This window comes from Hemitrygon akajei, chromosome 6, assembly GCF_048418815.1.
Source record: "Hemitrygon akajei chromosome 6, sHemAka1.3, whole genome shotgun sequence".
Lineage (NCBI taxonomy): Eukaryota > Metazoa > Chordata > Chondrichthyes > Myliobatiformes > Dasyatidae > Hemitrygon > Hemitrygon akajei.
Window position 1 is genome coordinate 63,406,338 of NC_133129.1, and position 72,089 is coordinate 63,478,426.

Consider the following 72,089-nt stretch of genomic DNA (forward strand, 5'->3'; position numbering starts at 1 on the left):
CTGAAGGCACACATTCAGTGATTTAGGAACAGCTTCTTCCCCTCTGCCATTTGATTTCTAAATGGACATTGAATCTTTGGACACTACCTCATTTTTTTAAATATACAATATTTGTGTTTTACACTTTTTAAAAATCTATTCAATATACATAATTGATTCACTTGTTTATTGATTATTATTATATTTATTATTTTTATATCTCTGCTATATTATATATTGCATTGAACTGCTGCTGCTAAGTTAACAAATGTCACAGCACATTCTGGTGATAATAAACCTGATTCTGGTTCTGATTTCCTCAAACCCTTAATTCTACCTGTACCATTATTATCTCTTTTCCATTTCTTTTTGTGTTCAGTTTGCACAATGCCATTCAGATCTTCTGCTCTCATTCTTGTATTTATCACTGCATGTATTTACCCATGTGGGCTGTTTACTCTGTGAGCTTTGCGTGAATTTCACTGCACGCTGATATCTGAATTTTCCTACCAATTGGATTACAAAGAATGCCAAGGTATGGCATTCATTTCCCATATTGTCTACAGCAGTGCCACTGGCTTTATGCTCCATGCAAAGCTCCTTCCACTCTGTTTCATCTCACTAGGTCATTATATCCCCCTATTCCTTTCTGCCTCCGTTTCCATTTAATCCAGTATATGATTTGATTCCTTCCTACAGGAGAAAGTTCCATATTCTCACTGAACCCTGAATAAAGAGGTTCCATGTGAATTTCCTATTAGGAATTATTTTATATTTATGTTGCTGCCTAGATTTGCTCCCTCCCCCAGCATTTTTTTACAGGTTTCCTATCAAACTGCTTGAATCAATATCTTCAGATTTTTAGGAAAGTGGCCAAGACTGCTTCCCAACTCTGACCTTAAATTCTATCTCAATAAGAAGCCTTGTCTCTTCTGGTAGGATATTTCAAATCCCCTTAGGCCAATCTTCACACCAACTAATGAGTTCCTGGCTTTGTAAATAGATTTCATTCTATTTCTCCTAATCCCCTTGCTTTCACCAGGCTGAGCGTTGGTGGCATTGATCTGGTTACTATTTACTAAACTTTATGGATTTTCATTGGCTCTGCTAGGTCCCGTTTGATCTGACACTGCAGAACCATCAGCCATTAGATTTGAAAATCTAAAAAAATACTGCAGCTACTGGAAATCTGAAGTAAAAACAGAAAATGCTCGAAACATTCAGTGGGTCAAGCAACTTCTGTGGAAAGAGAAGCAGTTCGAGTTTCAGGTCAAAGATCCTTCATCAGAACTGGAAACCAGAGTCAGAGTCATAGAAAAGTACAGCACAGAAACAGCCCCTTTGGCCCATCTAGTCCAGGCCGTAACTATTTAAACTGTCTATTCCAGGACCATAGCCCTCCATACCCCCACCATCCATGTACCAATCCAAAGTTCGATTAAATGTTGAAATCAAATTCACATGCACCACTTGTGCTGGCAGCTCGTTCCACACTCTCACGACGTCCTGAGTGAAGAAGTTTCCCCTCATGTTCCCCTTAAATTTTTCACCTCGCACCCTTAACCCATGACTTCCGGTTGTAGTCCCACCAAACCTAAGTGGGAAAAGCTTGCTTGCATTTACCCTATGTATAGCCCTCATAATTTTGTGCACAAGAGGAAATGAGTCAGTGGTAGAGAAGGTGGGCAAGGGATGGGTAGAGAAACAAGTATATCTCTAATAGGGTGAGAACAAATGACTTGAAGAGGCAGGTAGAGGTCTGCTAACAGCAAAACTATGGGACATGCCTATCAGTCCAGACTAAACAAAGAGAATGGGAATAATTGAGGGAAAATGGCAAACAGCCAGTTCTGATGCAAGCAGAGAGTAAGAATGAGGTTGGAGACCTTTTGCAGGAGTTAATATATAATATGAACTCTGCAACATGTCCAGAGAGAAGATAAGGTATTTTTCCTCAGGCTTGCGTTGACCCACGTTGTAACAAATCAATTAGATTTGTTTTGCATGTAATGCCATAGTGTTTACTTACTTACTGCCCATTACGCCTGCTGGCTTTTAGGGCAGTTTTGAAGGTCCTCCATCTCCTTGGCAGTGGTCAGGGAGATTCATTGTGCTGGTAGCTCCCTCCTGGTTTTCACTTCTGTCAGCAATGCAACTCTTAGGTAGAGGCTCAGGAATACTGTCATACAAAGATGTAGGGTTCTTTATTGCTGTTTCCGTAACAGTTTTGTTTGACCAGTCAGGGTTGTTAGCCTGAGTTGAACCCCCCACCTGCTGAACCTGGAGGACCAGTGAACCACTCTTGATCTGGCCTCTACCCTTTGACCTGTTTGTCATGGGTGACCCTACCGAGAGCCAAAGCATAAAGCCCTGACTGCAGGCAGCATAGCTCTCTGGGTCATTGAAACACGTAAGCCTCCAAACCACAACAAGGTCGTGGTCCTCTTGGAGGATGCCATTGTGTTGCCACACCAATCAAGTCCTTGGTTTTATATGGCTCAATGCAGCCATAATGATTATTATTATTATTAGAAGTGAGACAAAGCAGCATCAACTTCATGGACCCTGTACTGATTACAGAGGAGGAGGTGTTTGCTGTCCTGAAGCAAATCAAAGTGGATAAATCCCCAGGGCCTGACAAGTTGTTTCTTTGGACCTTATGGGAAGGAAGTGCAGAAAATACTGAGGGCCACATAAAAATATATAAATCATCCTTTGTGACAGGAGAGGGACCAGAGGACTGGAGGATAGCCAGTGTTGTCCCATTGTTTAGGTAAGGCTCTAAACATAAACCAGGAAATTATCGACTAGGAAAGTTATTGGAAGATATTCCAAGGGACCGGATATTTAAGTATTTGGATGGACATGAACTGATTAAAGATAGTCAGCATGGCTTCATGCGTGGTAGGTCATGTCCAACCAATCTTATAGAGACTATTGAGGAAGTAACCAGGAAGTAGATGAATGCAAGGAAGTGGATATTGTCCATAAGGACCTTAGCAAGGCATTTGACAAGTCCTGTACGGAAGATTAGCCAAGAAGGTTCAGTCACTCAGCATTCAAGATGGGGTATAAATTGGATTAGACATTGGCTTTGTGGGAGAAGCCAGGTAGTAAATGGTGGCCTCTCTGATTGGAGGCCTGTGACCAGTGGAGCGCCACAGGGATTGGTGCTGGGTCCCTTGTTTGTCATCTATATTAACGATCTGCATGATAATGTGGTTAACTGGATCAGCAGATTTGCAAATGACACCAAGACTGGGGTGTGGTGGACAGTGAGGAAGGTTACCAAGGCTTGCAGAAGGATCTGGATCAGCTGGAAAAATATGCTGAAAAATGGCAGATGGAATTTAATGCAGAGAAGTGCAAGGTGTTGCACTTCAGTAGGTCCAAGAAGAGTTGGTAGGTAAGTGGTAGGGCACTGAGGAGTGTGACAGAATAAAATGATCTGGAAATACAAGTCCATTATTTATTGAAAGGTAGATAGGGTCATAAGGAAAGCCATAAATCAAAGTACTGAGTACAGGAGACAGGGTCTAATCACAACAAGAGAAAATCTGCTGATGCTAGAAATCCAAGAAACACACACAAAGTGCTGGAGGAACTCCACAGCATCTTTGGAAAAGAGAACACTCGACGTTTTGGGCCGAGACCCTTCCCTTGAGGAAAAGAATGAGGAGTCAGTGTAAGAAGGCGGGGAGGGGAGGAAAAAACACAAGGTGTTAGATGAAACTAGGAGGGGGAGGAGTGAAATAAAGAGCTGGGAAGTTGATTGGTGAAAGAGATACAAGACTGGAGAAGGGAGAATCAAATAGGAGAGGACAGAAGGCCATGAAAGACAGAAAAAGGGAAAGAAGCAGTAGAGGGAGGTGATGGGCAGGCGAGGAGATAAGGTGAGAGAAGGAAAAGGGGATGGAGAGTAGAGTGGAGGGGGCATTGCCAGGAGTTTGAGAAATTGATGTTCATGCCAGCAGGTTGGAGGCTACCCAGACGGAATATAAGATGTTGTTCAACCTAAATGTGACCTCATCGCGACAGTAGAGGAGGCCATGGATGGACATATCAGACTCGGAATGGGAAGTGGAATTAAAATGGGTGGCCATTGGGAGATCTTGCTTTTTCTGGCAGATTCGGTGAAGCAGTCTCCCAATGTACGTGGGGTCCCCCCAATATACAAGAGGCCACATCGGGAGCACCAGATACAATAGACAACCCCAACAGACTCACAAGTCAAGTGTTGCCTCACCTGGGAGGAGGTGTAGGGGCAGGTGTCGCACTTGTTCCACTTGCAAGGATAAGTGCCAGGAAGGAGACAATGGGGAGGGATGAATGGTCAAGGGAGTCATGTAGGTCGCGATCACTACAGAAAGCAGAATGTGGGAGGAGGGAAAGATGTGCTTGGTGGTGGGATCTCGTTGGAGATGGCAGAGGTTATGGAGAATTATGTACTGGACGTGGAGGCTGGTGGAGTGGTAGGTGAGGACAAAAGATGGGGTGGCGGTAGGACAGGGTGAAGGCAGATGTGCGCAAAATGGAAGAGATGCGGTTGAGGGCAGTGTTGATGGTGGAGGAACGGAAGCCCCTTTCTTTGAAGAAGGAGGATATCTCCTTTGTTCTGGAATGAAAAGCCTCCTCCTGAGAGCAGATGCAGTGGAGATGGAGGAATTGTGAGAAGGGGGCGGCATTTTTACAAGTAACAGGTGGGAAGAGGTGTAGTCCAGGAAGCTGTGAGAGTCAGTGGGTTTGTAATAGACATCAGTGGATAAGCTGTCTCCAGAGATAGAGACAGAGCAATCGAGAAACAGGAGGGAGGCGTCGGAAATGAACCTGGTAAATTTGAGGGCAGGATGGAATTTGGAGGCAAAGCTGATGAAGTTAATGAGTTTGGCATGGGTGCAGGAAACAGCACCAATGCAGTCATCGATGCAGCGTAGGAAAAGCAGGGGAGTAATACCAGTGCAGGTTTGGAACATAGACTGTTCCACGTAGCCGATAAAAAGGCAGACATAGCTGGGACCCATCCGAGTACCTATGGCTACATCTTTTGTTTGAAGGAAGTGGGAGGAGCCAAAGGAGAAATTATTGAGAGTGAGGACAAGTTCTGCCAGACGGAGGAGAATGTTGGTGTCGGGGAACTGTTTGGGTCTGGTGTCCAGAAAGAAATGGAGAGCTTTGTGGCCTTCCTGGTGGGGGATGGAGGTGGATAGGGACTAGGCATCCATAGAAAAAATAAGATGCTTGGAACCAGGGAACTTGAAATCATTGACAAGATCAAGAGCATGTGAAGTGTCATGGACGTAGGTCAGGATGGACTGAACAATGGGGGATAAAACTGTTTCAAGGTATGCAGATATGAGTTCAGTGGGGCAGGAACAAGCTGAAACAATGGGTCTACATGGAGAGGCAGATTTGTGGATCTTGGGTAGGAGGTAGGAATTGGAAGTGTGGGATGAGGGAATTATAAGGTTGGTGGCAGTGAATGGGAGATCCCCAGAGCTAATATGGTTGATGATGGTGTGGGAGACAATGGCCTGGTGCTCCTGTGTGGGACCCTGTTTGAGGGGTAAATAAGAGGAGATGTCAGACAGTTGTTGCTGGGCCTCAGCAAGATAGGGGTCAGTATGCCAGTCAACTTATCTGCAGGTTTGATGGTGAGGTTAGGACTGGTGTGGAGAGAGTGGAGAGCAGTGTGTTCAGAAGGAGTGAGGTTGGAATTGGAGAGAGGAGCACTGAAGTCAAGATGGTTGATGTCTCCTTGGCAGATAGCAATGAAAAGATCCAGAGCAGGCAGAAGACAAGAGCGGGGTGTCCAGGAAGAGTAGGAGGGTCCATGGTCTTCTGTCCTCTCCTATTAGATTCTTCTTTCTCCAGCCCTATATCTCTTTCACCAATCAACTTCTTAGCTCTTTATTTCACCCCTTCCCCTCCTAGTTTCACCTATCACCTTGTGTTTCTTGCTCCCATCCCATCCCTTCTAGCTCTGACTCCTCATCTTTTTTTCTCCAGACCTGCTGAAGTGTCTCGGCCCGAACTGTCGACTATACTCTTTTCTGTAGATGCTGCCTGGCCTGCTGAGTTCCTCCAGCATTTTGTGTGTGTTGACAGGAGATGGGATGTTATGTAGAAGTTGTATAGGATGTTGGTGAGGCCTAATTTGGAGTATTGTGTGCAGGTCACCTACCTTCAGGAAAGATGTAAATAAGGTTGAAAGAGTACAGAGAAAATTTGCAAGGTTGTTGCTGAGCCAGGAGGACCTGAGTTGTAAGTAAAGAGAGAATAGGTTAGGACTTTATCCCTTAGAACATAGAGGATCGAGAGGAGATTTGACAGAGGTATACAAAATTATGAGAGGTATAGATAGGGTAAAGGCAAACAGGCTTTTTCCACTGAGGTTGAATGGGTCTACAACCAGAGGTCATGGGTTAAGGGTGAAAGGTGAAAAGTTTAAGGGGAATATGAAGTGAAACTTCTTCACTCAGAGGGTCATGAGAGTGTGAAAAGAGCTGGCAGCACAAGTGGTGATATGAGCTTGATTTCAACACAAGTGAAGTTTGGACAGGTACATGGATGGTAGGGGTATGGAGGGCTATGGCCCTGATGCAGGTCAATGGGAGTCGGCAGCTGAAATGGTTTCGACCTGGACTGGATGGGCCAAAGGGCCTGTTTCTGTGCTGTACTTTTCTTTGACTTTATGACTCTATTATCCTAAAAAAGGCTGGTCAAAAATAAAGGTAGAGAATCTCAACTCTGTTTCTTTATTTCCACATGCATTTACAACATCCAGTATAAATGATTACAGATGATCAAAATCATTTAGCATATTACACAAAGTACATACTTGGTTGAAAGTATCACTAATCACAAGAATGCAGCATTATTGTTTTAACATTATTTAACAATAAATACATTTAATTTAGAGCTGCCAGATTTCAATGCCTGTATGTCATTCTATTTTTACCTTCATTTGAGAATTCCCAACGTGAAATTCAAGCATTTTTTTTTCATTGGTAGACACTTTGGCTAGTTCAACCAAAAATGTTCACCTTGTAATAACATTGAATGAAATCACTGGACGATTAGAGGCTGGAGGTAGCCCGTTCCAACCCCTGTTCATTTTAATACCGTACCACAATTGAATCAGTTTCCACCACACTTCAGGCAGTGAATTCAGAACAAAACTACCAGTTGTAAGTAAACATTAATTTTCATCTCTCCTTTGGTTCTTTTGACAGTGACTTTAAATCAGCTCTGGTCCATAATAATTCTCCTAATTTTAAAAAAATTCTCTTTATTCATTCCATCCAGAACATTCTAGATTTTGAACAGAATTATCCATTCTGTACACAAAACTGTAAGACCTCATTCTTGGGGCCAATATAGTAAATAACCTCTACACTCTCTCTTAAGTAGAAACATACCTTTAAATTAATTAACATTAACAATAACTTAATTTGGAAATAAGTATAAGTAAGCTTGTTGTTTATTTTGAGAACTGGGCAGCCTGTTCTGCTCTGATTGGTAACTGAGAAAGCTAACACCTTTGTACCCATTAATGGAAAGGCTTTGCTAGTTAGATACAGGATGAGGATGTTTATTTCTCTGTTGAATTGTAAAACAGGCTGTGATTGATTCAGGTCTGAAGGTCTTGTGCCTTGGCAAAGGGGTTAAACATTAACATGATGTCACCCTTATCTTGCACTGTCCCCCACCACAATTTCAGTGCAATGCTTGGCAAACACACAGGAGCGTAATAGGTAAGCAAAATAAATTAAGTAAATAATTGCACTGAGCATTCAGAACACAACATTACAAAATATTATTCAAACCACAAGAATAAATTATATTTTAATAATAATTAAAACTAAAATGTATAAAATTCAGTGTGAACTATTAGACAACATTTCAAAGCTGCCCTCTATTATTCTAAACAGTTCTCCACTTGCTCTGGGACTGCTATAAACTCATTTGGATTGACTGTTCCTCCAGTGATTGTGGGCAGGCATCAAGCACCAAACTCAACTGCTAAACAGGAAGTGCTATGCAATTGTAGAAAATGAGAGGTATATTGCACACTGACCACACAGTCCATTGCCTGTGTATGCCACAAAGCAGAGAATATAGCAAGCGAAAATATTGGTCTTTTAACTGTCCCTTATGTAAATCATCAGATTTCAATTTCCATTGAATCCAACAACATTGCTCACACACAGGGCTTCTTTACCTCCCTGACAATCTCAGTTTATGGAAGGGAGCAAGCTGAAAGTAGACAGGATCCAGTGATACAACAAATAGCTAATGTTCAATAAACAGATGTGAAAGGAAATTAATGCACTAACTAATCAACCTTCAAATGTAAATCTATGCATTGTGTTAACTACAGGAATGTCACATCAAAATTAAGATTTTCAGTTAATTTGATATTTTTAAATGTGTTTTATTTTCTGGTGAAGTATTTAATCTTGGTCAGTAAACGAGAAATCACTGAGGGGCTATGCAGACCCCAAGACACTCACATTTGGTCACACTGGTATCTAATGGGTCAAAACCTGTAGGTTTTTTAGCAGGGCAAATTGATTAAGGTACAAAATTGTAGTGCTGGGAGTCATTGTGTGATCATTTGATTGGGAATGTCCCTCTGGTGTCAGCAATGTCTCTGTCCAACTGCTGCAGCACCCCAATGCTGGTGATGGGACATTACTGTCACCCTCTGGGCTCCCTTCTCTCTGGGACCCCTGTTGCCAAGTTTCAGGGAAAGATTCAACTTTACTTGACCCTGGGCTCTCTTCATCAATTCCCTGATCCTTTAGCAGCTTGACCAGAAAATCGATATACTTCATTGCCAGGCGAAGAATTTCATTCTTGCTGAGTTTTTTATCTGGGGGGTGTGTTGGGACGAGTTTCCGCAGCTCAGCAAAGGCGCTGTTCACGTTCTGTTGCCTCCATCGCTCCCTGGTGTTGCTAAAAACCTTTCTGGTCATCTTGCCTTGGAACTCTGCAATGATAATGTCGGACCAAAACATTTTAATACGGGACCGCTTAAGTAGAGTCGCCGTCGTATTGAAGGAAATACAGCAGTCAATATGCACATTGCAAACTCCGATAATCAACAGGTGAAATAATGACTGGATCATGTGATATTGAGTGAGGAATAATAATCCACCCCTGGACAATGAGGAGAATCTGTCTGTTCTTCTCCAAGGTGGGATCTTTTATGTCAACTGAGAGAGCTGATCACCTCTGGTTTAACATCATATTGTGAAGATGATATCTCCCCTTGTGCAGGATTTCCTTACCACTGGACTGGAAGCATCAAAATGATGCTTACTGAGGAAAAGCTGAACTCACAAACTTTGTTACCAACTCACAATGCAGCCTATCATGTTTAGTTGACCTTGCAATCCTTCCTCTGTTAAATAAATCAATGCTCAATGTAGAGTATCAGTGGTAGAATGCACATCTACCACTTTGCAACTTTGAAGATGAATTCACGGACCAAGGTACAGTGAAAAACTTTCTCATGCCATCCACACAGATCATTCTGTAAGGTCAAGAGTCTATCCTATTGTAAAAGAGGTTCGTTCAATAGTCTTATTAAAGTGGGATAGAAGCGGTCCTTGAGCATTATGGTACATCCTTTTAAGCTTTTGTGTTTTCCGTTGGATGGGAAGGGAGAGAACAGAGAATGGCCAGGGTGGCAGGGGTCTTCAATTGTTTTGTCCACTTTACTGAGGCAGAAAGAAAAATAAACCAAGTCCACGGAGGGGAGGTTGGTTTTCATAATGTGATAAATGATACTAGGTTATTCATCTGCCTCTTGTTCCCTTAGGGACTTAGTCCCAGCCCACCTCATTTCTCTGCACTGTTTTGAGCTCAAGTAGGGAAAGTGAAGGTGGGAGCACTTTCACAGATTAAATATGATTATATCAGAGTTAAAGGAGTTAAATCAGAAGCACTAGATTTGAGTATACAAGATTAAATGGTGATGTTAGTTAGTTGCATAAATTCATTAAATAGTTTTGTTTAGGAGATAACCATTTCCTCTGGGGCAACAAGTCCAGAGAAAGGGGGTAAACCTCAAAATTAAGTAATATCAGGAAGCACTTTCACATCTTGATGTAACAACTAGGACAGAGATTCATTCATTAGGTCAAGCCACTTCTGTTGGACAAATTACTGAAGGATGTTAGAATCTAGATGAGTAGGAAGAGATAAGAAACAGATCAATGTGGTCTATCTGTTCAGCAGAACCAGTTAGATAAATGGCTTCCTCATATTTATTTTTGCTCCATTCATTCATAATAAGATGGACTTTGTAAATAGAGTATTGATAGATATTGAAAGATAGTATTGATAGATATAATTGATAATCTTGCAATACTTATTTACTTTAGCAGATGTTTTAAAAATTACTTTGTGCGGTATAGGCATTTCAATCACTGACAATATTTATTGCCTTGCCCCACCTTCCTTTGCGAAGGTAATGAGGAGTTTCCATCTTGAACTATTGCAGTTTGTATGGTGAGGTCAGACCCAGCATGTTTGGGGGGGAGCTGCTGGATTTTGACCTGGTGACAATGAACTGACAATGGTGCAGCACATTTCCAACTGGGAATGGTAAATGAGTAGAAAGGGCAACTTGCAGGTGATGATGCTTTTGCCAGGTCTGAGGGGAGGTACTGGTTGAGCCACATACGGAGCACAAGGAACCAAGGTATTGCATAGAGCAGAGTACATCAAATTATTATTGATGAAGTTGAGCTCAGATTTAGAGGAACCTTTTCAGCCTTAAATCAATAACACAGTCTAATCACACCCTTCATGTCCCTTCACAGACACAGATTATTTTACAACCTCAGCCATGATTATCCCATATTTTTGAAACCCATTAAAGGTGATAGTAAAAATATGGCATTGTAGCAAAGAAAGCACTCCAACAAGCCAGTCATATAATAAAGGGAACAATTTCTCACACAGGAACACTCTTCTCACATCAGAATAGCAGACAGAGTGTATGGAGTTCCTGAACATAATTACATTATTCACAAACAGATAGATTGAAAATCTTACCCGCCCCACCACAGAATTGCAATGCATTAACCTTATTAAACGAAATGCCATTTCTTGTATCCAATACAGTACTTCCCGCTGCCTTTCAACTAATGCAAAATAAGCTATCCGTGGGCAAATTTTAAATTTAAACAAAAACGTATAAATAACTCGAAGAAGAAGAAGAAACGCTCGAAACAGGACTTATAGTGAAAGCAAGTTACTTTGGGGAGAAATACTTACACCTGCGGTGCAGAAGGTTGCCCCGTTTTATTTATTTCCTAGATTAATGTTTTGAATGCACGGGATCACTTCTTACCTGATGTCGGAGGCGCTGGCAGGAGGGGTCGTGCCTGCAGTGGCTGGGAAAGTTGGGGTTGAGTGCTGCGCGACGAGGATGCTCCTGAATGTGTGAAGCCCAGCTCGGCGCAGAGCCGTCCTATGGAGCGAGTGGGGTGGGAGGGCTCCTGTCATTTATAGCGTGCCTGTCCCTTTGTTTGACATGTGTCACCACTTCGAGCTACAAGTGAATGTATTCCCGTCTCCTTCGACAAGAAGAGCCTTCGGTTTCCCCTCTCGCTCATTGACATCTTGTTTCCTCATTTTAAAAAAAATGCTTTCCATCCTCGAAAGCCGAGGCAGTGCTGCACTGACTGGAGTACTGGCGCGTGGATTCGCACTACCTCAGTTGTGCCCAAACCCTTCCGAAATTACGACTGCCAAGGGAAAGACCGCTAATATTTCAGACAGTTCCCATCTTGACATGTGATGCTGCTGGAAGGTAACACCTCAATCATCATTCAGAAACAATAGTGTGCTTTTCCTGATTTTAGAAGGCGACGTCCTGATGCACCGATATACGGCCAGTTCTTAAACTTAATTTTAACTTATATTTCATAAAATGCAAGCGGAATACATATTGCCGCGAGGACCCGCAAGTTAAAAAGTTAGGCAAAAACTACTTTCATCCGGTTAAAAAAAATAAATCAGCGATTCTTATAATTTATCGCGAGTTTAACTAGTTTCTAATTTATACTATTAATTCTGTCCCTCCCTTTAAGTGCTTTGTTTGAAATTGACAGCCAGCCTGCTATGGCGTTTTACCTTGTGGAGTAGGAATTTACATAATCCGATTAGGGCGATTATCATGGGGTTGCAAAAACTGCCCCATGGGTTTGAGTTACATAAAAAAGGATCCTTACTATTCATTGCACTCTGTACAGCAAAAGACCGCACCTGCATTTCTGGCCGACGTACTTCCAGGACTCTAGTGGGCTCTAATATTTAGGGGGCGGGGTGGAAATCCCTTTTTCGCTTTTAATTGATTCATCTGGATTAGTCTTGAAAATGAACGTTTTGGATGTTTAATGTTATCTAAAGGGTCATCTGTTGCTTTAAGAAGGGCCAACTCGCCTCGTCCCTCAGCACTTTCCGAGGTGACGGCGCAGTGTCAGACAGTGGGTGCAGTCAGTCCGAAGTCAGTCGGCGGCGCGGTTCATATAATAAATCTACTTAAACAAATCCACCTCTGTACAACTCCAGTCAGCGGGCTGTTGATCTTAGCTGAAGGTTGCCTTAGTAAAGACTCGAAAGAAATCAGTCATTCAGAGTAGAGATGTGGAAGGTTTGAGGGGAAAGTGTGTACAAGGAGTTGTGAAATTCTTTGAAAGAGAACTAAGTGGGATGTAGGTGAGATATTCACACAATCGCTTGTTGGAGATGACGATTTATTGTGAGACTGGTTCTTTGATTTTCCCATTCTGAGTGGTGAGGGATCACTCAAGGAAGCTGCCTTTTGCTGATAAGAATTCTAGAGGTCCTGGTAGGAAGTGATAAGGAAACGACGCAATTATTAATTAAGGATTAATTGTTACCGCAGTCAGTAAAAAAGATACAGGGATGGTTTATCAGTTGGGCTGCACTACCGCTTTACATTGTAAAACAGATGCACAGTTGATTCATTACTGTTGGACGTTCGGGCTGAAATCACAGATCTAAGTGGACGCATTTAACATTCCTCAGAGGGGAGAATTTCCCTTTCAATAGAAACGCGTGGATGTGGAAAACGAAAGCATGGGAAAGTTTAAAACTGCTGCAGATTTATTATATTTGTTAATTTTAGTTCGAGTCCAGTCTCTTGTCTTGTGCACAAGTACAGGTAAAGCTTGATACCAGCATCACAGGCACGTACAGACAAAACAGAATATAAATGATATATAACTCAAGCAAGATACTGAAGAGGGAAAAATATATACAAAGCAACCCCTTAATGCAAAAAAAAGACACAATTAGAGACAAGTCCACAGTACTGCAAATGTGCTCCTTGCAGTTCTGTTATTGAGGTAGAATTACTCTTCCTCCGATCCCTCTAAGGGGCAGGCACATATTTCAGATGTGGGGCGCAAAACTGTTCACAAGATTCCAAATACCTCAGCAATACGTCCTTGCTTTTATATTCAAATTTATTTATTTACTTTCATATAAATAAACAAAAAAAAGACAAACTAGAATATAAAGGCAGTAAGTAGTTCCAGCAGATTTTGTGTTACCGGTACTGCATTTATGACTCTTCATCATTAGCTTAAGTATATGTTAAATGACTATATGATAAAAACTCAAGTGCCAGTTAGATGGCTAAGATGCAGCAATAACAGTTGTGCGACAGACAGTGGGAGGAGTGAGCGGTAGATGGGGATGTATGTTTGAGGTAGCTGTGAAGAAAGGGAGCTGCTAGACATTAAAATGAGTTGAATCATGGAAAAGATGTTTCACATGGATTCCAGTAAAGGGAATGTGGATGGTTGGCACAGGCAGGAGGGCGTGAGTTTTAAATGTTCCTTGTGAAACTTGGAGGAACACAACCCTACTTCTCTAAATCACCAAAGTATGTTTTAGAACATAGAACATAGAAATCTACAGCACATTACAGACCTTTTGGCCCACAATGTTGTGCTGACCATGTAACCTACTCTAGAAATTGCCTAGAATTTCCTTAGTGCATAGCTCTCTGCTTTTCTGAGCTCCATGAACCTATCTAAGAGGCTCTTAAATGACCCTATTGTATCCGCCGGCAGCCCATTCCATGCACTCACCACTCTCTGTGTAAAAACTTTACCCCTGATATCCCCTCAGTACCTATTTCCAAGCACCTTAAAACAATGCCCCCTCATGTTAGCCATTTGAGCCCTAAGACAAAACCTCTGACTATCCACATGATCAATCCCTCTCATCATCTTATACACCTCTATCAGGTCACCTGTCATCCTCCATTGCTCCAAGGAGAAAAGACCAATTTCACTCAATCTATTCTCATAAGGTACACCCTCCAATCCAGACAACATCCTTATAAATCTCCTCTGCACTCTCTCTATAGTATCTGCATCCTTCCTGTAGTGAGGTGACCAGAACTGAACACAGTACCCCAACTGGGGTCTGACCAAGGTCTCACACAGCTGTAACATTACCTCACAGCTCTTGAACTCAGTCCCACAGTTGATGAATGCCAACACACCATACGCCTTCTTAACAACACTGTCAACCTGCATAGCAGCTTTGAGTGTCCTATGGACATGGACCACAAGATCTCTAAGATCCTCCACTCTGCCAAGAGTCTTACCATTAATATTATATTCTGTCTTCAAACTTGACAGAACCAAAATGAACCACTTTACACATATCTGGGTTGAAGTCCATCTGCCACTTCTCAGCCCAGTTCTGCATCCTATCGATGTCCCTCTGTAACCTCTGACAACCCTTCAGACTATCCACAACATCCCCAACCTTTGTGTCATCAGCAAACTTACTAACCCACCTTCTACTTTTTCATCCAGGTCATTAATATTTAAAAAATCACAAAAAGGAGGGGCCCCAGATCAGATCCCTGTGGAACACCTCTGCTTACTGACCTCCATGCAGAAAACAAACCATCTACAACAACCCTTTGCCTTCTGTGGGCAAGCCAATTCTGGATCCACAAAGCAAGAGCTCCTTGGATCCCATGTCTCCTTACTTTCTGAAGGAGCCTTGCATGGGTAACCTTATCAAATGCCTTACTGAAACCCATATACACTACATCCACTACTCTACCTTCATCAATGTTTTGTCACATCCTCAAAGAATTCAATCAGGCTCGTAAGGCATGAACTGCCCTTGACAATTTTTTATCTAGCTTTGGATCACCTTTATCTCCCATATCTCTGAAACAATTATTTACTTTCCAACCAGTATTAAATTCGCATATCTTACTTACCAGTCTAGAAAGGAATGCAGAATTCAGGTGACAGGGATAACTAAACTGTAGTTATCATTCTAGCTGATGTAAAGATCCCTTGCTATCATTTTGAAGAAAATTTAGAAATCCAACAAACATTCATTGTTTAACCAACAAAAGAATGAAAATGTTTATCTGGTCATTTATTTCATTGCTAGCTATGTGATCTTACTGAATGAAAACTGACAGTCAACCTTTTTACATAAAGTCTTTCATCAGCAAAAAATACTGTTCTATTTCAGAATATTGTAATATTTCCAACTTTTCAGACTTGCTTGTGTCTAGAATAGCAGTGACAAATAGGAAGCGACATAGTTACTGCTAACAGAAGTCAGGGCTCAACAGTTGAAGTCTCTGGGTCAGCATATCTGGAATGGAGGCCCAATGAATGAAGCACCTGGGTCAGCATAACCACAAGTCTGAGGCCCGAGGCTGTGAGTTCGAGAGTCTGGACCAGAGACTAGAGGGAGGAGGACTGGAGTCAGCCTACCTGTGTGTGTGGGTGGGAGGGAAGAAAGGGACTTGTTTTGTTGTTTCAATGCCATCTTTAATTGGGTTCTTTTGGGTTTCTTATTTTGTGGCTACCTGTCAGCAAGCATATCTCAAGGTTGTATAATCTATACATTAGTTGATAATAAATGTACTTGAATCTGTTGTTGTGTTGTTCCTCTCAACATTGTGGGCATGCTGTTGGTGCCGGAACGTGTGGTGACACTAGCAAGGAGCCCCAGCACATCCTTAGGCTGTGTTGGTTAATGCTAACAATGCACTTCATTGCATATTTTGATGTACATGTGATAAATAAATGAATCTGAATAATTTGAAGAAATTACAAATGTTCAAAATCTGTTTTGATTATTTAAAGTTTAATAAATTTATATATCATTACACCACATAAACCCTAAAGAGTTCAAATTTTGATAGGCCATGATAGATTAAGTCTTCCAGACCTTAAGAATACATACCAATTTGCCAGTAACGGAACATCTCATTGATGAAGGAATTTAAGACATCAAGATCACTAGACCATAAGACATAAGGAAAGAATTAGGCCACTCAGTCTATTGAGCCTCTGCTCTGCCATTCTATCATGACTGATTTAAGAATCTAGCTGTAAAATTACATTCACTTATTGGAAGCAAATACAGTGGATCAATTATATATTTTTATTTTATCAGTAGCTGTGCTGAATTAGCAGAACCTGATTTCCAATTGCCATCTCAAAACAGCACAAAAGCTATAATTTTGAGTTATAAAACTATGCATAACATATCCTTATTAGGTTATACTTTAGATAGATTTGAAAGGGGATCATAGCATCTAACCTGGTTATATATGGAGCACAAATGGATAAGAAAGATTAGCAGCCATACCCATTTCTCAAGGCTTTTGATTTAAATACATTTTGTCAAGCTTTCACCTACTCACCCATTTATATCTTGTTGCAGAATTCAAAAATCCTCATTGCAACATTTCTTCCCATTTATTTTCATGCAATGGGCACATTTAGACATCTTATTCCTGCCCCTCTTCTAGGTTGTCAATATACACTCCGTGGCCACTTTATTAGGCTCCTCCTGTACCTAATAATGTGCATGCTGAGTGTATATTCATGGTCTTCTGCTGCTGTGGCCCATCCATTCCAAGTTTCGATGTGTTGTGTATTCAGAGATGCTTTTCTGCAACCCATGGTTATTTGAGTTATTGTCACCTTGATCCAGTCTGGCCATTCTCCTCTGACCTTTTTCATTAACAAGGCATTCTCACCCACAGAACTGCCGCTCACTATATGTTTTTCTTTTCACACCATTTTCTGTAAACTCCAGAGACTGTTGTGTGTGAAAATCCCAGATCAGCAGTATCTGAGATACTGGAACCACCCTGTCTGTCACCAGCAACTATTCCATGGACAAAGTCACTTACAGTAGATCACATTTCTTCTCCATTCTGATGTTTAGTCTAAACAACAACTGAAACTTTTTATCATATCTGTATGTTCTTATGCATTGAGTTGCTGCTATGTGATTGGCTGATTAGATTTTGCATTGACAAGTAGGTGTACAAGTGTACCTAATGAAGTGGCCACTGAGTGTACATAATAAATAATTGAAAGCCAAAAACAGATGCTTCAAAGTTCAAGATACATTTATTATCAAAGTATGGATATATTACACAACCCTCAGGTTTGCCTGCTTACATGCAGCTACAAAGCACAGAAAGCTCAAAAGAATATATTTAAAAAACAGAATGTCAAACAACCAATGTGCTGAAAAGGAAAAAAAAACAAATGTGCATAACAGTCAGCAATTAGCATTCAGAACTGTCATTTTTATGAACATGAAGCCAGGCATCACTGCAGCTGGTGCAGGCCACAGCCTCAGTTCAGAGCTGAGTAAAGATCGTGGAGGATTCCCTACAAGAATCATTTACTTAGCCCCTGCCTTCTGCAAATCAAGAAAGACATGGTATGAAGTGGAAAAGCAGCTGTTTCATGAGAGTTGGGTTAAAATAACAGCCATCAACTTCTCTAGAAATAACACAGCAATATTGTGTTTAATCAACAACAATGCAGCTCTGATTTGCAAAATATTAAGATGGCACACAATTTGTAAAGGACTTTGAAGAATTTAAATTGAGAAGTTTCCATTGCTGAAACAGTTTGACACCAGAGGATGACCCTATCACTTCCTTTAGCTTAGCAATAATGTTCTAATGCCACTTAACTTGAATATTTGTGTTCTGGAGAAAAGCAAATGAGGTTTGTCCAGAGGTATCAATAAAGTTGATTTTAAATTATGGTATATAAGAAAGCCATCCAGGCCAGATGCCAGCTCCCTACTCCCTACCTAGCTCTTTTCTCAGATCTTTAAAAGTGATCATGGAACTTTTTGTGAGAATACATCCTTTTTAGATGATTACGAAGTCAACACGAGTGAATCTGCAGATGCTGGAAATAAATAAAAAACACGAAATGCTGGCAGAACTCAGAAGGCCAGACAGCATCTATGGGAGGAGGTAATAACGACGTTTCGGGCCGAAACCCTTCATCAGGAGTGAAGTAACATGGGATGGTCGAGGGGGGATAAGAAGTGGGGGGAGGGATAAAGTAGAGAGCTGGGAAGTGATAGGCTGGAGGGAAATGGGCTCGGGGAAAGGTGGAGAATTATGGGAAATGAAAGAGAAAGAAAGGTAGGGCTAGGGGGAGAGATTATAGTGAGGGGGAAAAAGAGAGAGAAAGAGAACCAGACTAAAATAATAGATAGGGATGGGGGTAAGGGGTATCAACGGAGGTCAGTGAGTTGGATGTTCATGCCGGCAGGAAGGAGGCTACCTAGGCGGGAGATAAGGTATTGCTCCATCGACCTGCGTGTGACCTCATCTTGACGGTAGAGGAGGCCATGGACAGACATGTCGGAGTGGGAGTGGTCTGTGGAATTGAAGTGTGTGGCCACAGGGAGATTCCGCCACTGCTGGAGGACCGAACACCGGTGTTCGGCAAAACGGTCTCCCAGTCTGCGGCGGGTCTCCCCAATGTATAAATGGCCACATTGGGAGCACCGGATACAGAATATCACCCCAGTTGACTCGCAGGTGAAGTGGTGCCTCACCTGAAAGGACTGTCTGGGGCCTGGGATGGTGGTGAGGGAAGAAGTGTGGGGGCAGGTGTAGCACTTCTTCCGTTTGCAGGGATGAGTGCCCGGAGGGAGGTACGTGGGGAGGGATGGGGTGAATGGACAAGGGAGTCGCGTAGGGAGCGATCCCAGCGGAAAGCTGAGAGTGGGGGGAGGGGAAGATGTGGTTGGTGGTGGGATCACGTAGGAGGTGGCGTAAGTTACGGAGGATTATGCGTTGGATCTGTAGGCTGGTAGGGTGATAGGTGAGGACCAGGGGGACTCTATCTCTGGTGGGCTGGCAGGGGGATGGGGTGAGGGCAGAGTGAAATATGGGAGACGCGATGGAGGGCAGAATTGATAGTGGACGAAGGGAAGCCCCTTTCTTTAAAAAAGGAAGACATCTCCTTTGTCCTAGAATGAAAGGCCTCATCCTGAGAGCAGATGCGGCGGAGGCGGAGGAATTGAGAGAAAGGGATAGCATTTTTGCAGGAGACCGGGTGGGAGGAGGAATAGTCTAGGTAGCTGTGGGAGTTAGTAGGTTTGTAGTAGACGTCGGTGGATAGGCTGTCTCCAGAGATAGAAATAGAAAGATCTAAAGGGGAGGGAGGTGTCGGAAATAGACCAGGTGAATTTGAGGGCGGGGTGGAAGTTGGAGGCAAAGTTAATGAAGTTGACGAGCTCAGCATGCGTGCAGGAAGCAGCACCGATGCAGTCGTCGATATAACGCAAGAAAAGAGGAGGACAGATACCAGTGTAGGCTTGGAACATAGATTGCTCCACATGGCCGACAAAAAAGCAGGCATAGCTAAGACCCATGCGGGTGCCCATGGCTACACCTTTAGGTTGGAGGAAGTGTGAGGAGCCAATTCCGCGAGGCGGAGAAGAGTGGTGGTAGAACACCTTCCCCCTAACCCATTTCCCTCCAGCCTATCACCTCCCAGCTCTCTACTTTATCCCTCCCCCCACTTCTTATCCCCCCTCGACCATCCCATGTTACTTCACTCCTGATGAAGGGTTTCGGCCCGAAACGTCGTTATTACCTCCTCCCATAGATGCTGTCTGGCCTGCTGAGTTCTGCCAGCATTTCGTGGTTTTTTTTCTTTTTAGATGATTATTTACTTGTTAGCTGGGTTATAGTTGCTTCTTATAAACATATTTGAAATCTACTCAAAACAAATATCCAAAAGAATGCAAATACTGACGAGCTGCCATCTTGATTATTTATTAGACATTTAATTTGTAGGTAACAATAACATAAAAAGACAGAGCCACCACGTTTTCCAAATAATTCCACACAATACAAGGTAATCACTTCATGTTAACTTAAGTTAGACAATTCCACAATCTACATGTCATGTTCAGCTACATATACATGATGATTACTTAAACTAAAAATTCAATTTTGTGCTGGTGCAGTAAAAGTCCTGAGTTTAAGAACATAACAATATATATTACTTAGAGCACTTTCTCTCATGTCCATCATAAAACATTTTGCTTCTGCTTGAAAAAAAATCCTTACATTTAGGCACATCCAACCTATCACTAATTAAAGTTAGGATTAAATCACATTTCCTGTCTTTTTCACATTTCAACAAAGCACAAAAGTGGACTTCCTTAAACTTATTTTTAATGTCTTTTTTTTAAGATGCTTCAGTCAATCTGAATCATTTGCCACACAAAATAAAAATTTAGAATGCACATCTTAAATAAATACAGAAAACACAGATTTTACTGCAAAAACTGACAAGTCAGAATGCAGTTTTTACTACAGAACATAAACATTATTAAGTGGTATCACTCATATATACTGTAGTCCATTCCTGATAGTGGATAGTACCTTGAAATCCATTACTTTAATTCTGACAGTTTTACAAGATATTACAAACACACTATATTTTAATAAATGAAAACATGAAAACTCTCAATAGGTTGAGCAACATCTGTGAAGAGAGAAACCATTAATGCTTCCAGTTCAATGACAATGTATAAGAACTAAGAATGTCATTGGCCCTTTAACCTAACATTGATACAAAGGCTAGTTTACGACTACTGAAATCTCCCTGCTCCAAATGCAGAAAAAATGTTGACAAAGACTAAGCAAACCTTTCATTTTTTTGTTTGCAAGGAAGACAAGGAAGTCATCAAATAAATACATCAACCAAAAGTAAAAACAAGCTTTCTTAGCTGGATCATTTCCTTAAATTTAGTAAACACAAGAGCATCCTGACACCCAGTGTATGATATGTGCATTCAAGTTAATTGTACTTTCTTTCCAAAATCTAATAACTTATGTAGAATTCAGTTAATTAATAAATAGATAATTTATGTATTTCAGTAAGTTAACACTTTAATCTGCCTTGGTGTTCAGTAGCATAAATTTTATAAAATAATTCAAAAACTGAACACTTCCTGCTAGATGTTATCCTAATCATGAAATGTATTGAAAGTCAGTATACAAACTGCCTTTTCATGAATGAAGAGGCTTCCTATTGATGCCAGTAGACAGCTCTCACCTGACCACCTTATCTCCAGTGCTACAAATCCTTTCATGGTCGTTGATTGGCCCAGAGATAATTAACCACATTAACCAGTTTTTTAGGTTGTTGTGGTGGTCACTGTTTCTCTATTGCTACCCCTGATCAGATGCATTGATGTTCAATGGATCTGGATAACTTCATCCCATTCGCTGGGAGGCCAAATTCCATTTTCTTGAACATTAGATGGGGAACTTTTCCAATCCCAACTGGTTACAGGAATTTCCCAGTTCTTGCCGTAGTTTGCTTCCACATATGCAAGTGTTTTACAGGGGACTCGAACCTTCAGCTCTAGGAATTCAGTCCAGCAGAGAGTAAATTTAGGAAATATGTATCTATAAGACAATTTGCAAAGAGAACAGGAAGCCAGAATAAGCATATTTTATAACAGCAAGAGATTACTTTGTGCAATAATATAAAATCAACATAATTTGCATTCACTTTTGAAAGCAGCCTTTCACACTAACTGTATGTTGTCCAGTAGTCATTATTCTCTATGAATTGACCACTTTGAAGCCCACAGATCAAACACTAGTATTTTGCACACCTTTAAACTACGGTTGAGATTAATGAGGTTATTTAATTCTGATTTCTTGAGCAACCCATATTTCTTCTTCCTCAGTAGAAAGGATGTGTCTTAAGCAATTCATGCCATATAATCTTCAATTCTTCTATCTCTTGTGTTTTAACCTGTCCTATTATATCCTTTTGTGGTTCTCTGCCAATGTTTCATGGAGCCATTCACTACAGAAACAGACTGTTTGACCCACTGAGTCCACACTGATCAAACACCCCTTTACATTATTCCTAGTTTGCTATCTAGAGGCCACAGTTTAAGAATAAGGGGTAGGCCATTTAGAACAGAGATGCGGAAAAACTTTTTCACCCAGAGAGTGGTGGATTTGTGGAATGCTCTGCCCCAGAAGGCAGTGGAGGCCAAGTCTCTGGATGCATTCGAGAGAGAGTTAGATAGAGCTCTTATAGATAGCGAGGTCAAGAGATATGGGGAGAGGGCAGGAACGGGGTACTGATTGTGTACGATCAGCCATGATCACAGTGAATGGCGGTGCTGGCTAGAAGGGCCAAATGACCTACTCCTGCACCTAATGTCTATTGTCTATCTCAATATTTTCATCAACCCACTCCTGATTCTACCACTCACCTACACACAAGTTCCAATTTACAGCGGCTAATTATCCCAGCAACCCATATCTTCGGAAATGAGAGGGAACTGGAGCACCCTGTGGAAACCCATATTGTCAGAAGAATGTGTAAACTTCACACAGACAGCAGATGTTAAGAGTAAACTGGATCTTTGGAGGTATGACACAGCAGATCTAACAGTTACATTACAGCACCATACACCCCTTTATCCAAAAGTGATCCTGCAAATCCCCTTAGATGTTAAAAAGTGCTTTACATATGCAAAAGGTTTGTGGCTGATATTAACTGTGCTCCCACTGGAAATCTGACAATCAAACTTCAGTGTACACAGATGAACAAACTAGGAGGCAAACTAGGAATGAGTGTTGTTCATTGTGAGGTTACACAAACTGAGATGATCAAGCCTACTAGAGGATGATGGAGCTGACTAATTTTACAATTTTCTGCAGCTTACTTCAATCCTATGCAGTAGCACCCCACCCCCTCCATACCAGATGGTGATGCAACCAGTCAGAATATCCTCCACAGTACAGTGGTAGAAGCTTGAGTGTTTTGATCTCTTTAAACTCCTAATGAAATATAGCCATTGTTTTGCCTTCTTTATAGCTACATCAATGTGTTGGGACCAGGTTGGTCTTCAGAGACATTGACACCCAGGAACTTGAAATTGCTCACTCTCTCCACTTCTGATCCCTCTATGAGGATTGGTTTGTGTTCCCCTTGCCTTAGTCATTCTGAAATTCACAATTAGCTCTTTGGTCTGATGTTGAGTGCAAGGTTGCTACTATGACACCACTCAACATGTTGGTGCATCTTGCTCCTGTATGCCCCTTCATTACCATCTAAGATTCTGTCAACAATGGCTGGATCATCAGCAAATGTATAAATGGCATTTGAACTATGCCTTGCCACACAGTCATGGATGTAGACAGAGTAGAGCAGTGGGCTAAACACACATCCCTGAGGTGTGCCAGTGTTGATTGTCAGTGAGGTGGAGATGTTATTACTAATCTGCACAGATTGAGATTGGGGGTTAGAAAGTTGAGGTTCCAGTTGAAGGGGGAGGTACAGAGGTCTAGGTTCTGTAATTTTTTTGATTAGGACTGCAGGAATGATGGTGTTAAGTGCTGAACTACAGTCAATGATCAGCTTCCTGACTGAGGTATCTATATTGTCCAGGTGATCCAAGGCCGTGTACACCTTGTGTCCTTGAGATCGTGTCCGCCGTAGACCTATTGTGGTGATAGGCAAATTGCAGTGGGTCCAGGTCCTTGCTGAGGCAGGAGCTGATTCTAGCCATGACTAACCTCTCAAAGTATTTCATCACAGTAAATGTAAGTGCTACTGGATAATAGTCATTGAGGCAGCTCACACTACTCTTCTTGGGCACTGGTGTAATTGTTGCCCTTTTGAATCAGGTGGGAACTTCCAATAGGAACAGTGAGATTGAAAATGTCTTTGAATGCCCCCACTAGTTGGCTGGCACCCATGAAAAGTGCAAAACAGTACACTCTATTTAGGAGAGACAATTTGCTGATAACATTTTGGGATTTCTACACTGACAAAAGCTCATAAATGGTGGCTGACCAGCTGAGTATTTCCAACATTTTGTGTTTTATTTTCCAGATTTCCATAGTTTCTGCATTTAACTGTGCATTTGTAGATGATTATAGAGATGATAGACCTTATAGAGAATGCTGTCAATTGCATTGTCTCTTCAAATGCAAAGAATTAATCCTAGTTTGTTAAAACTTGCTTTTGCTGCCAACTCCCTTTCTTGCTTTATATCAAAGGGGAAGAAAATCTAAAATTATTCAATGAAATCTGAAATATTGTGTATCCAATTATTTTTGTCCCTATTATAGTTGGGTTCTAAGCATCATATTCGGGAGAAAAAATGTGATTTTAAATAAAAAGAGAAGGTGCTATAGCATGTAACAGGTCAGAGAGTATCTTTCTTTTACTAAATAATGCCTTAATATGTAACCCAAGTCAGTTTTTGATTGATGTCTTCAATGGTCAGGATACCACTGCTTTCAGTGCACAAACTTCAATCAAAGGCACATATTGCATACTGTATAATGCCACATAAAGAATACTGAAAATGCAACAATGTCAAAAATGATCACAATCTCCTTTAAAAATCGAATTGTTCCTTTCTTTATCTAAGATTAGGAGTATGTAGCATGTTGGTGATGTCTGTAACCCACAAGGTAGATACTGCATGATATATGTTTTACCTTTTTTTAAGATGGACACCTGATTTTGGCAAAGTATGACCTTGAAGGGATTGATCGTTAGAGATTGTTTTGCATTGTATGTCATCTTATATCAAGGAACATTTAAGAATAAAAACAAAAAATGTTGGATATACTCAGCAAGTCAAAAAGTTTCTGATCAATAACATTTCATCAGAACTTTTTATCATAACATTCTACAACACTAAATTCATTTCTCTTTCCTCTGATGCTTCACAATCTGCTGAGAATATCCAGCATTTTCTAATTTTTACTGCAAATGTTGGAAATGCTAATTATTTTGCAATTGGTTAACCACTTGGGATCTGCACTTGGAGGAGAATAATCAAGAACAGTAAACAAATAAAAAAAATAACATACTTGAACTTTTTGCCAGTTTTGACCTGGGTTCCTCCATTCCACATGTAATCATCTTCCTCATAGAAAAAGAATATATCCAGCTTCAAATCAGCTAACTGAAAGGAAAGTTCAAGACTGTCGTCTTCCTGAAACAAAACAGAATAAATAGTCTAACTTTAGCTTCTTGCAATGTTTTGAAGAGAATAAAATTACAACAAATGTGGCAAATAGTTCTATCCAACTTGAGCCTGGTTGAAACCAATCCCAAAGAGAATCTAGATTTTAAATGATCTAGGGAATGGCATATATGGACAAAGGGATTGGGAGTTTGTTGCGGGGAGAAGTGATTTGAACAGCTAAACTGGAAAATTTTTAACCTCAAAAGCTCTTTGACTGAAAGTTAAATACTGAATTACTAACATGGAAGACAACAAAAAAAAGGTATAAATAATATGGGCAGCATGGAAACGTAGTGGTTAGCAGAACATTATTATAGTGCCAGCAAGCCAGGTACAATTCCCACCACTGTCTGTAAGGAGTTTGTACATTCTCCCCATGACAGCATGGGTTTCCTCTCAGTGCTCCTGTTTCCTTCTATATTCCACAGATGTACAGGTTAATAAGTTAATTGGTCACATGGGTGTAATTAGGCAGTGCAGGCTCATTGGGCCAGTAGGACCAGTTACCATAGCTTTAAATTTAAAAACATGTCCATCCACAGAAAATCCTTTTCAAATCCTGATCAAATGGTACCCCAAGTTGACTGTGTTGGGCCTTATAATTTAACATAAATATACACTTTAACAGCATTTGACGAAGTTCCATATAAGAAACAATCAGCTAAGCTCAAGCTGTGGCGATTCTTGGAATATCTTGAGTGATTATGATTCCTTAATTACAATGCTGGAGAAGTTGCAACTGGGTGAGTCACAGTCTGGGCAAACTAAACTGCAGACAGGTGAAAATATTGAATTAACTAATTGTAAAAAGAATCACATTTACAACACAAGTTAACTTTAGGATGTAGATGGCATTATGTTCCCTCAAAACTTTGAAGGACCAAATGATCTACACATGCTCTTATTTCTTATATTGTTATGCTACATTATAATATATTACAATCTTTTGTTTTGCTTTTTTTGCCAAAGTAGATTTGTGCTCTTGCAGGTTAAAGAAATTTTAATTCTATTTTTTTTTCCACAATAAATACTTTGTTTTCAATTATTAGCACAAAGATTTCATTCATCACAGTGGATTTGTTGTCATGTTAAACTTGTTTGTGTGAGGCTGCCTCAGTTTCCAATGAGGATGTGTTCATTTATTATTGTACACATTTGTTGGAAACACTGTCTGAGTAATAATGTAATGTCTAACTACTCCTTCAATTTCAGCAGCAGGTCCCCTTCATGGCACAAAAATAACACTTCTAACACCACAATTCAATAGTTTAACCTGTTGATACAGTTTTGATATGTCAGCTTCCTCACTGCTCCTGTCATCTTATTTCTATTGTTAGGCTTATTGCTTGGCTGTAATGTGATAGGGATTGCCATAATTCATTGTAGATAACATTCCACAGAAAAGGGGCAAAAACATAAAAGACCTGTGAAGAATCTCTTGTCCAATGTTCTCTCAGCTCGTTAACAGAAAATCTATAGCGGAATTCATGCCCTAGACCTTACAGCAGAAAAAAATGTAGTACTGTCCAGAAATAAAACTTACAGAACACCCTAGAGTGATACAATTTTAACGCACCTGTATTGCTTAGGCCGCACATATTGGCAAGTTCAAAAAGCAACATGAAGATCTAGTTTTTTTAAAGCTTGTTATAGTTTGATTGCTTGTTTCTTGGCACTATAATGAGTGCTAGCATGGTTTTAATTGATATAGTTCATTTAAGTGCTGTGACCAGGCTTACAAATATATGAGCAAATAATAGCTCAGTGATGTCAAAGCAAATATTACTTTATGAAAGTAAACTATTTAGGAAAATTGTTTAATTATATATCATTTTTCTATAATAGCAAATCATCTGGTTGACTCACTTTGCCAAATTTGTGTTTCAGTGTTAGTCCTGCCCTCTGGAACTCAGTGATGATATCAGGCTTATAATCCTTTATCATTATTCCCAGGTCCACATCTTTACTGTATGGGATTATGTTACATTGTCTGAACCAGCCTAGAAAAATCAGACATAAAAATTCAAGACAACAAAAGAAACATCAGAGACCATCTGTAGCCATTGTAATGAAAAATCAGCACGTCAGCAATTTCAACATTCAAGATTGTTTAATGTCATTCTTCAGTACACAAGTGTAAAGGAGAATGAAATGATTGTTACTCTGGATCTATACAGCATAAAAAACACAATAAGCATAAAGAATACAGTAAAAATGACAAAACACATGAAATATAAATAATCTGAATACAAATATACATAAATAATCTGAATATAAATTTAATAAGTATAACTATAAACAATTTGATTTGACAGCAAGATGTGATAAGAACTTTGCTTGGCTTTGCAAAGCTTAGTTCAGTGCAACATCAAGATCTCATTTTGTTTCTGAAATTACTGGGCTTTTCCATTACGGCTATGGCAAAAATGCTTGAATAGGTCACTGACCTATTTTTACTTTTTACCATTACTAATTTTTTGATTCACTTTTGTAAGTATAGGGAACCCCTCCTTACAATGATGAGGATTTTGCATTCCTAGAAAACTGTTAATATTGCAATTTTCCATAATGTAAAGCCCACTACTTGTGCATGCTTAATGAAACACAAGTTGAAAACATTATGTATTTACTTTTTATCCTTACATAAATTTTGTGAGGACAAATTTTATTCCACCTCTTAAATTTCTGGGTAGTGATTTGTGAATTCCACGGAACTTAAGTAACTCAAACAACCATATTCTGGGTTGCCCGTACTCTGCATACTTCTATTTCTTAAAGATTTTAGCAAGTACAATATTCTGGTTTTGTGCTAACAAAAAACATTGATACCCAGTATTATCAGTAGTACTGTCTGCGAATTTAACAATACAATTCACTATTCTATGAAATTCCTTACTTCCATAGTGCCTTTTGCTTCAATACTTGACAGTATTCCTTTTAGCAGTCTTGCCTTCCTTACTCTTCACTATTCCAAAATTTCTATCTGCTATATCTTGCTTGTTGTAGTTTCCTCACCTGCTCAGCCTATTCCACTTCTCACTAATTTGCACTCCTAACTTCCTCCAGATGCACTGTATAAACTTAGTCTTTGTCATGGTCTCCCTATAGACACTTAATGGCCACTTTATTAGGTATAATTGCTTGTTAATGCAAATCTAATTAGCCAATCATATGGCAGCAACTCAATGCATAAAAATATTCAGACATGGTCAAGAAGTTCAGTTGTTGTTCAGACCAGACATCAGAATGGGGAAGATACGTAATCTAAGTGACTTTGACTATGAAATGATTGTCGGTGCCAGATGGGGTGGTTTAAGTTAAATCTCTGAAGAATAAACTTAGATATGTATACACAAGCCTCTGGAATAACATGTGTACTACTAATTAATACTAATCAAATTTTAGTAGCCTTGGTTCTTTTAATCTCAGTTCTAACAAAATTTCCAATTTCTCTCCTTCATTTTACAAGACAGCATTTATTTAATTTCTCTGAGCAGCTGACTTTAAACTAGCTGCACGTTAGGAAGGAGAAGTTTCTTATAAGAACTATTTCAATATTAATTAGGCTGATTGCTTTTAAATCTGATGTATATTTTCCTAATGGCACATATTACCATCAATAAACAATAACAAGAATAGTCCAAAAAATCTCGCTGTCTTCTTCACCATTCAACAAGATCACGGTGATCAGTGGCTTCAAGTAGACTTTCTCAAATGATCCCTCGAGTTTCCTGGTCTTCATAAATCCACCATGAATATCTTTTGGTCATTCCTGAAATTCCTCCAACAAATTGACTGTAGGTTAAATTATATTATTATAAATGATCTTTGATATAAATGACCTCTCATGCTCCCAGCAAAATTCTCAAATTCCTTTTATGACTATACACCTTTTAATTCTTTAAATCCTAAAGCCACAAGACCACTGAACTTCATAAGCTGCTGGGACTCTGAATGTATATTCTCTAATCTCTCTGCCTTATTTCATGAACTTAACTGTAATTCTATATTTGTTGAGCAATCCTAAGTAAATTTTCAGAAATCTACTCAAGAATATGCACAAGATGCTTCACCAAGACACGTTCCACTGCTGAGCCAGAATGGCACCTTCTGTTTATCTAATGTCCTTGCAGCCAGATGAAGCAAATGCTTAGCTTTTTTCTTAAAATCCGTGGCATCTTGACTTGTGTCTTCAGGGTATACCTATTATGAATGAAATGCACATAGTATATAAGCAGAGTAAAACTGAGCCTCTTTTAGAACTGTGCCCTTATGAATTTAGACTATCTTAATTTGTACAATTTGATATTAATTATAACATTCCCACCCAAAACAAACTGTTACAATGTTATGATATACACAGATAAATGATAAATACACAATTATTACAATAAAATGACACTAAAGCAAATGAGCAATAAACATTAGAGAATGACATCCAAACAAAAATATATTTTTCCAAGAAATATAAATTCCTTGCAGCATCTTAACCATCTGCCCACCTACTTCCCTAATGTAATCATTAATTATTTGATTTATATACAATAATTAAAATGATCTCATTTTCACATGCTTCTCACCAGTGTGGGGTTTAATTGGCTCAGCTCTTCATTTCATTTGGGATGAGGGCATTGTCCATCCATAATCAGGACAAAGAATATGATGGTAACTCATTTTATCAAACTGATGAAGTTATTTTGCTGCTATTAGAGAGCATACCCCTTGGAGAACAGTGCTGTCCCCATAAGCCTGCTAATCTTGTCCTTGGCGGTAGCATTAAAACTTTGGGAGGTGACAAGACACTGCAGTGCATTTTTTCCCTAGATGGTACAAGCTGCAGCTATGATACGCCAGTAGGGGAGGGGCAATATTTGAGAAAGTTAATCAGATATAAAAAAAATTTTGCACTGGATCATGTGGACATAGTTGGGAGGTGTGCCCATACAAGGAAATGAAAATAAATGTGATGTATGTTTATATACACACACAAATATGAGGAAGATGGAGGGATATGGACATTGTGTATGTAGGAGGGATTTGTTTTTGTTTTTATTTAAATTTACTTTTTAGCAGGTTCGGCACAACATTGTGGGCCAAAGGGCCTGTTGCTCTGCTGTACTTACTGTTCTATGTTCTATAATCTTGACCTACAACTTGTGGAGTGAATACGTGTAGCCAATTACTTCCAAAACCTTGGGTGCTTATTTGGATTATATTGGTCTCTGCTGTTCCTTTGGGTTCATCAGATGCATGAAGAGGGAGAGCTTGCTACTTGGACAACAGCTTGCTATCCATATCGTACTGCCCAGGCTTGCATATCTAGATAGCTAGGATGAAATATCCATGGTCAACTCTGACCAACAGATACCCCAGCATATTGACACTGCTTCATGCAGCCAAGCTGCGTTTGTTAATTTCATCAACTTTGCCTCCAACTTTCACCCTGCCCTGAAATTCACTTGGTCCATGTCTGACATCTCTCTCCCCTTTCTTGATCTCTATCTCAATCTCTGGAGAGAAATTGTCTACCAACATCTCCTATTAACCTACTGATTCCCACAGCTGCTGCCCTCACCAGCATCTCCTCCATTTCATGGACATCTGCTCTCACCCCATCTTCCAGCCGCTTTAACAGGGATAAGAGTTCCTTTTGTCCTTGCCTTCCACCCTATGAGCCTCTGCATCCAATACATTATTCTCTGCAACCCCTGCCATCTTCATCTTCTACCACCAGACATATCTTCATGCCCCTCCACCACTCTCCACTTTCCGCTGATTGCTCCATCTGCGATTCCCTTGTCACTCCTCTCTTCCCACTAATCTTCTCCTGGCAAATATCCCTACAAATTACTGAAACACTACACTTGCCCACTCACCTCCTCCCCTACCTTCATTAAAAGCCCCAAACAGTTCTTCAACATAAGGCACCTTAGCTATCTGCTTACACACAATATTGTACATTGGCAAGACCTCACGTACATTGGGGAACTACTTTGTTGAGCACCTCAGCTCCATCTGCCAAAAACGGAATTTCCTAGCGGCCAACCATTTTAATTCCTATCCCCACTGCTCTTCCAACATGTCAGTCCATGGTCTCATTTTTTGCCACAATAAGGCCACTCTCAGGGTGAAGGAGCAACTCTTTATATTCTGTCCAGGCAGCTTCCAAACAGATGGCACGAACATCAATTTTTTTTCCTCCCCCTTCCCTCTTCCTCTATTCCCCACTCTGGCCTCTTACCTCTTCACCTACCTATAACCTTCCCCAGTGCCCCTCCTTCTTCCTTTCTCCCATGGTCCACTCTCCTTTCCTATCAGATTCCTTCTTCTCCAGCCCTTTACCTTTCCTACCCACCTGGCTTCACCTATCACCTCCCAGCTATCCTTCCCCTCCTCGCACCTTTTTATTCTGCATCTCACCCTTCCTTTCCAGTCCTGAAGAAGTGTTTCAACCTGAAATGTCAAATGTTTATTATTTCCATAGATGTTTCCTGACCCGCTGAGTTCTAGCATTTTGTGTGTGCTGCTCTGGATTTTCAGCATCCGCAGAATCTCGAGTCACTAATTTCCCTGCTTTGTTTCATGAAGTAAACTGTTACTATTATATATTTACAGAGCAATACTAAGTACAGTACTGTGCAAAAGTCTTTGGACCCCAGTTACATAGCTAGTATTTGTCAACATGGAGTGGAGAGCCAGTTTGTAACTCTGGCAAGAGCAATGGATGTTGGGAATGGCAACGGTGGATTGGAACAGATGGCGGAGAAGTGCCAATGGCAGGGGTTGGCGTAGGTACAGACACCCAGCACTGAGGCACCAGGCAAGGTAATCTGATTCTAAATTACAGAATTACAGAATGTCTCTCTGGTGCTTCCTGTTCCCCTCCTCTCTCCATTTCTCTTTTCCCAATTATTCCCCTCTCCCTGCACCCCCCAGTCTACAATGGGCATCCATATTAAAATCAGGTTTATCACCACTCACATATGTCATGAAATCTTTTTTTTGTGGCAGCAGCGCAGTGCAATACATAAAATTACTACAGTATTATGCAAAAGCCTTAGCACCCTAGCTATATATATGTGCATAGGAATTATGCACAATATAGTACATTTTCAATATCTGAATAAGCACACAATTAGAAAACTAATGTTAATGATTTAAGTTATTTTTTGACTCCCATTTTTCAGTTAAGGGCTTACATACTCTCAAACATTCAACCTTAAATTGTTCATTCATTACTTTTCTCAGAATGTCCACAGTAAATTATACAAAAAGCACGATTCAATTTCTGACCAAAATTATTTTGATTTACTTCTACACACATAGTTAATTCGTTAAGATTTTAAACTTTCCTGTCATAACAAAAGAATTACCAAGGTAGAATTACCTTATCATCATACTAACCTGATAAAACATCTTTGCTTCCTTGTATCTACATTCAACAAATCTGGAGTGAGAAAACTCCTCAAGGAAGTGTGCTATTTCCTTAGGGACATGGATTTCCAGTCCATCAACTAAAGCTAGATGTAGCTCAGGTCTATATATATATAAAAAAACAAATATATTTATGGTTAAGCAATTAGATCCTTTACTCCATCCTATTTGAATTGTTTTTCCATATTTCGTTATGTATTAAAAGAAAATATGAAATAATTTCATCACATAGGAGGCCATTTGGTCCATTGAATCCAGACCAGGTCTTCGAGCAATGCCATCAATCTACTTAATTCCATATAACCTATTCTTTCCAAGCATGCCCATTAATACCTGAAGGAAAACCCTGTCACAGAGAACATGTTAACTCCACAGAGACAGCACTTTAGTTTAGAATCAAAGCCAGGTCATTGGAGCTTAAAGAAAACCATGATCAAAGGTGTCACTGTGAAGCCACAACATATGCCCGCAGGTCCATCCAACATGATACCTGCCTACACTAAGGGAAATTCACAGTAGTCATTAAACTACTAACCAGTACAGTTTTGAGATGTGGGTGAAATTTGAAGCCTCAGGGTAAACTCACATGCTCACAGTGTGCATGTTAAATTATGCATTATGTTACCAATGATAACAAATGAACACGTTTGGTACCAGGACTTCCTGACTGACATTACCTGGCACCACCAAGTCTGATTTTGCACAATAAAATTTATTTAAGAAGCTCCATGTGGTAACTGTGAAGCCCACTGGATTGTTGTCCATTTAAAATATACAGCCCAAATAAAACAGAATAAATCAAATTCCATTGCACACACAAAGTACTGGAGGAATTCAGCAGATCAGGCCGTATTTATGTCGACTGTTTAAGAAGTTCAAAGTCTGAAGTAAATTTATTATCAAAGTACATATATGTTAACATATACAACCCTGTGATTCATTTTCTTGTGGGCATACTCAATACACCGAAAAAGAAAGTTTGCACTAACAGTGTGATAACCAGTGTGCAAAAGACAACAAATTGTGCAAATACAAAAAGAAAGATAAAAAAGTAATAATAATAATAAATATATAAATCCAATGTCCGCTCCCTGTACAATAAAATGGACTACATCCGACTCCAACGTAATACTCGGCGAGAGTACAGAGTTTGCTCCGCGTATGTCTTCACAGAGACATGGCTCACTGATGGGATTTTGGACACTGCCATCCAGCTAGACGGGCTAGCTTTGTTTCGTTCGGACAGAGATGCAGCTGTCTCCGGTAAGGTCTGGGGTGGCGGTGTCTGTGTTTATATCAACACGGAATGGTGTAAGAACTCTGTGCTGGTTTCCAGACACTGCTCATCGTTAGTGGAGTTTGTGGCAGTTCGATGCAGACCATTTTATTTGCCACGGGAATTCACCTCTGTCCTTATATTCGGTGTCTACATTCCCCCCAGCGCTAATGCTAAGGAGACGCTCTGTGAACTGTATGGGGCTATTAGCGAACTGCAGAATGCACATCCTGATGGTCTGTTTATTGTCGCCAGTGATTTTAACCACGCGAACCTGAAGTCAGTGCTCCCCAAATTCCATCAGTATGTGGACTTTGCAACGAGGGGGGAGAACGCATTGGACCTGGTTTACACAAACATTCCCGACCGGGTAGAGCCCCGCCCCCACCTTGGATACTCAGACCACATCTCTGTTATGCTAATCCCAGCATATAGACCGCTGGTCAGGCGCTCCAGACCAGTTCAGAAGCAGGTGAAAACCTGGCCAGTAGGAGCCATCTCTGCTCTTCAAGACTGCTTTGAGCACACTGACTGGTACATGTTCAGGGAGGCTGCAACCGATGGCGGCTCTACCAACTTAGAGGAGTACACAGCATCAGTGACCAGCTACATCAACAAGTGCATTGATGATGTTACTCTGTCCAAGACCATCACTATACGTGCCAACCAGAAACCATGGATGACCGCAGAGGTGCGTGCGCTGCTGAGGTCCCGTGACTCCGCCTTCAGAGCAGGCGCCAAGGCAGCTTTAACAACAGCAAGGGACAAACTGTCCCGAGCCATCAGAGGGGCAAAGCGTGCACATGCCCAGCTAATCCACAGTTATTTCCAGGACAGAGCATGTGGAAGGGCATCCAGGACATCACCAATTACAAGACAACATCACCTGACTGTGCAGGTGATGCCTCCCTCCCAAATACGCTGAATAACTTCTACACCCGGTTTGAGGTGGAAAATGACGTGGCGGCGTGGAAGTCCACCCCTCCTGCGAATGACCAGGTGCTGTGTCTCTCCGTGGCCGACATGAGAAGAACCTTGTGCAGGGTCAACCCAAAAGAGATGGTTGTTGACTTCAGGAGGGCACAGAGCGACCACTCCCCGCTGAACATTGACTGCTCCTCGGTAGAGATTGTAAAGAGCACCAAATTTCTTGGTGTTCACCTGACGGAGAGTCTCACCTGGTCCCTCAACACCAGCTCCATAGCAAAGAAAGCCCAGCAGCATCTCTACTTTTTGCGAAGGCTGAGAAAAGTCCATCTCCCACCCCACATCCTCATCACATTCTACAGGGGTTGCATTGAGAGCATCCTGAGCAACTGCAACACTGCCTGGTTTGGAAATTGTACCATCTCGGATTGCAAGACCCTGCAGCAGATAGTGAGATCAGCTGAGAAGATCATTGGGGTCTCTCTCCCCGCCATTACGGACATTTAAATTACATGCTGCATCCGCAAAGCAAACAGCATTATGAAGGACCCCACGCACCCTTCATACAAACTCTTCTCCCTCCTGCCGTCTGGGAAAAGACATCAAAGCATTCGGACTCTCACGACCAGACTATGTAACAGTTTCTTCCCCCAAGCTATCAGACTCCTCAATACCCGAAGCTTGGACTGACACCTTGCCCTACTGTCCTGTTTATTATTTATTGTAATGTCGGTACTGTTTTTGTGCACTTTATGCAGTCCAGTGTAGGTCTGTAGTCTAGTATAGCTTTCTCTGTGTTTTTTTATTATGTAGTTCAGTCTAGTTTTTGTACTGTGTCATGTGAACCATGGTCCTGAAAAACGTTCTCATTTTTACTATGCACTGTACCAGCAGTTATGGTCGAAATGACAATAAAAGTTGACTTGACTTGACTTGAAGCAATAAATATCTAGAACATGAGATGAAGAGTCCATGGATTGTGGGAACAGTTCGGTAATGGGGCAAATTAAGTCAAGTGAAGTTATTCTCTCTGGTTCAAGAGCCTGATGGTTGAGGAGAACTGTTCCTGAACCTTGTAGTGAAAGTCCTGAAGCTTCTGTACCTTTTTCCTGATGGCTGCAGCAAGAAGAGAGCATGATCTGGGTAGTGGGGGTCCCTGATGATGATGCTGCTGCTTACTTGTGACAAAGCTCAGTATAGAAGTGCTCAATGGTGGAGAGGACTTTACCCGCGATGGACTGGGCCTCAACCACTACTTTTTGCAGCACTTTCCGTTCAAGGGCATTGGTTTTTCCATACCAGGGTGTGATGCAGCCAGTCAATATACTCTCCATGACACATCTACAGAAGTTTGTCAAAGTTTTAGATGTCATGTTGATCTTCACAAACTGCTAAGGAAATAATGTATTGTTGTGCTTTCTTCATAATTGCACTTACATACTGGGCCCAGGACAGGTCCTCTAAAATGTTAACCCCTAGGAATTTAAAGTTGCTGATCCTCTCCATCTCTGATCCCCCAATGAGGACTGGCTCATGGCCCATGGTTTCCTCCTCCTGAAGTCAATAATCATCTCTTTGGTCTTGCTTATATTGAGTACAAAGTTGTTGTCGTAGCACCACTCAACCAGATTGTCGGACCCCCTCCTTTATCACCACTTCTGATTTGGCCCACGACAGTGGTGTCATCAGCAAAATTAAATATGGCAATGGAGCTATGCTTAGCCACACAGTCAGAAGTGTAAAGCGAGTAGAGCAGGGGGCTAAGCACATAGCCTTGTGCTGCACCTGTGTTGCTGGAAATTGTGGAGATGTTATTGCCAATCCAAACTGGACTAGAATCTGCAAGTGAAGAAATCGAGAATCAAATTGCAAAAGCAGGTATTGAGCCCAAGGTCTTGAAGGTTATTGATTAGTTTTGAGGGGATGATAATATTGAATGCCGAGCTGTAGTCAATAAAGAGCATCCTGATGTATGCATCTTTGCTGCCAGATGTTCCTGAGTTGAGTGAAGAGCCAATGAAATGTCTCTCGCTGAAGACCTGTTGTCCTGGTAGGCAAATTGGAGTGAATCCAAGTCGCTTCTCAGGCAGGAGTTGATATGATTCATCACCACCCTCTCAAAACACTTCATCATTGTGGACATAACAGCTACTGGATGACAATCATTGAGGCAGGTTACCATATCTATTTCCCTCCATCTATCTATTTAGATGTTGCCTAACCTGCCAAGTTCCTCCAGCTCTTTGTGTGTATTGCTTAAGATTTCCAGCTTCTGCCAAATCTCCAGTGTAAATCAAGTCGGTTATCTTGATGTTATTTCTGTCATTTCACCACAGCTACAGCATTCCAAGTGTTCACTTTTGCTGCTATACCCACTCGTATGTTTGTAACTTTATCACTTATTCTTGGGAATTGGATATAATTATCTCTAACTCTTTTCACTACTTAATTTCACTAAAAAATAGTGAAATTACCTGCCTTAACTATGTTTCTGGCAGCTCATTCTAAATATGCACTATCCTTTGCATGAAAAACTGCTCTTGAAATCCCTTTTATTTTCTCTACCTCTGATCTTAAGCCTATAAACCTTTAGTAGAACATGGACAATGCACCACAGCAACAGCCCCTTCGACCCACGATGTCCACACGAAGCACTGTGCCAAATTAAATAAAATCCTTCTGCCTGCCCCTGATCTATATCCCTCCACATTCTTGCTTCCATCTAAAAGGCTCTTGAATGCCACTATTGTATGTGCTTCCACTACCACCCCATTCCAAGCACTTACCAACATGTGGAAAAAAAATTTGCTCCACACATCCCCTTTAAATGTTCCCCTCTCACCTTAAACTTATGTCCTTTAGTGTTGCACATCTCTAACCTATCAATGGCTCTTAACATTTTATACACCTGTCATATCTCACCTCAGTCTCTGATGCTCCTGAGTAAATAATCCAAGTTTGTTTTCAAAAACCTACAGCTTTAAAATTATTCTGTTACTGCAAGTTAAAAATACTCAGGGCTGTATATTATATTGCTTAATAATATATACTTGCAAAAGTGTCAATAAAGGCAATTATCAATTTTCAAAACAATTGAACTATCAGCCTGTAATCTTAAGAGACAATGATGTTTAATTGTTGCAGGAAGTTACATACAAACAGCATTTTCATACTCAAGACAACTATTTTTTTCTGCTTATCAATTTCCAAAGTAACTATTAAGTAGTTCTCTGGTTCCTGATTGAATTCACATTATAATCAATTCCGCCCACTTAATAGAGATAGTGATTCATAATTTATCAAGTGGGAGTGCACAGAAATGCAAGAAGCAGTGGAATAGAGAACTCTACCCAATACATTACGGACATATCATTCCTCATCATTGGTAGCATTTACAAGAGGCACTGCCTCAAGAAGGGAGCATCCATCATCAAAGGCCCTCACCATCCAGGACATGCCATCTTCTTGCAGTTATCATCAGGCAAGAGGTACAAAAGCCTAAAATGTAACAAAGTAAACCCTGCTCCTTATGTACTTTTTGCCTGATGGAACAGCTACTTTCCTTCAATCATTTGGTTTTTGAGCCAACCTACAAAACCCTAATCACTACAGTTAGCAAAGCTATGATAACTTTGAGCAGCTTGCACTAAAATTGAGTTCTTTTGTTTTAATTTTGCTTTTTTATTGGAAAAGTTGTGTCTAATTTATGTTTCTCTTGTGAATGCTTACATGCTATGTGCCTGCGATGCTGCTACAATTATATTTTTATTGCAACTGTGCATATGTGTATTTATGCACTAATGCATATGACAAGAAATCAACTTTGGCTATCCAAATAAATGTATTATGAAAAATGCATTATCGCAAAACCACCTATACTCTGAATTTTAAAATGAGATCTAGATTTTGATGAGTAAAACAAGTCTTCGATCACACAGTGTACTCTTACTTGTTATAGGCTCCAGGGTAGCGCCCAAAGTGCAATTTTCGGAAATGTATGAACATTTTGTCTGCATTCTGCTTCAGCCGCAACTGCCCGTGCCAGAGGTAGTTACCACTCCTCTCATAAAATACCACCAGATGGATGGCGTGACTCTGCAGCTTGAAGATGTAATGTAGTGGAATCTCAGTTCCGGAAAGACCATCCATTCCAGCCAGTCGTGGGTCTTTACCACTTAGCTCCATCCACTGGAAACCCTGCTCCTCAGCTTCTCTCTTCAGGAACACCTCAGTGAGTTGAAAGAATAGTTTTAAATAGTCCAATAGCATGACAGTCCAAATCTCCCAACAAACTTTTCAAACACCATTTGAAAGACAGCAATAAACCTATACAAGAGGTTCTGCCTCATTCACCAAAGCCAACGGGCATCTTGCCAAGAAGGTTACCATTAACTAAAGAGAATTAGAGGAAAAAATATGTGATAAACAAAATTATACAAAAGCAAATAAAATGCATAATTCACCCCATAACAATGTTTCTTTGATCAGTACAAACATTCTCCATAACTCAGAAAAATAAAATCAAGCCATGTTTTTATTCAAGGCCAAATCAGGGTTCCAAGCAAACTAAAGACTGTCACATAATGTTTAGTACCAGCAGCTAACTCAACTTGAAGTAAGCAGAGAGAAAAAACCTTGCCCAAAAATACTCAGACAACCAAAGAAGCAAAAAGTGTGCATGAAAATAAAATAACTCAATACCCAGATGATTGGGAGAGGTACAAAAAAAAAGAAATAAGCTGTTAAAACAATTGGTAAGACCTACAGGAAAACTGTATGAAAAGAAACATATGAAAATCTGTATAAAGTATTCACAATTTCTGAGAAAAGGGTTAGAAGCATTTGGTAATTAACCAATGTTCAAATCATCAAATGAAAGTTAGAAACAAAATGCTAGATAGTCAGAATGTCCAGCAGCATTGTGGGAGGGGAAAAAAAATCAAATGCAAGGCCATCAACCTGAGATGTTTACTCTGTTTATCTTTCCATATATGTCGCTTTGTCTGTTTTATCATAAGATATGCTGCAAGCCGGGAAGGCAGGGAGTCTGCAGAAGTTCTGGCACAGGTTAGGGGAGTAGCAAAGAAGTGACAGATAGAATACAGTGCAGGGAAGTGCAGTTATTCACTTTAGTAGGGAAAATAAAGCTGCAGATATTGTTCCTAAATACAATTTGGAGGTGCAAAGGAACTTGTGAGTTCTAGTTTAGGATCCCCTTAAAGTTAACTTGCAGATTAAATTGATAGTAACAAAGGCAAATGCAAAATTGGCATTCATTTTGAACTGGAAATAAAAGCTAGGATGTACAGTTGGAGAGACTACATTTGGAACATTGTAAGCAAGTTTGAGCTCCGTATCTAAGGAAAGATGTGCTAGAGGATCCAAAGGAAGTCCACAAGAATGATCTCAAGAATGAAATGATTGAAGAGTATTTGATGATTCAGGGCCTGTACTCAATAAAGTTTGGAAGGATGAGGTGGGATCGCATTGAAACCTATCAAATACTGAAAGGCCTGGATTGAGTTAACATGGAGAAGATGTTTCCATTAGTATATTAGTCTAGATTCCAAGGCCACAGCCTCAGAATAAAGGGATATCTTTAGGACTGAGATGTGGAGGAATCTCTTCAGCTAGCAAGTGGTGAATCTGTGGAATTTGTTGCCACAGAGGGTGTGTATTTAAGACAGATTGATAGGATTGTGATTGATAAGATTAAGTCTATAGAGAAGGTTGGAGAATGAGGATGAAATAAAAATCAGCCATGATTGAATGGCAGTGCAGACTCAATAAGCCGAAAGGCTTACTCCTTATGCTCTTATCTGCAGCATTTCAGTTTTTAAAATTTGACAAGTTTTGAATCAACCATTCCTTCTAGCCATATAGAGCTTGATATGTACACAAGTAGATATTAAACCATTTAACACACAAGTAAAACACCAGATAATCAATAAAATTAATATCTAATTTAGAATCATAGAACTGCTTCATCACAGACTATTCAGTTAACTGAGTCCATGTGATTTCCTAGTGCAACAATCCCATCAGTGCGTTCCTTTCAGTCACACTGCAAATTTTCCTCCTTTAAGCCCCTATCCAATTACTTTTTTGAAATCCCCAGTTTCCCTAGTCTAACCCAATTCCTGAACTAGCTTAGTCTTGGAATTGTTTTTAACTATCTTCCATCCCACTTAAGGACCTCCATATCCTTCTTAAAGTTCCTATGAACTTCAGATGTGGATAAACCAATATTTTCAGACGTTCAAAATAACTTCCTTGCAGTAATTATAAATCCCATCTGCTTTACTTGGCTGTTTAAAAGATATATGCACATACACACCCAGACTGCATTGTTCCTGTACATCCTCTGAAATTGTGCCATTTAATCTTTGTTATTTTTCCTAAGGTACAGTGGCATTAAAAGTTTGGGCACCTCTGGTCAAAATTTCTGTTACTGTGAATAGCTAAGCGAGTAAAAGATGACTTTATTTTCAAAAGGCATAAAGTTAAAGATTTTCTTTAATATTTTAAGCAAGATTACTTTTTTATTTCCATCTTTTACAGTTTCAAAATAACAAAAAAGGAAAAGGGCAAAAGCAAAAGTTTGAGCACCCTCTTTGGCAAGTATCATAGCTTTCTGTAGCCAGCTAAGAGTCTTTCAATTCTTGTTTGGGGGATTTTCGCCCATTCTTCCTTGCAAAAGGCTTCTAGTTCTGTGAGATTCTTGGGCCAGCTTGTATGTACTGTTCTTTTGAGTTCTATCCACAGATTTTCGATTATGTTTAGGTCAGGCAACTGTGAGGGCCATGGCAAAACCTTTAGCTTGCGCCTCTTGAGGTAGTTCATTGTAGATTTTGAGGTATATTTAGGATCATTGTCCTGTTGTAGAAACCATCCTCTTTTCATCTTCAGCTTTTTTACAGATGGTGTGATGTTTGCTTCCAGAATTTGCTGGTATTTAATCTTCCCTCTACCTGTGAAACGTTCCCCGTGCCACTGGCTGCAACACAAGCCCAAAGCATGATCGATCCACCACCATACTTAACAGTTGGAGAGGTGTTCTTTTTATGAAATTCTGCACCCTTTTTTCTCCAAACATACCTTTGCTCATTGCGGCTAAAAAGTTCTATTTTAATTTCATCAGGCCACAGGACTTGTTTCCAAAATGCATCAGGCTTGTTTAGATGTTCCTTTGCAAACTTCTGACGCTTAATTTTGTGGTGAGGACGCAGGAAAGGTTTTCTTCTAATGACTCTTCCATGAAGGTCATATTTCTGCAGGTGTCGCTGCACAGTAGAACAGTGCACCACCACTCCAGGGTCTGCTAAATTTTCCTGAAGGTCATTTGCAGTCAAATGGAGGTTTTTATTTGCTTTTCTAGCAATCCTACGAGCAGTTCTCTTGGAAACTTTTCTTGGTCTTCCAGACCTCAACTTGACCTCCACCATTCCTGTTAACTGCCATTTCTTAATTACATTATGAACTGAGGAAATGGCCACCTGAAAACACTTTGTTATCTTCTTATAGCCTTCTCCTGCTTTGTGGGCATCATTTATTTTAATTTTCAGGGTGCTAGGGAGCTGTTTAGAGAAGCCCATTGCTGGTGATTGTTGGGACAAGGTTTGAGGAGTTAGGGTATTTATAAAGCTTTGAAATTTGCAACTCTTGCCCTTTCCTAGCAATGACTGTGAACAAGCCATAGCCTTAACAAGCTAATTAGGGTCTGAGACCTTGGTAAAAATTATCTGAGAGCTCAAATCTCTTGGGGTGCCCAAACTTTTGCATGGTGCTCCTTTCCTTTTTTCCACTCTAAAATTGTACAAAACAAAAATAATACACTAATCTTGCTTAAGATGTGAAAAGATTGTTTCATCTTTAACTTCATGACTTTTGAAGATCAGTTCATCTTCTACTCACTTAACTATTCATAGTAACAGAAATTTTGACCAGGGGTGCCTGACCTTTTGCATACCACTGTATATCACTTCACAAATTACTGTATTAAATTTGATCTGATAGTTGTATTCACATTCTGTATTTCACAGTCAATAGCCATCTTCTCTATTTACCACACATTCAGGCTTTGCTCATTTGCAAATCTGAAATTCTATCCTACACTCCCATGCCCAAGATATTAACATAGTATAAACAAAAGCAATAATCCGGTACTGATCTCCAGCAAATAGTAGCATCATATCCAAAATGTTATGGACAGGCCAAGCTCGAGCCCTAATCCAACATCTTAACTGTTGCACCATTTGACCAACCCATCCAACAACAACCCACTACATTCATTGCTGCAAGAGTGTCAGGTACCTGGCAATGCAGCAACAGGAGATATAACAGCATACAATCCAGGGAGATACTTTTCCTAAAGTATATTCACACCCTGAAAGCATATCTGTGAGTGTTTTCAGGGAACAAATGTATTCTCAGCTTCTCTAATAAGTTCCTATCCATCCTGTGGCAGAACTTTAATTCCATGAGCCAAATATTTTGCTGATGAATCTTTTGTGTGGAGCTTTATCAAACATCTTCTACAAATCCATTTTACAACATCTATTGCAATCCCTCAATATTCTCCATTTTCTCACCACAAAATTCAACCAGCTTGACAAACCTATGCTAGCTCTCAATTAACTCAGAAATTCTGTGCCCATTACCTACCCTTCCCAATTATTGCTCAGATGAAAGAATTATATAGGTTTGCAGTGCCTCAATTCAAAATGTCAAAACGTCAATTCCTTCCCCCACACCCGCCCCACAGATGATCAGATGATGCAGAGTTTCTTCAGCAGATTGTTTTGTGCTTCAATTTCCAACATGAGCAGTTTCTTGTGTCTATGTGGGCTTCAAACCTGCTTTCTTTCTATTATAGAAACAGGAGCTTCCAATTACTAAATCCATATTTAATAATTCTAAGCTATTTTAATTATTTGCAAATTCTGAATCCAAAACATTAAATACCTCATGAAAATGAGGCAAAAAATAGCTTCTTCTATCTGACTGTCCTATGATGTCCTTTATCATCATATCAATAAACTACTTGCACTCACTTCATTTTTCCAGAATTTGCCCAACAGTGCAAATGTGGTAACCTCTCTGGGAGCGCACAGATACTGGCAGTTTTGACCACTGGCTGTGATTGTGTCCTTGTGAATATTCTCATTCATTTGTCCCAAAACCAAAGGATCAATCAAATACAAAGGAATGTTGTGGGTTGATACCAAGCCAAGAAATTTTTTGACCACTTTCTAGAATAAAACAGACATCAGCATTAATAGAATTACAATAGCCCTCCAGGCAGAGACTAAACCACACTTCTATATACCAAATTAAACTTCTTTGATCAAAACTATGACTATCAAGTTCATACTTCATCTGGTATGGAATAGTGAGAAAATGGATATTTGTGGCCAATCAAAGCGTGGTACACTTTACTGCCAGTGACAGCAATTCACAAGCTCTGAAGTTTACACACATCAAGATTGGATACAAGTCCAGAGTAAAGCATTATATCTAACAATAAAACTTACTAATCTTAATATATTATACTAATAAAGCAACCATTCCAAAATTTCTTTAAAAACTTGAATTTCAATTAAACATTAAATATAGTCACAAGCAGAAAAATACTGACAAAATGATGCAAAAACTTCCACAAACAGTTGCGAAACTTAGATGAGATAAAGTAGATAATGCTAAATAACACACATAAAATGCCACAGAAATCCAGTAGTCAGACAGCATCTATGGAAAAGAATAAACAATCCATCTTTGCCATTGGCCTGAAACATCAATGATTTATTCACTTCTACAGATGTTGCCTGAGCTGCTGAGTTCCTCTGGCATTTTGAATGTGTTGCTCTGGATTTTCAACATCTGCAGAATCTCTTGTGTGCATGTTACTAATGTGTGTTTACTCTCTACAAAATCATGAAATTGTAGTTTGTCCAAATAATGTACATACCCAGGGCACGCTATCTTCCGAGGAATAACTTCTTTTGAAATCAGAAGTGTCTGCTCCATTCTAAAATAAGACAAAACATTTTGTTAAAGCGATGATGAGCAAATCCACCTGTGTACATGTCACTGTATTACAACTTGCAAAGAAATTATAATTTCATTGCAATTTTTATATGCCAAAATATTCTGAGATGCATCAAAGCAAAACCAAACAGAAGTCTTGAGGAGATATTATAAAAAGTAATCAACATTTTTTTTATGTCTTAAAGAAGGAAAGAGGGAGTGAGACATTTACAAGAGAATTCCAGATTTTAGCACCTTGGAATCTAGAACTTTGGAGGCAACAGTTTAAAATTAGGGACGTGCATGAAGTCAAAACTGGCTGCTGCACAAATCTTGAAGGGTTGTAGAACAAGAGGAGATTAGAATAGTAAACCCATTTGAGAGTTTTGAAAGTTAGGATGCAATACTTAATCTGGGTGATGTGTAGTTGGGAGTCAACGTGAATAGACTGAGACAAGAAAACCAAAATTGTCATGATTTTTGAACAGGACTCTTCATTAGCAGAATAGTAAGGCTCCACATTAAAATGCACAAGCTCTTTTACAATATAGCATTTGACTTTCATTGTTAAGATGCGTCCTCTAGTGGCTGCTTTAATTTTTACTAAAACATTACAAAGGAATGCTATATTTTTCATCTATCCTGTAAGCCAATTTCTTTCATATCAGTCCTTCATGAATACTTTATTGTGATCAGCACAACTTATTTAACAATCAGAAATCTAAAAATATAAAGATATCTTATAATAGTTAGCTGTGAAAATCAGTCAATAATTTTATGGACCAAGGCAATGAACAAAACATTAATTATTAAAATGTCACTGACAACATACATCTGTGGGCACATCACTTGTAGTGTCTAGATTTCATATTTAAGACATTTTATGAGGGTGTGGGAAATAGCTCATTTATCACTCTTACTGCATTCACTGTTGAATTATAAATCATGAAAAGTATTTTTAATAAATTACAACAGCATAAAGTTCTGTATTTTCTCCAGTGACTATAACTTCTTTTAATATTGCAAGAAGTCCCAACTCACCTCAAGGAAACCACATCAGTTAATAATAAGCCAGCTGATTAGAAATCTTGTCCAAGGAGTAGACATTAAGAACAAAAGGGAAATATGAGGAAATGCCCGAGGCTAGGACCTGCCTGCTAAAAACAGAGCTGTCAATTGCAGAGTATGTAAATAGGGTGAAATGATCAAAGGGTCAGAATTTAAGATGCAGAGATCTCTAGCAAGGCTGAAGGGTTTTAAAAATTGATGTAGGCTAAACAATGGATAACACTGAAAATGTGTTTGAGAACCAAAAAGGCATTTGAGTCATTGAGACAGAAAATAATACAGCATAGAAAAATGCCCTTCAGTCCAAACTGTCCATGCCAACCATGATGCCCACGAAGCTAGTTCCATAACTTTCAATAATTCAAAAAGGGAACTGAAATAGATTTAAGGTGAGAGGCCCTGAGGGTCAAGTTCTTCACATAAAGGGTGGCAGGTATATGGTAAGAACTGCCAGAGGAAATGGTTGAGACAGATATAATAACATTAAAAAAAAAACATTTAGATAAGTACATGGATACTCTAAGAAGCATTGAAAATGTTGGGCAAACAGGAATCGTGCTAAGTTCCATTTATTAAAAAATGTAATTAATCTTTACTGATAAACATGAGTGTATCTCTTCCAAAAGGACCACAACCTTGTTGTTGTTTGGAGGCTTGTGTGCTTCAATGACCCAGAGATTATGATTTGGCTCTTGGTAGGGTCACCCATGGCAAACAGATCAAGGGGTAAAGGACAGGCTAATTGTGGTCCACCAGTTCTCCAGGTTTGGGGATTTGTCTCAGGGCTAACAACCCTAACTGGTGAAACATAATTGTTACAGAAACAGCAATGAAGAATCCTTCTACATTTGAGTGTGATGGTATTCCTTAGTCTCCACCCAGGATTTCCACGGCAGACACGAGCGAAAACCGAGAGAGCAACCGGGGGCACAATGAAGGAAGCTTTAAACACCACCAGAAATGAAGGATCTTCATTGCTGCCCCTAAACACCAACAACATAACCGGCAAGTGTGAGTGTGTTTCAACCAGAGATAAAACTATCTGTATAAATGTCAAAAATAATTTTCAGGGGCTATAAATCTGCAAGTATGACTGAAATCAAAATTCACAGTATTTGAAGTTTTTGTGCCAAAAAAAAGTAGGGAGGTGTGGGGAAACAAAATTGTTTTTCTGAGACATCTGGGGAAGGTTCCATCTTGTCTTACAATTCAGTGCTTCCATTTCACAACAATTTTAGAGTCAAAGTGACTGAAAAAGGAAATATAATGTACTTGCCTTTGTTGAGAAGTACTGTTTGTAATAATACAGCTGAAATAACAGAAAGATTGAACTCATCACAGAGAGCAAGCTCAATATTGCAGTTTTACTGATTCGAGCCATTGATTGCTGTGTGTGTTGTCTTCTAGCTCCTGGGGGAAAATAAAAGCCTTCAATGACTACAAAGATCACAGTAATCTTAAACTGCTGCAATTTTAATATCTTCCTTAGCCCTCAGCCACCAAATGACGCAAACTATAATCAACATAAGTATCTTGTGGTTTTGCACGGGTTGTTGAAAAACTATCCAGTTTATGAATACAGGTACTGATAAACCAAAATGCCCCATCCCAGGCAACATCCTGGTGAATCTGCTCTGTACCCACTTCAGTGCAATCTCATCCTTCCAGCGGTTTGGTGGCCAAACCTGCATACAGTCTCAAGGCTGTACCCTAACATAAGTTTCTAAAGCTGTATCACATTCTCCTTGCACTTCTATTCTATGCTCTGGCTAATGAAGGCTAATGCCCCATGCACCTCCCTCACCTGTGCTGCCACTTACAGGGATCAAAATTCAAAAGTTCAAAGTGTATTTATTATCAAAGTATATACACAATATACAAGCTTGAGATTCATTTTCTTGTAGACGGCCTCAAACCCATAAAAAAATTCCACATAACAAACATTGCCAAATACCCAATGTGTGAAAAAAGAACAAATCATGCAAATAATAAAAAAGTAAACAAATAAAAACACAGAATGTGAACCACAGAGTCCCGAAAGTGAGTCCACAGTCAGAGCCAGATCAGCACTGAGGTGAGTTAAGCCAGTCCAGAAATCCAATGGTTGCAGACCATAACCACAGAGCCCATCAGCGCTGAACCCAGTAAATCTCGTAGAGCAGAGAGCTGAACATTAGTTCATCATTCACCCTCAGCCTTGACGCTTCGATCAAATCACGCAAAGAGTAAAAAAACGAAGTAAACAAAAACACATGTAATGTGAACTGCAGAGTGCATAGCATGGAGCCTGTTCATTACTGAGCTGAGTGAAGCCCGATGACTACAGGCAACAACTGCTTCTGAACCTGGCAGCATGGGACCCAAGACTCCTTCACCTCCTGCCTGACACAAGAAGAGAAGGAGACCAGTCAAGTGCAGGCAGATGATGCTGAACACCCGTACATTTTCCACTCTCGTCCTTAAATATTTTGCTTGATTTAATCGATATGAAGTAATGAAGCCAACCATGAGCTTGTCTTCCACCATCAGGCCTTGTCACAGGGTCCACCCCCAGCAATGGTTGCCCCAGCTGTACCTGCACTCTCAAGAGTCTAGTTTGCTAAATCCCTTAGGAGGTAGCAAGCGATAGATCATTTAGTCAGTTCAAAAGAGCAAGCTTGAAAGAGAAATTACAGGCTGCAGTTCAGAAGTATATCTACTAGAGCATCCAGTAGTTTAGTGAGCTGTCTGCAAAATTTAGCAGTTGGTTGGTGCTATTTGGTCATCCTTGTATTTGTACTCCTGTTTCTCAATACTTTCTAGGGCCTACTACTCATTGTGCATGATCTGCCCTTATTAGTCCTCCCAAAGTACATTACCTCAGTTTTCAAAATTAAGTTCCCATCTGCTATCTGTAATCTTACCAATTGATCAATAGCATCCTGTAGATTGAGACCAACTACCCCACTATGAATACTACCAATATTTGTTATCCAATATCTTACTAATCATACCTCCGATATTCATGTCTAACTTGTTAATGTATACAATAAACAGTAAGTGTTCACTACTAATCTACTGTACACTATTTGTGTCATGCTTCTGATTGCAAGACTTACTCTTCACTTTCAGCCTCCTAGCACACTAATCTCCAATAAACCTTTCCAAGTGTAGATTCATTTATTCCTCAGAAACTTCCAGTAACATTCCTACCAATGACATTGGACTTACAGGCTTGTAATTACACTGCTTATCACTACTATCTTTCTTGAATAAATAAGAAAGAAGGCAGCACCAGGAAACTGCAAATGTATTCAGAAACTAGCAAAAAAAACCCATCACTTTCAGAGGACAGAGCAAGTTAAAAGAATATTTAATTGAAGTTCAAATTTATCAGGGGCTTTGATTGTTTTCCCTGCACTCTAGCAAGTGAAAGGAGGCCCAGTATCAAGATTTAAGATTACTGGGTCAAAAGAACAGAAAGGGAGATGAAGTATTACTGATCACATATGGCAAGGTGCAATGAAATTTGTTGTTTGCTCACAGAGCACACTATACATGATAATAATAAATACAAGTGCAAAACTGCAGAATGGTGCAAACTGGAGTATTGCAAAAAATAAATGATAAAGTGACAATAACAGAATAACAGAGAGGTAGAATTAGGAATCTGAATCCTTACAGCAAGTCTTGATACAGAATGCTGCAAACCATCCCTCTGCCGCCACTGCTGCCTTAACCATTGAGATGGTTTTTGCTCCAGACAGATCAGCATTCTCTCAGACTTCCACACAAGTGCTATGGAAAGCATCCTGATGGGGAGGTATGACAATAGCTCTGCTCCAGAATGTCAGAACTTGCAGAGGGTGGTAAACTGCCCGATCCATCACAGGCTCCTCATGTCCTTCTGTCCAACCTATCATCACGGCGCCTTACATCAGGAAGGGTAACTTAAGGAAAAACTTCACACAGATAGTGGTGAATCTGTGGAATTCTCTGCCACAGGAAACAGTTGAGGTCGGTTCATTGGCTATATTTAAGAGGAAGTTAGATATGGCCCTTGTGGCTAAAGGGATCAGGGGGTATGGAGAGAAAGCAGGTACAGGGTTCTGAGTTGGATGATCAGCCATGATCATACTGAATGGCGGTGCAGGCTCGAAGGGCCGAATGGCCTACTCCTGCACCTATTTTCTATGTTTCTATGTAACAGTCTTGTTATGACTCCCCTCACTCCTATTTCTATTTTTCTCGTCTATCTTCTAAAGAAAGCCCACATGAGCAGGCTGAAGAATGTCTTCTTTCCCACTGCAATCAGTGATCTGAAGCAATCAACCCCTTCATATATCCCTCGACGTTCTCGAACGCTACTCTAGCTAACGTTGTCACTTTAACATTTCATTTTGCAGCATTCCATCATTTTGTGCTTGTCGGTTTATTTATTGTATTCATTACCACCACGTACACTACTAACTCTGCGAGCTTCAGGCGAGCGAGGAATTTCACTGCATCCGGTTGAATATGACAACAAACTAACCTGATCTGGTCATCTGTACACAATAGTAAGGAAGGAATATATATGATAAGGGCACATTTGGTTCTGTCGTGGGGGCGAGAGCGGGGATAAATTGACAGAGCAACATTGATACCAACCATCAATGAGCGTTTAGGTCGCAACTTTAAAACAGGCAAATTAAGGGTCTCGATACGAAACATCGACTGTCCACTTCTCCCCAAAGATGCTACCTGGCCTATGGAGCTCCTCCTGGATCTCGCGAATTGCCCTACAAACCACAGCCTCACCTGTGGAGGGAGATGCGGCCTGCAGGAGGGAGTGACAGACTACCGCCTTCGATCGAGCACGCTAGCGCTCCGACATTCCTCACCCCGAGATTTCTGTCCCAGCATCCCAGACGCCATTCATTAAACCCGGCAACCACCTCTTACCTGCTGTCGGCCAGCTCCCGTTACGGGTCCCATCCGTTTCCCGGCAACCAGAGCCCGCCCCCGGAAGTTTGGCGCCAGGCTCTCGCGAGATTTCGGCGCGGAGTGTAAGTGTTTGTGCTTTGGTACGGGAGTGTCGGGTCTGGTCTGTCTGTCTGTCTGTCTAATAGGGGAACCTCAACCGGTTCCCATTCCTCACTCCCCAGCCTTCCGCATTGCTATGCAGGCGACACTCAACCTTCCCCCTCCGTTCACCTTTGCCCTTCAATTCTCCTTGCTACCGCCCTTTCCCATTCCCACTGCCTCCACCTGCTTCAACGCCCTCCTCTCCTCTACTCTCACATCCCCCCTTTCCCCTCATAGAGCGCATCACCATCACAATCATTATGTACTCCTCTCCTCCTCCCCATTCAACAACTTGCCTAATCATGAGGACCCATGAGCGATAGTATATCAGTTCCCAGAATGTCAGTTCAACAGTTTCTTTGTCTTCACCCTGAACCTTTGTCTACAGGCTTCTAACCCTTATGGAATTCCTGCCACGCTACCTCCACCACTTCTCACTGTATTTCTGCCCAACCAACACTGAATACCAAAATCCAGCCTGTTATTTCACTCCTTTCAAAGCTGTTCCTGGCCTACTAAACATTTTCAGCATTTTCTGTTTATCTTGTATTAGAAACATGTTTCTCCTTTTATGTTGTCTCTGTAGTTTGTAGGCAATGATGGAATGCTTCAAATGAATACAATTAGTTTCCCAGGGTGTTAGCACAACTGAGTCTCATCTCAAACTGTTGACTGTCCATTTCTCTCCAGAGGCTGCCCACCCACTGAATTCTTCCAGTATCTTGTGTGTTTCTCTTAATGCTTGAACTCACAAAACCTGCAAGTGCCCTGCTCTTTATCATCTTTCAAATGATACAAGTGAAAAGGGATAATCAAAAGCAAGAAAATTGAAAATCCTAGACGTGCACATTAGGCCAGGTAGCATCTATAGAATGAGAAACATTTCTCATTAATAATCTTCCATCAGAATTTAGAAAAGTTTGAGGAAAATGTGTTAGAATGTACAGAGAAATGAAATGGGAAATCTACTGAGTGATTAAATGACAAAATAATAGTGTAATGTGAAAGACAATTATTTTAATATTGTGTCTTTGCACTCTACTACTTCAAAACAATAGATTTCACATCATAAACATTAGAGATTCTGCAGATACTGGAAATCCATAACAACACACACAAAATGCTGGAGGTACTCAACCGTCAGGCACCATCTGTGGAAATAAACAGTCGACGTGTCAGGCCAAGACCCTTCATCAGGACTGGAAAGGAAGATGGAAGATGCCAGAATAGAAAGGTGTGGGGAACGGAAGGAGGTCAAGCTAGAAGGTGATGGATGAAGCCATGTGGGTGGAAAAGGTAAAGGGCTGGAGAAGAAGGAATGATAGGAGAGGAGAGTGGACCATAGGGGAAAGGGAAGGAGTGGGACCAGGGGGAGGTGATAGGCAGGTGAGGATAAGGGGTAAGAGGACAGAGTTGGGAATGGAAGAAGATGGAAGGGAGAAGGAAAGATTAAAAAAAAGTGAAAAAATTGCCAGAAGAAGAAATAGATGTTCATGTCCTCAGGTTGGAGGCTACCTGGACAGAATACGAGGTGTTGCTCCTCCACCCTGACAGTGATCTCAACATGGCAGAAGAGGAGGCCATGGATCAACATGTCAAAACAGGAACGGGGATAGGATTTAAACTGATTGGCCATCAGGTAATCCACCTTTGGTGGATGGAGCGGAAATACTCAAAAAAAGTCCCCAAACTGATGTATTTTTCACAGTATGTGGTAGTTTGTCCCTACCTACAACCAGAAAGTGGTATAGCAGTTAAACTAATGGTTTATTACCTTCCTCATTTTTCATTGGCTCTCTGGGCACATTGCCCAGGTGAAGTAATTGCTTCAATTATGTATCCTATTAACTAGTATACTTCTCACTTAGGATTCCTTATCTATAAAAGTGATGGATTTTTCAGAGGCACCATCTTTATTATTTTTTGTCACCACATTCTTTGCCAATCATTTACCGATTAGCATCATTTCTCAGCCCTTTAGTTAGTTTGCTGAGTATTTGTATGTTTGTTTGTACTTTAAAATAAACAATCATTAGAATTAAGACTGCTCATCATTCCTGACTCCTGGAAGAACCCCAAGAATCAGAAAATAAACAGAGATCCAACAGTGATAATATTTCTGATTCTGAGGATGGAAATGAATCAAGGAAGGTAATAAAAAATCAGTGGGAATGTGTAACAGAAGAAACTGGAAAAAATGAGTACCTCAGAAACTGCTGATCTGAGATTTACACGCACAACAGTCTCTAGAGTTTACGGAGAATTGTGCAGTAAAACATCTAGTGAGTGCTGTGGGCAAAAATGCCTTGTTAATGTGGGAGGTCAGACGAGAATGTCTGGACTGGTTCAAGTTGACAGGAAGGTGACAGTAACTCAAATATCCACGCCTTGCAATAGTGGGGTACAGAAGAGCATCTCTGAATACACAATGTCAGGGCTTGAAATGGGTGGGCTACATAGCAGAAAACCACACTGGGTTCGACCCCGTACCTAATGAAGTGGCCACTGAGTGTACATTGGAAATGGTAATTATCTGAAATGTAAAACTTAGTGCTAAGATTGAAAGGCTTGATCAGAAGGTGACGTGCTATTCCTTCGGTTTACATAAAGATTATTAAGAACAGTTCAATAGGTCAAAGGGAGTGAGGTCGGGGTTTGAGTGGGAAAAAAGAATTCAGTTGATCGGTGACTGGTAGCTTAGGGTCATGCAGGCAGAGAAAATAGAAGTTTTTCTGCAAATAGCTACTTACCCTGCTTTTGCTTTGCTCAGAGTCAGTGAAACAACACAGACTGAGTAATGAATACAGTATGTTAGATTGGATAGAGTACAAAGTAAAGTCCAGTTTATTATATGCACAAATACCTCTATGCACAGGTGCACTGACAACTTGCAGCAATGTCACAGGTGCATAGCATCATAAAAACAGTATTCACAAGAAAAATACAGAAATTAAACATACACAAGATTTACATAACACAATTACAAGAACACCATTAGAACAATAAAAATCCATTTTACTGCAAAGTTCAAAGTAAAATTTATTAACAAACTACATGCATATCACCACATACAACCCTGAGATTCTTTTTTCCTGTAGGTGTACACAGCCATCCTGATGGCAGCAATGTGAAAAGAGCATGACCTGGGTGGTGAGGATCTTTGATGATAGATGCTGAGTTCCAACAACGGTGTTTCATGATATGTTCAATGGTCAGGAGGGTTTACCCATGATGCACTGGGCTGAATCCATGTAGGATTTTCCACTCAAAGGCATTGGTGTACCCATACCAGGCCGTAATGCAGCCAGTCAATACACTTTCCACTGCACATCTATAGAAGTTTGTCAAGGTTTTTGATGTCATGCAGAATCTTCGCAGCCTTCTAAGGAAGTAGAGGAGATGCCATGCTTTCTTTGCAATTGCATTTATATGATCAATCAAAGTTGTCATATTGTTGCTATACTGAGGTATAGGAACGTAAAATTGAATTTGTTCGGGTTAGTTTAAGAACCAAATGATTGGAGGGAAGTGGCTGTTCTTGAACTTGGTGACTTCTGTACTCTCTGTTCTGTGGTTACTGTGAGGAGATGGCATGGTCCAGATGGTGGGGATCTTTGATAATGGATTTTGCCTTCTCATGTAGCTACTACCAATGATGGGGAGAGTTCTTGATGTAAATTGCTCTTTTTTAACACAATACACTTTGTTCATAATAATATATATATATTTGCATTATTGTCCCAGGGAAAACCATTATTTCACCAAAGTTTAATGGATAGTGGAATAGGTTTGGAGAATGATGGCTTAATTATGATACTACATTTTGCATATTTAAATTTTCTAATGAGGCACTAAGTAAGACATAGTCAGCAATCACATCTTGATACCAGCTCCACTAAATTTTGGTCCTGTTTTTTGCTTGATTATGATCTATGTATCAGTTTATGAAGCATAGCAAAACTGAAAATCTCCCTCAAATATGTTTACTGGAGAAAAGATGCTACCACAAGGGGGAGCATTTGATTACATAAAAATAACTGCCATTGATGTTTTCAGCATTTGTGCGTCAGAGGATAGTACACCCAATGTGCAAAATGCTGATCAGAGATTTGGGGCAGGGAATTAATTCCAAAATATTTCACTTCCCTTGTAATTCTTTTGCTTTACAGAGGCACTAATCAGAAGTATTTAAATGAAGCCAGCTTTTTTTTCATTTTCAGGAAATGTTACTGGTGATAGTATTTTACATAATTTAATAACAGTGAACCAAATGATAGATGTGCAGATTCTCACTACAGACTAATATTTGAATGAGAATTGAAAGATCAGCAAGCTTTTCTCTGAGCTAACAATTCTCTTCCAGTTGGATCAAACAACTGAAAAATGCTTTGGCAATGTAAAATTGCACAAGGTTCATGGCATCCTTGATATTTGCAACAAAGATGGTAGAGCTCTTTAAGCTAATCCCACTTCTCAACTTTTAGTGAGCAACTTCATAATTTACAGCACCTCATGTTCACTTGTGATCATTCTGGAGATGTTTGCATCCATCACACTCTTTCAGCCAGACTTCCAGTCATGCTCTTTGGTTGAAAAATTAATTTCTCCATTCTACATAATCTGTCTACTAGTTATTCATGTCATCTTGTTAATGAGCTCAGTAATAATGAAGACGGGCTCCCATGTTAATTCTGCCAGGGGCTCACATAATCTTCTGCACCTCAATTAAATAAAAACACAAAATGCTGGCAGAACTCAGCAGGCCAGACAGCATCTATGGGAGGAGGTAGTGACGATGTTTCGGGCCGAAACCCTTCACCAGGAGTGAAGTAACATGGGATGGTCGAGGGGGGATAAGAAGTGGGGGGGAGGGATGAAGTAGAGAGCTGGGAAGTGATAGGCTGGAGGGAAATGGGCTAGAGGGAAGGTGGAGAATTATGGGAAATGAAAGAGAAAGAAAGGTAGGGCTGGGAGGAGATTATAGTGAGGGGTGGAAAGAGAGAGAAAGAGAACCAGACTAAAATTATAGATAGGGTTGGGGTAAGGGGGGGGGGGCAGGGGTATCATGTTACTTCACTCCTGATGAAGGGTTTTGGCCCGAAACGTCGTCACTACCTCCTCCCATAGATGCTGTCTGGCCTGCTGAGTTCTGCCAGCATTTTGTGTTTTTATTTATTTCCAGCAGCTGCAGATTCACTCGTGTGGCACCTCAATTAAATCTCATTTCAGCTTTGTCACTTCAAAAAACAAATCTAGTCTTACCATTCCAATTTCTCCTCATAACTAAAAGTCGCCATGTTTAACACCATCTTTTTAAATCTCCTCTGTACCCTCTTGACTATGAGTTCATCCTACACGTAAAGATTAGAGAGGGAATGAGAATCCAAATTATTGTTTACTTTGTGGTAGTGCAAAGACATAAAATAACAATAAATCACACCAATAAATAAATAATGCTGGAAAGTGGAAGTGTTCATGGATCATTCACAAACCTGATGGCAGAGTGGAAGAAGCCATTCTGAATTGCTGGGCGTGGGTCTTCAGACTCCTGTACCTCCTCCCTTATATGTTGGATATTGCCTTCCTGACGCACTGCCTCTTGAAGATGTCCTCAATGGTGGGGAGAGTTATGCCTGTGATTGAGCTGGCTGAATCAGTAACCTTCTACAGCTTCTTGCAATCCAGACCAGGCAAATGTTTGAGTAGGTTAACAAGGGAAAGGGTGATAAGGGAGAAGGACTTCATTTAGGATGAAATCAGAGAGCAGTGTCTGATGAAGTGATTGGCCAAAAATAAAAGCTGAAAGGTATTTCTCCCCAAGGCCTGATGTGGTCATTCTATCAGAAACCTCGAAGCTGGTGGTCATGGTAGAACTGACAGTGCCTTGGGATGACCTGATTGAAGAGGTGGTTGAAAGTAAGAAAGCTAAATACCAGGAGCTGGTAGAGCAGTGCCAAAGACAGGGGTGATGGGCACCATGTGAGCCTATAGAGGAGGGGTGTAGAGGTTTTTCTGGCTGCTCACTGTGCATTATGGGGGCTGCAAGGAAAAGAACAATCAGGGCCATCACAGAGGCTGCTGAATGAATCTCCTGATGTCTATGGATAAAGAGGAGTGACCCGTGGACCCATGCTGCTGGGACAGAAGCTAGGACCTGATCAACCCCGGCTGGATCGCCTGAGTAAGAGTATCTGATGTTGAAAGACCTGAAACACCCAGTGACCGCACGTTACATCACTGCTGATGTGTCCCAGTCCATCCTAGGATTAATCTCAACATCTGCAATGAGCTGATGAATGGTTGGTAGCAGCAAGTTAAATAGCAACTATCATAAGACAATTGAGTAAATAACTGGAAGGGAGAAAATAAAAGTTCAGGCCTATGGTGATGGTGTAAGTGAGTGGAACTAATTAAGTCATTGGGTCGATACCGAAGATCTATCAATAGGCCAAAAATCGAGATGCGATGGCTGGAGCCCCAAGTCTGATGGGGAAGAAGGCGGCCCAACATCTGTGAGCCAACAAGTCCACCAGGAGCTGGACGTCGAGGAAGTTGGCCTGACCTGGGGTTAGGGGATTGTGTGTGTGTGTGAGTGGGAGGGAGGAACAGGGCTTGGTTTTGCTGTCCTTGCTTTGTTGCTTGGTACAGTATGTTCTGTTTTGTTGTATTCTAAGTGGTTCTGCTGAGCATGATGAGCATGCTACGTTGGTGCAGGGGTGCGTGGCAACAATTGCAGGCTGCCCCCAGCACATCCTTAGGTGTGTTGATTATTACCACAAATGATGCATTTCACTGGATGTTTTGGTGCACATGTGATAAATAACTCTGTCTAAAGTAGTTCGAGAAGAGTCAGAACAAGAACAGTGGGCAGGATAGCTGCTTTGTGTGTATGACAGTATGAGCAAAAATAGTTGTTTGGAAGAAAATTGGAATAATACAATTTAAGAACTAATTCTGTATTAACTATTATATGACTTGACTTCACTGGTATTCATTCTCCATTTATTTACTGATTTATTGAAATAATTTGCTCAATAATTTAATTCGAAGTATTCAAGTTCAAGGTTATTGCTATAGGCACACATATATGTGGTATTTTTGCCAGGAAATTCAGCTTTTTGCAGCAGCAGTACAGCACAATACTAAAATGACAGGCATAAATTAACATAAATTTAAATTAATATTATCAGTAGAAGATTGTTGATCAATAACAAATTCTCATAAGCAAATGGTCAAGAATGCCTCATTGTGCAAACTGTGTTTGCTTTCCAGAATTACAAGACCAGTAATCTAGTTTGGTGGATTTCATGCTGCCCAGTTGACTGTAGCTGTTATGTTTTGTAACTGCAAAACATTAAATTAATTCAAAGGGAGACATTGGTGTCTGAAATACAGATCTAACTTCGAAGTCACTTTAAGCAAGGCGCGCACATATCATGTAGTAGCATGATGACATAGGCAATTAACATATTTTTTACATATAACCTGTAATTATTTAAGCAAACAAGAATGCTTAACCAACCTATATAGATACAAGATTACTGAACTATTACTGAAATGTTAAATACACAACATTCCTCCCTGCTTAGCTATAAACTCCAACTTAATAGAGAATGCATCTCTAGTGTACAATATAATACAACTACTACATAGAGACATCTGCAACATAGTAAATTTTAAATTGTCTCATTCAGGCCAAAATATTTAATCGCTATAGAGGATTTCTTACTCATGTGCAATAACATCTTTCCTGACAAGGGGGATCTCTCTGTTTGGCAAGTGAGATTTGTGGCTGTGAGACCAATCTCAAGTTCTAGGACCTTGAGATGGTGGTGGTATGAGTTGACTCTGAGACTGTAGGAAGTGGTTCTGACAGCTCTGAATGCTCTTCTTTTCCTTTTTCAGACACATTCATTCTCTCCATCTCTTCCCTTTTTCTTCTTCTAATTTGTGCATCTTGATCTTTGGGAGGTATATTTATTTCTCTGGAGTATTCTCTTACTAATCCTCCTATTGCTCCCTTTAAGATCTGATCTCTTGGTTTCATCATCTACCATATCATCTGAAGAATCCTGCTTTCATATCTCCATTGGATCCTTTCTTTTTGGCCTTCCATTCACCCAGCTGGGCTTTTGTCTGTGCATTTAGATTTACAAGCATCTCTTTGCTTCCTACTTGAAGTTCATGCAATAATCTTAATGTATGCAGAGTAGCTTATGGTTCTTTATACTCACAAAAGCTGAATGCTTACAAATTTCCTGAAGCTCCTTGAACTCTCTTCCAGCTTAAAACCAAGCCACATTTCACAGGTAGCTGCCTGATTAACATATCAGAAGCTTTCTCAGTTATGTTGCCAACAAAACCTGTTGTAATCAGACCACTGCACTGCTTTTGTCACTTTCATAATTCCTCTGAGCTGCATTGTTCTTCCAGCAATGGTTCATAGTGTACAACATGGAGACAGTTGTGGCATCATTCAGTAACTTTCTTAGTTCACTTTCAGTTGGAGCCATTGCAGAGAATGTGGCAAGCAAATGGTGGACCGATCTCCAATCAAGTTGTAATTGTTTCAGCCAATCACATCCCCACAAGGCTGGTCCTTCTGCTTTTACCACGTGCACACCCAGTGTGGCTTGTTGATTGTTGTATTTCACAATTACAAATGTCATTCCCACAAGACTCATCTTTACTTCAGTGTAAGTTGTTAGATAGCTATCTGCGGGCTTTAGTTTTGATATCTTTGAAATGCTGTTCAAACTTATTTTGTGGAATGTCTGAAACATAAGAATATATGAAATAGGAGCAGGAGTAGGCCGTTGAGCCTCCTCTGCCATTCAATAAGATCATGGCTGATCTGGCCATGGGCTCATCTCCACTTAGCTGCCTTTCCCCATAACTCTTAAATCCCCTACTATGCAAAAATCTATCCAACCCTGTCTTAAATAACTTTACTGAGGTAATTGTTTTTTCCTTCTGTAACCTATTTGAAAATTCAATTTTAAAAAAATTATTAAAAAACTTTACTGAGGTAGCCTCCACTGCTTCATTGGGCAGAGAATTCCACAGATTCACCACTCTCTGGGAAAAGCAGTTCCTCCTCATCTCTGTCTTAAATTTACTCTTCCAAATCTTGAAGCTGTGTCCCCTAGTTCTAGTTCTAGTCTCACCTATCAGTGGAAACAACTTTCCTTGTCTCTATCTTATCACTCCCTTTCATAATTTATATGTTTCTATAAGATTGCTTCTCATTCTTCTGAATTCCAACAAGTACAGTCCCAGGTGACTCAATCTCTCCTCATAGTCTAACCCCCTCATCTCTGGGATTAACCTGGTGAACCTCCTATGCACTGCTTCCAAAGCCAGTAAGTACTTCCTCAAGTAAGGAGACCAGAACTGCATACAATACTCCAGATGTGGCCACACCAGTACCCTGTACAGCTGCAACATAATCTCCCTGCTCTTAAATTCAATCCCTGTAGCAATGAAGGCCAACATTCCGTTTGCCTTCTTGATAGCCTGCTGCACCTGCAAACCAACTTTCTGTAATTCATGCACAAGCACTCCCTTGTCCCTCTGCACAGCAGCATGCTGCAATCTTTTATCATTTAAACAATAACCTGATCTTCCATTTTTCCCTCCAAGGTGATGACCTCACATTCACCAACATTGCACTCCATCTGCCAGACTGTTGCCCACTCACTTATCCTATCTATATCTCTCTGCAGACTCCTTGTGTCCTCTGCACAACTTGCTTTCCCACTCAATTTAGTGTCATCAGCAAACTCAGATACATTACACCCAGTCCCTTCTTCCAGATCGTTAATGTATATCATGAAGAGTTGCAGGCCCAGCACCAACCCCTGCAGCACACCACTCACCTCTGATTGCCAACCGAAGCAATGCCCATGGATCCCAATTCTCTGTTTCCTATTGGTTAACCAATCCTCTATCTACGCTAATACATCACCCCCCCCCCCCAACTCTATGCATCTTTATTATATAGGTATGTCTTTTATATGGCACCTTATCAAGCATCTTCTGGAAATCCAAGTAAATAATATCCATCTGTTTCCCTCTATCCACCGCACTCATTATATCCTCAAAGACCTGCCTTTTCTGAATCCTTGCTGCATCTGCCTGATGGATCCATTTCTTTTCAGATGCCTCACTATTTCTTCTTTAATGTTAGTTTCAAGCGTTTTCTCACCTACAAATGTTAAACTAACTGACCTATAGTTACCTGCCTTTTGCCCACAACCTTTTTTGTACAGTGTCATGACATTTGGCTTCTTCTAATCCACTGGGACCTGCCCAGAGTCCAGAGAATTTTGGTAAAGCATCTACTATAACCTCTGCCATTTCTTTCAGTACCCTGGGATGCATTCCATCAAGACCAGGGAACTCGTCTATCTTTAGACCCACAAGGTTGCTCAGCTGTAGCTCTTCAGGGATAGCTATTGTATCAAGGTTCTCACCTCTCATCGAATCCGTATCACCTCTCTTTGGCATGTTAGACATGTCCTCCACCGTGAAGACTGAAACAAAATAGTCATTTCTTCATTGCCCCATATCAATTCCCCCTTTTCATCCTCTAAGGGACCTATGCTCACTTTAGCCACTCTTTTCCAGTTTATATAGTTATAAAAAACTTTTACTATCTGTTTTTATATTTTGGACAGCCAAACCAGTGTCTAATTCCTTATCAATAAATTTGCCATTCACTTCTGGTGTAAGACATTTTACTGGTCTATTGTTAGCTTTCACATTGTGAATCTCAAGGGTACCCAGTCCTGTTTCAATCTCATCATGATCAGATTTTTCACCAACAGCATGCAGATTAGTGCTCTTTCTGAAACTGCAACTTGACTTCTATCTTTTCTGTGCAGTCCACTTATTTTTCTCTGCCTGACATGCTCTTTGTATGTGTCTTACTTCGTTGCATTTTCAAAGGTTCAATTTAATGTCAGAGAAATGCAGACAATATACATCCTGAAATGCTTTTTCTTCGCAAAACATCCATGAAAACAGAAGTGCCCCAAAGAATGAACAACAGTTAAATGTGGAACCCCAAAGTTCCCCCACCAGCTCCTCCCCCCACCTGCACATAAACAGCAGCGAACAACAATCCCCCTTCCTCCCGCCACCAGCAAAACAAAAAGCACACCCACTACCGAGCACAGGCGTGAGCCAAGCGATAGCAAAAATACAGACCTTGTAGTTACCCCAAAGACTATCGCAATTCATCTAGCATTTGGCAACGCACAGGTTCTCTCTGTCCCTGTCAAGGGAGAGGGAGGTGTCCCCCATTTTCACAGCAAGCGGGAGACATAACAACCTGCTGATTTACAATATTAAAAAGAATTTTCTGCAAATTTCACTTTTAAACCTGCATTTGTTTTGGTGTATGTGAGCAGCTGCTCCAACGATAACACAATTTGTTCAGCCAAGTTGGTTTCTGTTTAGACATTGCAATTTTGTTAACGCTCACTTTCATTCCTGACCGTAATTTAATTGTACCTGTCTGTGGTTTCCATTGAAACAGCAATTTCAACTGCTCTTTTGAATGCAAGTTGTGTTTCAGTTAGGAGCCGTTTTTGAATGCTCCCTTGTAAGGTTCCACAAACTAAATTATCTCTCAGTACATCAGCTTCTTCATGATTCTGCCTATGAAACCTAAAACATTCTGCAGTCAATAATGGCTTTGGCTTAAGTGTTCTTGCATTACTTTTACCATAGCAGCTAAACTCATTTCTGATGAATTGGTTGGAGCAGTTAAGCATCAAAGCAAGCTGTATGCCTTTAAGTCAAATGAACTCAGCAAAATTGATACTTGTTTCTCATTGGTTAATTTATTTGCTTCAAAATACTGCTCAATTTGTTCAGTATATAAAATCCAGTTATCTATTGTGTAATCAAATGTGTCAATCTTTCCGATGCAGCCAGCCATTTCTGTTTTTTTAATTATTATTATTATCATCCACTACTCACTGTTTACAAAGTTGTGTATTCTTCTGTTTTCTGACATTATTTTAAAAAAAAGAATAATGTCTTCCCTTCTGTAGAATAGATGCTGGGCTACTTTTTTTTTAATTTGACCATTCCTCACTTAAATTTTTCCTGAAACATCTTGCTGCACTTTAACAGATTGATAGCCATCTCAGATTTATTTTTAAAATACCTTGTTGTCAATGTTATATTTTGTAACTTCAAAACATACAGCTACCTCAAAGGAAGACACAGGAGTCTGATATGCAGGTCTAACTTTGAGTTTACTTTAAGCGAGCTGGACACTTATCATGTGGTAAAGTGATGACATAGGCAATTAACATACAAGTAGTAAGCTTTTTTGTTAGCATTCTGAGTGCTTCTTATGAAGTCAGAGTTTATCAGAAACATTTCCAAATAATGAAACTCGTGATTCCCCTTTCTTGATGTCTCTGTTTCCATCTCTGGTAATAAGCTATCAACTGACATCTTTTATAAACCTATTGATTCTGTTACGTACCCCGTAACTGGGTGTCTGACCAGCAGAGAAAGAAGTATCCGTTGGAGTCTGGTGGTACCAAACTAAAGGTGTTTATTAGTAAACTACACAATACAATATCAAAAATGCAAATATACATATAAAACAAGTTAGCAGTAATAAACCTAAAAGTGTAGGAATAATAATAATCAATAATAAACAAGCTCTATCAATGTCTAGGGGTAAATGAATTGTCACAGGAAAGTATAGAGTTCAGTTCATAAATGCTGAGGTGGTTATGGTTGTTGTGTTGAAATCGTTGGAGAGAGAGAGCGAGCGAGAGGTAACAGCAACAGCTGCGCCAGGCAAACCTTTTGCGGCTTTCTTAATCCGTCGTGTCGTTGTGGCCATTCAGTTATGACCCCTCTGTTCTTCAGCTAGACCGTTCTTCCGTGGTGGACTTGTCACTCTGGCATGAGTGGACACACACACAAGTCCCCACCGGCCCTGCTGTAACACTGTGAGCTTTACTGACTGATCTCCTGGTTCTGTCTCCGAAGCCCCCACCTTTCTGTGGCTTCCCAACACTCAGTCAGTGTCCACTGGTGTGTCTGAAGGGTGTCTCTCCAGACCTGTCTTTTATCCCCACTCAGCTATCCATCAACTCTGAATGACCATGTCCATCAAATCAGGCCACTCCTGCTATCTCCTGAGGAATGTTAACGAGCAAAGTAAAGTCCTTGTAGTGGAAGGTAAATAATCCAGGAAGAGTCAAAATACAGTAAATCAACAGTCTTTCTGCCCCTCTTATCTGTGGCAGATGTTCTTGCCTGTGTTTCATCTCTCTCTCTCATGAGCAGCATAGCAACAGCAATAGTTCGTAGTTCTCAGGAGGGGGGGTTGGGAATGGTTAACTCTGCACCCCATTGACCATCAGGTCTGTTCATCACTCATAACACCCCCATCCTTCTGGGAATTTTCACCAGAGTGAAAATTAACTAATAAAGCATATTATTGAATTACAGAGTTTAACAAAATACAGAAGTGGGGGGGACTTCCGGTAAGATGGCGATCGCTTAGCTGCTCCGAACTTTTGTTCCGTTACTGTCGCTACCTTTGCACTAAATGTCTCCATTTTATAAAGCTTAGTTAGGAATTATTTCGGAATCTCTTACTTGCCTGTGAATATATCTAACCTACAATGTCTAGCAAGAGTTCTAAATCCGGGAGAAAAGAAACTACGACCTCGATGGAGGCGCTTGAAAATCTCCGAGACGAAATCTTAAAGGAAATTAAAACCGCTTTCAAACAGTTAGAAGAGAAACTGGATCGGATCAACGATAAAGTGGACAAACATGCTGAACACTTATCTCGCATTGATTCGACTTCTGAAGCTTTAGAAAGTCGGGTTCAATACTTGGAGACTCTCTGTTCCAGCTTAGAGGAAAAATCTAATAAACTTCTTTCCAAAATGGTGGATCTTGAAAATCGCAGCAGACGCTGCAACATCAGAATTCTGGGATTACCAGAGGCAACTGAGAAGGGGTCAACCGTGAAGTTTTTCGCCGAGTTTCTCTGTGAGATATTCGGGAAGGATCTGCTTCCAAACCCGCCCGAGCTGGAACGGGCACACAGAGTCTATGTCTCTCCCGGAATTCTGGGATCCCATCCACGACCAGTAATCTTGTGTTTCCATCAATACCAGGTAAAACACAGTCTGATTGTGGAGGCACGTCACAGAGGCTCTTTTTCTTTCCAGGATACAACCATTCGCTTTGTGGAAGATTTTGCACCCCAGACCTTAAAGATGCGCGCTGAGTATAAAGGCGTAATGAAAGTGCTTTTTGATCGTGGTTTCAAACCTTCCTTTCGTAATTTTGCTGACCTAAGAATCAAGTTTAATACCGGGGAATTCAAGTGGTTCAAATCAGCGAGGGAAGCTGAAGCGTTTGTGGCAAGTCTTCCGGCTATCCAGTCATCTTCGGAATCTGATCGGACCTCCTAAAATGGTGGATAAGTACTCCTCGTAGTAAAATTACTTTCTCTGGACTCGGAATTCACTTGAATCACTCAGACATTATTCACTGAAACTCTAAAGGCTGTTGACAATCTCTCCCGGGATTTGGTGTGTGTGTAATCTATTTTTACCTCTGTGTAACTTTACCTGCAGAGTTCTACAACTAAATCTAACTTGTTTTGGAGGTTTGAAGTCTTTAGTGAAGGCCTCCCTGTTTGTCGGTTCACAGTTCAACTGCTGATTTATTTTTCCTCTGTTTTAAATACTTATTTATTTTATCTTTTTCTTTTCTTCATCCCCTTTTTTTTCCATTCTCTGAATGTTTTTTTCTCCCTTCTTGTTAAACGGTTGATAAATACTCGTCTTGAATTTATAATTTTACCCTTCCTCTTTTTTTTCTTTTTCCTTCTTACCCTTTTTTTTTCCCTTTCTCTTACTTTATTCTTCTATAATATTTCGCGGGTAGGTTAGTTTTGGTTCTCTTCCGATTTTCTCTGTATTAAGTTGTATATCTCGGCAGAAGGTGTTCTAATCTGTAGTTATGTTTTCTAGTGCATAAGCTAGTTACTGTTTGTTATAGCATTTATACGGAACTGCTGTCAATGACACAGATCTGGAAGTTGTATTTGGGTTAATTTTTCTGGTAGAGCTAGCTACTTGTTTTGGTAGCCGTCTAGTTTTGGGTTGTGTGGGTGGGGTGAATTTTCCAGTTCCAACATTTCTTTATTGTTTAGGACATGTTTATATTTTGACCTTATGAATCTATGTTTACATCTCTGCTCCCAGACTGCTATTGTACCGCTTGATTTTTTATATGCCTGCTGCCTTTTATGCATTAGTAATTGATAATGGCTAGTGCACTTAAATTTGTGAGCTGGAATGTAAAGGGACTGAACCACCCTGTTAAAAGGAGGAAGGTATTCTCACATATTAAACAACTCAAAGCTGACATTGCTTTCCTCCAAGAAACTCATATCCGTTGTTTCGATAACTCCCGGCTTCTGTCCAAGTGGGCGGGTCAGCATTTTCATTCATCCTTTGCCGCTAAAGCTAGGGGGGTCTCCATTCTTATTAACTCAAATATTCCTTTTGAACTCCATAATAAAATATCGGACACAAACGGCCGTTTTATTATTGTTTCTGGTAAACTATATAACACTAAAGTTGCACTAGCAAACCTGTATGCCCCCAACTTTGATGATGTTAACTTTTTTGAACGGTTTTTTTCCTCACTACCAGACTTAAACTCATACTCTCTTATATTGGGTGGTGACTTTAACTGTTGGTTGGATCCTAAACTGGACCGATCGTCCTCTGTTACCAGATCACCTACCAAATCTGCCTTAGCTATTCAGTCGTTTCTCTCTAATTTTGGTATCTCTGATATATGGCGTTTCCTCCATCCTACGGAGAGAGATTATTCCTTTTTCTCACATGTTCACCATACCTTCACTAGAATTGACTATTTCCTACTCGATAACCAACTTATCCCATTTGCCCACACTTGTGACTATCAGAGTATACTGATTTCTGACCATGCCCCAATTACCCTCTCTCTGAACTTTCCCGGTCTCCCTCAGAGGAACAAACACTGGCGGTTCGATTCAACTTTATTATCAGATGATGATTTCGTAAAATTTTTAATATTTTATACTCAGTTCCAACTGGGACTCCAGAATGTGTTATCTCCCTTGATGCGGAGAAAGCATTTGATCGTATAGAGTGGAACTACCTTTTTGCAGTCTTAGAAAAATTTGACCTCGGCCAAAGTTTCATCTCTTGGATCCAATTGCTGTACCTGTGTCCTACTGCTTCTGTTCTAACTAACTTTCAGAAATCCCAAGTATTCAATCTCAAAAGTGGCACCCGTCAGGGATGCCCCTTAAGTCCCTTTCTCTTTGATTTGGCTATAGAACCTCTGGCGATAGCATTTCGAAAATGTCCTGAACTGACTGGGATTTGGAGAGGGGGTGTTGAACATAAAGTCTCTCTCTATGCTGATGACTTACTACTCTTTCTCTCATATCCGTCTACATCCTTACCTCTAATGTTTTCACTTCTTGACCAGTTTAGCCAGATCTCTGGCTATAAACTCAACTTACATAAGAGTGAACTTTTCCCAATTAATAAAGAAGCACAAGAACTAATATTTCGAGATCTCCCTTTTAAAGTAGTCCATAATCAATTTACTTATCTTGGAATTACAGTCACAAGGAAGTTTAAAGATCTCTTTCGTGAAAACTTTGTCAACCTCTCATATGCTACAAAACAGAGTCTGGTACAATGGTCACCTCTATCTATGTCCTTGGTAGGTCGTATCAATGTTGTCAAAATGTATGTTCTCCCCAAATTCTTCTACTTATTTCAATCTATCCCAATTTTTACTCCTAAATCTTTTTTTGATTCCTTAGACTCTATTATTTTGTCATATCTGTGGCAGAATAAGCGCTCTAGAATTAATAAAATCCACCTCCAAAAATCTAAAAAAGAGGGTGGCATGGCTTTACCTAACTTTCGCTTATATTACTGGGCAGCTAATATACGTTGTGCTGCCTTCTGGTCTTTCTTCCACGGTCAACCTGAGTGCCCTAACTGGGTGGCAATAGAGTTGAGCTCCATTAAAGAATTATCTATATCTGCACTTCTTGGCTCTGCACTCCCTAGCAGTCTGCCCAGATCAATAGCTAATCCTCTGGTTAGACACACTTTGCGTATATGGGCTCAGTTCAGGAAATGCTATGGTTTCCAGGGGTTTTCCATTTCTAGCCCTGTTGCACATAATCACCTCTTTTTACCTACCACGTTCGATTCAGCATTCCATGTTTGGTACAGGAAGGGCATTAGACATTTTGAAGATCTCTTCATTGATAACCGCTTCGCTTCTTTTCAACAGCTCTCTGTTAAGTTCAACCTGCCTAACGCTCACTTTTTCAGATATCTCCAAATCCGACACTTTACTGCTCCTTTAATTCCTAACTTTCCTGAAATGCCTGCGAAAAATGCTATGGACCTATTTCTCTCCATTAATCCACTAGGTAAAGATTTAATTTCAATTATCCAAGATAAACTAGCAGCCTTACGACGGGCCCCTGTGGATAAAATTAAAATGGCCTGGGAGCAGGATTTAAATATCTCCTTATCCGAGGAGAGCTGGGACTCAGTTCTCAAATCGGTTAACTCAACCTCTCTTTGTGCTCGCCATTGTCTCTTACAGTTTAAGATTGTTCATAGAGCCCATATGTCTAAATCTAAACTATCTCGATTCTACCCTGGCATTAGTCCGCTCTGTGATAAATGCAAGAGGGGTGTGGCCTCTCTCATCCATATGTACTGGCTCTGTCCTAGCTTGGAGAAAGTCTGGAAAGATGTCTTCACTACATTATTGGGTATTCTGAATCAGCACCTAGAACCTAACCCCTTAATTGCTCTGTTCGGTTTTTGGGGCGAGACAGATTTATGTCTGGGTCCGACCAAATGCCGAATACTATCCTTTGCCTCTCTCCTGGCGAGACGCTTGATCCTCCTTAGATGGAGAGATGTTGCCCCGCCCACTCATGTGCAATGGCTTAACAACATTATGGCCTGCTTGGACCTCGAAAAAATTCATTATTCAGTTCTCAATTCGGATTTAAAGTTCCATAAGATCTGGGGGCCTTTTATCGAGTACTTTCATAACCTTCCTCTTGACTAGGGTTTTTTTTTTCTTTTCAGTCCCTTGCTTTCAGCTCCCTTTTTTTTCTGGTAGTAGGCATTATTATCCTAAGTGTATTTACAGTCTGGGAGTTTGACTGTCCGGACTTATACTCTCTATATTGTGTGGTGGTTGGTCTGGAATTGTTTTTTTTTCTTGTGTTGTGGGGTTTGGGGAGGACACTAAGCTCACTTGTCTTTAATTTAGGTGCTTTTTTGTTAAATTCTCTTCCTGGGTAGCATATTGTTATTGTATGCTTAACCTTGCTCTGTATTAATGCTCCTCATTGGGATTTGGGGTTTTTAATTTTGTAAAATGTTTTGAAAAACTAATAAAAAATTTAAAAAAAATACAGAAGTGGTCTTAACTACAAGAATAATACAGATACACTTTCAAATTAACATCTAGATAAACAATCAGCAATTACATTGTCACTCCCCTTTACATGTTGTATTTTAATATTGAATTCCTGTAACAACAGACTCCAATTTAATAACCTCCTATTTTTTATTTTTCATGTTAGCCAAGAATACCAAAGGGTTGTGATCGGTATAAACAATTAATGATCTCTGTGCTGCACAGATGTAGACCTCAAAATGCTGAATTGCCAAGATAAGTGCCAACAATTCTTTCTCCACAGTGGAGTAATTTCTCTGATGCACATTGAACTTTTGAGAGAAATACACCACTGGGTGTTCCACTCCATCCCCTGCTTTCTGCAATAGGACTGCCCCTGCAGCCTCATCACTTGCATCAGTCGCCAGGGAGAAAGGTTTCAAGAGATCAGGTGCTTTTAACACAGGGTGGTGGCACAATATGGTTTTCAACTTCTCAAAAGCTTCCTGACAAGGACTGCTCCACTCAAATTTTTCTTCCTTCTGTAGGCGCTTTGTAAGCGGGAGGGCAATATCTGCAAAGTTCTTACAAAATTTTCGATAGTACCCCACCATGCCCAAAAACCTTCTCAATGCCATCTTATTTGTTGGGACAGGAACCTCGGAAATAGCCTGTACTTTACCCCAGGTACGTGATCGTGGCATGGCCAAACTCATTCTTTGCGAGGTTCACTGTGAGGTGGGCTGCAGACATTCGTTTAAACAGTTTCTCCCCAGCTTCAATGTGCTTATCCCAAGTGTCACTCCAAACTACTACATCGTCAATGTAAGCCTTTGTGTTTGTTAACCCTTTAATCACAGCGTCAATCATTCTCTGAAATGTCCCTGGAGCGTTTTTCATTCCAAATGGCAACACATTGTATTCATAAAACCCTGATGGTGTGACAAAGGCTGAAATTTCTCGAGCCCTGTCAGTCAAAGGAACACACCAGTATCCCTTCAGCAGGTCAATCTTAGTGATGTATCTCACTTTATCAATACAATCATCCACCCTGGGGATAGGGTAAGCATCTGACTGTGTAATGGCATTCACCTTTCTGTAATCTGTACAGAATCTTATACTACCGTCCGGCTTCGGTACAACCACACATGGATCCATAGTTATTTTGACTATATCTATCCCCACCCTATCTCCTGGAAAAATGCTATTTCCTTTTCTCAGATCCTTCACATACACTGCATCTGTTCCCAGGATGAGGCTTTCCATTCCAAGACATCAGAGATGTCCTCCTCCTTCAAAGAATGGGGTTTTCCTCTCTCCAGTATTGATGCTGCCCTCACCCACATCTGCTCCATTTCCTGAAATCCACACGCATCTTCCTGCCACCCTAACAGCGATAGAGTTCCTCTTGTCCAGCTTCTGCATCCAACTCATCATCCTCTGCAACCTCTGCCATCTCCAAAGAGACCCTACCACTAAACATATTTTTACCTCCCCCTGCCACTTTGCACAGGGATCACTCTCTCCATGATTCCCTTGTCCATTCATCCCTCCCAGCACTTATCCCTGCAAGTGGCCCGAGTGCTACATCTGCCTATACACCTCCCTCACCTCCATTCAGGGCCCCAAAGGTCCTTCCAGGTGAGGCACACTTTACCTGCGAATCTGCTGGGCTTGTCTATTGTGTCCAGTGCTCCCAATGCAGCTTACTGTACATTGGTGAGATCCATTGTAAAGTGGGGGGCCACTTTGTTAAGCACCTCTGCTCTATCCACCACAAACAGAACTTCCTGGTGGCCAACTATTTTAATTCTGATTCACATTCCCATTCCAATATGTTGGTCCATGGCTTCCTCTTGTGCAAGATGATGCCACCCTCAGAGTGGAGGTGTGGCACCTTATATTGTTACACAAGCATGGCAGTGGACAAACACAGGCATGGAGGCAGAGTCAGGAAGCATTATTAACATAGCAAGTGTGGAGGCAGTATCCAGGAGCAATGCTAGACTTAGAACTGGTAGTCATAAGAACCATGAAACAAGGTTACTCACACCAGAGTCAACCAACAAAATGGCAGCTCCTTGTTGTGGTCACAGGGTTTTTATACTGCATTTGCTGATAGAAAGCAGGTGCTTGTAGTTAGTGGAACCTTGGAATGATTGGAAACTAAACGAGGTGATTGAGGCCCAATTCCTGAGGTAAATAGCCAGGTGGGCGATTGCCAGAAGGGATCATGACAAATATTCCATCTGGGTAGCCTCCAACCTGATGGCATGAATATTGATTGCTCCTTCTGGTAAAAAATTTCAATCCCCTTCCTTCCCCACTCTCACCTTTTACCTCTTCTCCACCTGCCTGTCACTTTCATACTGGGCCCCATCCTCCTTCCCTTTCTCCCATGGTCCACTCTCCTCTGCTATTA

General features: G+C 40.4%; 2 protein-coding genes across 7 annotated transcripts; both read right to left on the minus strand.

Moving 5' to 3' along the window:
• Window positions 1–6,734: 6,734 nt before the first annotated feature.
• Window positions 6,735–11,691, minus strand: tal2 (T-cell acute lymphocytic leukemia 2). The gene is made up of 2 exons (XM_073047682.1): window positions 11,345–11,691; window positions 6,735–8,971 (listed from the first exon to the last, which is right to left on the minus strand). The coding sequence occupies exon 2, from the start codon at window positions 8,955–8,957 to the stop codon at window positions 8,511–8,513; it is 447 nt and encodes a 148-aa protein (XP_072903783.1). The 5' UTR covers window positions 8,958–8,971; window positions 11,345–11,691; the 3' UTR covers window positions 6,735–8,510.
• An 8,431-nt stretch (window positions 11,692–20,122) lies between these two features.
• On the minus strand, window positions 20,123–51,099 carry fktn (fukutin). 6 transcript variants are annotated; one of them, XM_073048458.1, is made up of 10 exons: window positions 51,038–51,099; window positions 47,391–47,524; window positions 44,988–45,047; window positions 44,074–44,271; window positions 38,970–39,247; window positions 32,788–32,920; window positions 29,457–29,586; window positions 27,250–27,383; window positions 25,226–25,350; window positions 20,123–21,778 (listed from the first exon to the last, which is right to left on the minus strand). In XM_073048458.1, exons 2-10 carry the CDS (start codon window positions 47,493–47,495, stop codon window positions 21,565–21,567), a joined length of 1,377 nt encoding a protein of 458 aa, XP_072904559.1. In that variant the 5' UTR covers window positions 47,496–47,524; window positions 51,038–51,099; the 3' UTR covers window positions 20,123–21,564. The 6 variants fall into 6 exon arrangements, with proteins under 6 accessions (XP_072904559.1, XP_072904562.1, XP_072904558.1 ...); XM_073048461.1 differs by lacking the exon at window positions 51,038–51,099 and adding an exon at window positions 50,894–51,027; XM_073048457.1 differs by lacking the exon at window positions 51,038–51,099 and adding an exon at window positions 50,977–51,023 and having other exon boundaries at window positions 38,970–39,235.
• Between the last annotated feature and the right edge of the window lie 20,990 nt (window positions 51,100–72,089).

Bases quoted from the DNA above. Each gene is read 5' to 3' on its own strand.
- tal2 (XM_073047682.1), bottom strand. From the start codon at position 8,957: ATGACCAGAAAGGTTTTTAGCAACACCAGGGAGCGATGGAGGCAACAG.
- fktn (XM_073048456.1), bottom strand. From the start codon at position 51,010: ATGGCGTCTGGGATGCTGGGACAGAAATCTCGGG. The intron at 44,272-44,987 runs GTATGTACATTA...GTTTTATTCTAG, and splicing joins CGGAAGATAGCGTGCCCTGG to AAAGTGGTCAAAAAATTTCT. The intron at 25,351-27,249 runs GTGAGTCAACCA...GTTTTGTTTCAG, and splicing joins TGAAACACAAATTTGGCAAA to GAAGACGACAGTCTTGAACT.